This window comes from Tachypleus tridentatus, chromosome 4, assembly GCF_004210375.1.
Source record: "Tachypleus tridentatus isolate NWPU-2018 chromosome 4, ASM421037v1, whole genome shotgun sequence".
Taxonomy (NCBI): domain Eukaryota; kingdom Metazoa; phylum Arthropoda; class Merostomata; order Xiphosura; family Limulidae; genus Tachypleus; species Tachypleus tridentatus.
The window spans coordinates 45421605-45475104 of record NC_134828.1 but is presented as its reverse complement, the minus strand read 5'-3'; the positions used below and the strand labels follow the sequence as shown (position 1 = coordinate 45475104).

The following is a 53500-nucleotide window of genomic DNA, read 5'->3' as shown; positions in this document are numbered from 1 at the left end:
CGAACACTCATCAGCTGTGCAAAGAAGACTCTCGCAGTTGTTTGGCGATCAAATAAAAAAACATGGGTCACGAAATGGTTGTTTGAAGACAGGTTAAAAAGTTATTTTTGTCCTGCAATTGAACATTACTGCAAAAGAAAACAACTTAGACTTTAAAGCTATCCAACGGGACTTTGTGACTTTAAGGAAAATGCCAAAATTCATTTTCTTCAATACAACATCTCTACTGCAATTTATGAATCAAGGTGCAACGTTTAAAGTTTATTATTTGAAGCGAACTTTTCTCAAGCAATAAGACTACAACTACAGAAGCTGCGCTACCTTCGACTGAATTCTGAAAAAATTACATCATCAGAAGTGCTATCAAGAATATGAACGTGGTTCGAAGTTAGCGAGAGCGACCTGAGAGCAGTGCGGAAGCACGTTCTGCCTCATTGCGCAAGCGATTCCTGCGGCTTTGAGTCCGAAATTAGGGATGTTTCTGAAGACGTCGTCGAAATTGGACACAATCTAGGATTCGAGTCTTTGGAAGTTGCTAATGTTCGGGGTGCATTTACACACATTCTCAAGCTCTCGACAATGATACACTCCTTAATTTATACCAAGATCGGGCAGGAAGAAGAAATGTCCACAATGTAACGAAGGTGCTAGTGAAGAGCGGGAAAATAATTTCCCTTACATAAACTTGACAAAATGTTTAGAGCAATGGAGACTGCTTCAGACTTAATTATGAATCATGATCCAGACATAGAGCACAGTATTAATGCCAGATAAGCGTTGAAAAATGCCATTCGATGTTACCGAGAACTCCACAAAAAAAAATGGTGTAACTTAGATTAGATAGATTTTTCTTTAATCAGTGAATGTTTATAGTTTTCATTTTTTCAAAATAAAATTATCATTGTTTTAATTTTTTAGAATAAAGTTTATCAATTAATTTCTATGATCACCACGAATCATTACTTTTCCTATTGAAACTATTCCCCGTTCAGTGCCTATTCAATCAATGCAGTAGTTTTTTTCCCCAACGCATTAATCACATTGTGCGAGGTATTCATGCATATCAAATTTATGATATTTGCAAACAAAAGTGAAACACACAATTTTCTTTCTTGTCACAAATATATTTTAACATTTAACAACAATACAATGTATACTAACGGTTATTATCAATAGTTGCTATAAATATTTTACAAACTCGCGAACAATATACAGTCTTATATCTGGTCTGGAACTGAATATTTTATCAACGGTTCAGGTCCATGACGAGCAAATTAATTCTGATACTCTTACACTTCGCTTAACACTCCTACGAAAACAATATTTACATCCACTAAAGTGATTTTGGGGCCTATCAGGCCCCATATATTTTTCCAATAGAAACACAGTGATTTAGCAACATTAATTACAAACAACTTTAGAATGGCTCTGACAAACATTTTTTTACAATTTGAGCAAACAATTTTCGACTGTCTATCTTTTGATCTGCCGCACAAATAGCATCGTCCTCTTTTTGCCGTCTTTGCAGGCTGTTCACATGAGGTTGTTTTGTCATTATCTTTGCAGTAAATTTCTTTGATTTCAAGCACCAATTGCCGTATAAATTCTCTTATGGTTCTTGATTTATGTTGACGAAGAAATTCTGGATGTTTTGTCGAGTATAGAACGAAAGCATTGTACGCAGCAAGATCTAGAATGTTATAGAATATGCAGACTGACCAGCGTTTTGATCGCCTCTTTGTTGTATAATATCTCACCAGTTGATCGAGAGTGTCGACACCTGCCTTCGTTGCATTGTAAAGATTGAAGATTTCGGGCTTTCCATTTTCTTCCACTTCACCAGACCGATGCTGAGAACTCAGTAGTAGCACATAATTTCCTGGTTTGTCTGAGTGCCTGAGAAGAGTGATGTCATCATGGTAGAAAAACTTTGGTGATAACTCTCTAGATTTTGCATTTATTTCAGGAGGCAGGAAGGTTCTTGATTTCCGTATGGTTCCAACAAGTCCTGTTCTTTTTGTTCGTAGGTACTTGGCAAGTGTCATTGTTGTGAAGAAATTATCTGTCGTTATTGTCCTTCCTTTTCCAAGAAATGGCTGACTCAGTTCTCTGACTATTCTTTCTCCTTGATTTGTTTCTGTCGTATTTCCAACCTTTCCAGTATAAATTTGAGCGTTGAGGAGGTAACTTGTCTTTGCATCTGTTAGGCACCAAATCTTTATTCCGTATTTGCCTGGCTTTGTCGGAATGTATGTTCTGAAGCCAACTCTTCCTTTGAAGTTACAGTTGTTCATCCACTGTCAGGTATTCGCTTGGGTTGTAACTGTTTTTGCAATTTTTAATGAAAAAAATTCCAGACTCCAGAGATGGCGGCATCTTTGATTTCTCTATTTCTTTGAGAGTGGATGTCAAATCTGATTTTTGAGCACATTTTTTTGAATTTGTCTTGTGTAATCAGTTTTCGCAAAAATGGCAAACCGAATTCGGTTGAAAACATTTCGTCTATCGATGCATTTTTGGATTTGCTTTTTCCATGGAAAAGATTAGCTGCGATCCATTTCCAGAGGTCTTCTTCAAAAATTGGTTCTTTCATGACGGTGTTTGTTGAGTGTATGATCTGTTCCATCATATTATCAGAAATGAAAATTTTGAATGTTTCGAATGGTGTAGAGACTCTTGGACCAGCTTGCCTTGTAATGCCTGGGTTTCCATTGAATTTATTGAGAGCTGCGGTTCTCCTGTTGATCCTTGAAGGTGTTGTTGAATAATGAAAATTCTTATCTTTGGACAAAAGTTCGTTCACTGGCATCGTAGTAAGATCTTCTTGATTACTTTCTTCACTTTCAGAAGGGTACGGCGCGATTTGTTCATCATTTTCGGCTTCAGAAGGATCATCATCACAACTTTCAGAGTAGTCTTCGACATTATCATGTTCACTTTCATCGTCGGATGGTTTTGTCAGTAAATGTACAGCTTCATCAAGAGATATCATTTTTGACACGGTTTGAAGATTTCAGCTCCTATATATATAGGATTTGTGGATTCTTCTAGAATATTCTAGAAGCTTCAAAAATATTCTAGATTATTCTAAATACTTCTGTAAAGTTTCTAGAATGTTCTAAAACAGGCGTGGGCAAACTAGGCAATAATCAGGACCGTCTAAAATTATTGTTGGAGTAGAGTTATTATCTTAAATATCCATCTTTTGAAAAAAAAGTTGTAAAATTAATATATTTTTACTATAATTTGCTTTTTTTCGGTTGCCCAGGCCTGTTCTAGAATTATTCAGGAAATAAATAAAGTCATTTTTATGTTTTTTTTGATCTGGGGCCTAATAGGCCCCAAAATACCCTTAGTGGATGTTTTAAAAAATTTAAAAATATTATTTCGCAAATGTCTGAAAAGTCAAAATATTATTGCTCCTTAAAATATAAAGGGATAGGGTCAGTTAATGGCAATTTCATTTAAATACAAAATTATTAGCCTAATATTAATAACCTTTCAAGTTGCTCTGGGGCCTATTAGGCCCCAATTTTCGTAAGGAGTGTTAAGCTAGCTCGCTGTCTTTTCTGGCTGGCTTCACACTTCTTAAGCAAACGTTTTTCCGACGAAAATGTTTCATACACAACGAAATCAACGCTTATCCCTCTTGAGGAAAAAACTCTAGTAACCCAAAAAAAAACTTGTTTCTCTTAGAAACTAAATGTATATCCCCGCCTTCGGAATAGGGGGCAGCATCGATTACTGGGTGATATCTTAGCTCTCTGGCATACCACGTGATTCTTATCCATATTTGTTTTATAATGATTTTGTTTGTCCAATTTGCCAGTTTTGATGCCAAACACCATCTTTTCTCAACTGGAATAGGAACCGACTATAGAGAAGTTATAAATAAAATGTATTATTTTTATTTTGAAAACTAGAGCACCAGAAAAGGAAAGAAATGCCAAAGCAATACAGCACTAGCAGACATGTTTCTTCAGAATGTTTAAAATTTTCACAAAAATGGTGTTGTTTGATTGTACCAGAGACTGTTTTTACATCATTTAGATACGTTTTATACATATATGGATGCAAGGCGGTGCGATTGTCCCCCTCACACCTATTACCATTTTACTAACGTAGTTCCTTTACTTTTTATTGTAAGCTCCCTTGCATTTAAAAGTATGAAAAGTTCAAATACACAGACTAATCTTTCAATCACAAGAAAAAGTTTTATAGAACAGTTTGATCCTCTGGAAATTTCAATTGGTTGGTTTAAAACACGTTCAAAGAACAAATAAATACAATAAGGATCTCCAAACCAGTAAGATTAGCTAATAAATCTGCATTGATATGATTGTGACTGGAGAAAAGCCAAGACAGTAGTCAACGTTAAAACACGTCCAACAGCTAAGCCTGAACTGAGATCGAAAAATGAAACTAGATATTTCGACCCTCCCCTTCTCACGGTAAGTTAAAGAACAACAAGTGCTTTTCTTACTGAACTCTCTCTTTACTGAAGTCCAAGAGTGCTTAGAATAATAAAAGGAACAGATGGTTACTTGTACTAGAACAACAAAGCAACAAGTGACTTATGACACTTATTTCCTTACTTTACAAGCAAAATCATGAAAACAAAAAGTACGATAACAACTAATCAATTACTGTAAATTATAACTTTATTTTTAATAGTTTAATTTTTGTCCATTAGAGGGTGTTTTTTCTTCTTTTTACATGAATAGTGATTGGTAAATTCTAGAAAGTTCATGAAAGTTTAGGCTACTGTAGAAGCTGAAAACTTCCTGTATTAGGTAAAAATCTGCCCAACGATAAAACACGTTTCAACACAATGAATAATTGCATCTCGAAATTCCAATTTCCTCTTGTCTTAACAAATTCATCATTCACGACTTGAAGTCCACATTTAGAAAGATGAAGCACGTAATATATTGTAATGTGTTGATCTTTGTGTTTCAACATGCCTTCCTTGTTTTAGCACGTTACATTCAGTTACGTATACAGTGTACTTCAGATGTTGATCTTTGTGTTTCAACATGCCTTCCTTGTTTTAGCACGTTACATTCAGTTACGTATACAGTGTACTTCAGATGTTGATCTTTGTGTTTCAACATGCCTTCCTTGTGTTTAGCACGTTACATTTCAGTTACGTATACAGTGTACTTCAGATGTTGATCTTTGTGTTTCAACATGCCTTCCTTGTTTTAGCACGTTACATTCAGTTACGTATACAGTGTACTTCAGATGTTGATCTTTGAAGTAGACTTTTTCAATACAAATATGACTGCTGCGTCACTGAAAACTAATTTAAAGCCACCGATGAAAAATAACACTTTTTTGTAACCAATGCAGTCAAAATCAAATATTACAAGTCATTAGTCTTACCTAGTCTGTACCAGCATGATTAAAAAAAATTATTATCTCCAAGAGTTTAAATGTTATTAGAAATTAAATGTCTGATAATGCTACTATGTAGCTCAGTTCAGTGCAATATTTCGAGTTGTCAAAAGTCTAAAGAAATTTTATACAAATAAATAATTAAAGTATAACAAATTTCAAATACTTTTTTTCGTTTCATCTAACAGTTCTAAAAAAACGATTCTGTGTAGTTCAGTCAGTCATTTACGATTGCATTGTTTTATTAACTGTATAAAAACTACAGTGTAACGACTACTATTTAGGATTATTTGTATTTATCTCTAAATCTTTGGTCATATTATCTATACTTTACTGTATATTAATGAAAAGGAAAAATATTGTCAAAATAATAGTGACCTAACAATGCTATAAAAGCTAAAAAACAACAACAACATTATCTGAGTGACCAAATTCACGTCCTTTCTACAGCAGAAACAATGAAGCTAAATAATTACTTAGTTGATGAAAAGTAAATGTCAACTTTTTTCACATTTTGTAAAAAACGGATAAAATGAGTCGTGAATGTGTGACTAAATTTACAGTGAAAGTTTTGGGACTCATCAGGTTGGGAGTTTCTGTTGTTGTTTATATACAGTGGAGCGCCATTAAGCCGCGGACCAGTAAACCGCAAAATCGCTTAAGCCGCTGTAGCAAGTCTTGCAAGCGAGGATTATCGCGGCTCACCGCTAATTTAAGAACGTGTAAAAACGCGGCTTACGAATTTAATCCTGGATTTATAACTTCAAGGGGATATTTAAAAAGTATTTGCTTTAATTTGGGAAATAAATAAAATATATTACAATAGAAATCGACCGTTAATCTACCTTATCCGCTCTCTATGTCAGCTTTATGGAGGCCGCCATTGTTACCGAATCACACCTCTCCATACATTAAAGTTAATCCGCGGTAAATCCGTGAAAAAAGTGATCAATAATTGAAGTATTATTTTTAATTCGATAATCCGATATAATGATCACGCAATGGCCTGGATGAGGCTCCTCGGCGGAGCTGTTGGCGACTTCGGCTTTTCAGTCACAAAGGTTTAAGCCGCGGTTAAGCAGGTTGACCCCCCAAATACCGCAGCTTAACGGCGCTCCACTGTAGCTTGTAATACTTTTGTTCTTTTCTTAGCTTTTATGGTTCAAGAATATTTTCTGATACGGATTTTTTATTTTTTTACGGTCTAAATCTGCCGGATTATTCAAGATCTAAGTATTTTTCTCACAAGTCAAGTGATATATAAAAGAAACAAAACAAGTAAAAATAAAGAGATTTAAGGAAAGAATGACCTAGTAATACGTAACAGTTAATAATAACATTTCAAAAGAAATGTTTGATGTGAAAGATGTTATTCGAGTTGTATGTCTTGGAATTCAACATTTCTATGAAGTCCCAGTATGAATACGTTTTGTTGTCATCTGACCATGTACCTCTCGTATAAATAATAATGCAAAAAAAAAAAAATCTGAAAAGAAAAACTACATCATCACTTTGTTTCTGTACACTAAGCTAATAAATTTAGTACTAACTCATTTAATAGCTTTGGGGCTAAATCTATTTGAAGGCTAGTTTCGGAATGTCATGTCAGTCTAGAAATATGTTCTCATTAGAAGCTTCTACCTTCTCATAACTAGTACTTTCAGATGTGCGACTCTGTGGGCTTGAGTACTCATATCTGTTTCTAATGCTTTTCGCTCTCGTTCTAGTCTCAGAATTACAAATAAATATTAAATTTGTTAAATGTGTTTCTACAGCTGTGTGGATCCTACTTCCAGTGATACCTTTCTTCGTAAGATATATCCTTACAGGTACCAAACAATATTCAATAAAATATAAACAAGCTGAGAAAAGTGAAATTTTGAGACTACATATAAAATTTTGAAGTTCTTGTCTGATAAGATATAGAATCGACTTCCATGTAATTTACAGTGATATTACTTAAGTTTCTCTGCAAAGCACCTATTTTATTTATTTAAAGTGTAATTACTTATGGATCCCCTGTATAATGCCTGTTTTATTTATTTCGAGTGACATTACCATTTATGGCTCCTCTGCAAGACGCAAATTTAATTTTTCGGATTGACATTACTTATAATTCCCCTGCAAAGCGCTTGTTTTGCTTATTTGGAAGGTAGTGGATTTAGCGTTACACGTTTATTTTAATACATACATTTCTTCAGTTTGATGAGTGTGACGTATATAGTTGAATGTGTATTGCGCAAGTCCTACCAGTTCTCTAAATTTGTAAAGATATTTGTTTTACGAACATGCTAGCGTGTTCGATCATTGTTGTAAGTTCTAGAATCTCGCGTGATTCGTATAAAAGCAGCTTGCCTAAAACGGCAACAGAATATTATTGGTCAGCTACAGGTCAGCCTCGGACGCTATAATTGTGATTAACGCTTATTAATTGGAAATCTACAGAATTTGACCAGGAACTTTACAGATTTAGAACGTTAGAAACCTTTTAACTTTACTAAACTAAATTCGGACGTTTTCATTTCTACCAGGACATTAAATATCTCGTCGGTAAAAACAAACTTATAAGCGCTATGAGGTTAACCAAGCTAACTAGCTAATTGATTGGATCGGCGTGTATTAGATCTTCAATAAAAATATTCAGTTTTAGACTGGATATTGTCTGTAAGTTTGTAAAACTTGTATTTAAACCATCGTTTGTAACAACTATTAGTAATCACTGTTATTATAAAGTGTATTATTGTTTGTATAGTAAAATATATTTGTATTAACAAATAAAATTACATATATTAATATTGTTGGCAAATATCATAATTTTGATCCTTATTAACATTTAATTAACTTCTAAACTAAAATTTCCGACTGTTTGAAATATTAATACGTAACATAATAAATCCGAGATAAATTATAATACGTAACAGGAGTGACATTACTTATGGTTCCCCTGCAAAGTGTCCATTTTATTTATTTGGAGACTGCACACAGTGGTGCCCCCCGCTAGTACAGCGGTATATATCCGGATTTACAATGCTAAAATCAGGAGTTCGATTCCCCTCAGTGGGCTGAGCAGATATCTATGTGTGGCCTGGCATGGCCAAGTTGAGTAAGGCGCGCGACTCGTGGTCGCGGGTTCGCATAAACATGCTCGCCCCCTCCCAGCCGTGGGGCGTTATAATGTGACAGTCAATCCCACTATTCGTTGGTAAAAGAGTAGCCCAAGAGTTGGCGGTGGGTGGTGATGACTAGCTGCTTTCCCTCTAGTCTTACACTGCTAAATTAGGGACGGCTAGCACAGATAGCTCACGAGTAGCTTTGTGCGAAATTCCAAAACAAACAAACAATTTATTTGGAGTAATATTCTTGTGGTTCTCCTGCAAAGCGCCTGTTTTGTTTATTCGTCATTTTCTTCATCTGAAAATTACATCTATCTTAAGTAACGCAACATTGTTAAGAGAGTGACCAGGGAAGTAAGAAGTATTTTTCTAAATATTGAAACAATCATGTTAATCTGAATTGATTGTTGCTTTTACATGATATACTTTGTTTCGATGAGAGATGCGTTACAGATTTTAAACGTGTTTCATGTTTTTGTCATAAAAGTAACGTTTGAGACATAGCCTATCTACCTGTCGTAGGAACGAACCCAGTTCCCGAAAACTTTCGTTTTGTCAGCCACTGGAGTGTAGAAATCTGATGATTAATCTTGGTATTTGATGATAAAGAGAAACTTAAGAGTTGGTGACGGATAGTGTTAACCACCTACCGTCCTCTATAATTTATCACTATAAAATTAAGGACAACTAATGCAATAACCCTCTAGTAGTTTTCCACAAAATTCACTAAGCAGAGAGTATATGTTTAGTACTCATGACTAAAAACGAACAAATGGTTGTATTTTATCATATTAAGTATTTTTATGTTAATTAAGTCTTTTCTACATTACTGTGTTTCTAATTTGCAGTCATATATTTGAGTTAAACAATGTATTTTTTTTTTTTAAATATTAAACCAGAATAGCAAAATATCTTAACACCTATATATGGATTAATTAACTAAATTATTCAGAACATCTGCTATAAATCTTAGCTCTCCTTTCAATGTTCACCTTTCAGTTAGCGCTTACTTTACGAATTTACAGTGTAAATATCTGGGTTTCAATTTCTTGAGAGTGCAGATTACAGAAAGTTCATTGTAAACCTTCGTGCTACAATAATAACAAAACTCCTTCTGGAACTTTCTGAACGACCCCCAGAAGTACAGCAGTATGTCTGCATACTTACAATTGCAAAGAAACTGGGTTTCAATACCTGTGAGGGGCAGAACACACACAGCCCATTGTGTAGGTTTACTGAACTTCACTCCTGAAAAAAACAAAACAAAAATAGCCTCTGCTGCTGCCATCTGTACGCGAATACTCCCACTAAATATGATATGTGAAATTTGTGTTCAAACTAAAATTGCGTGTAAATAGCACATGCATCGATGATTTGGAGAGTGTGAAACTGTCACAAAATCCTCCTAAAACCGCAATATTGAAATATCTGAAGTGAGGTGTGTATTGTTTTAAAATGAAAGTTAACTTCTCTAAGGCGAACTTCAGTTAGAATTAAGAAGAAAGCTGTATGTTTTACCCACTCAAAGTAAGGTATAGTTATAAATAGAAAATGGCTAATATCATAGAACAGTAACATGAGAATTCATCGTTTCTCTCAACTGCTCTGATCACCCAGCCATGATTACGGTTCCACCTGAGAAGCACGTGCTTGCTTCACTACATTCACATAAGTTCTGTTTAAATTTTTTTATAATCGTGTCAAATTACATAAATATTCATAAACTTAATTTAAAATCATCACTAAGTAATACTAGTACCGTGATATATTAATAAAGATATATTACACTATTTATGACATTGAAAAATATCATAACAGTTGCTTGGAACTCTTCTTATATTGGCGTTTTATGAGCAGTATAGTTTGTTTTCAATAAGAAATAACACATGTATTAAGGAAGTAAGCGATAAGACGTACAAAGATAATTAACCTTCAGATTACTGATATGTTTTATACAGTTTATTACCGATGAAGTCCATATTTATTTCAAGTCCTACTATTTCAGCGTAAATAATTGACCAAATGTCACCAAATTATATAGATCAGAAACATTCTTTTAAAAGCTGATGGAACTTAGTTAAATATTTATGGCTTAAGAGCAGTCGTAAACCTGCACTCAAACCTACTTTTATTAATAAAAACAACATTTTTTTGCGATAATCTGGTGGGACAACAGTAAGTTTACAGACTTAAAGTGCAACAGCTCGGAATTTGATTCCTCGCGATTGACATATCAGTAACAAATATGGTTTTGCTCTGAATCAAACAAATTGTTTCTATGCATCAATATAACTTAGTTTTGTTGTAATAAGATGCACAGAAAATAAAGATGTACTTTGTGGAACCAGTAGAACTAAAAAATTATGAATTCAGTCGATTTGTTGTATATTGATTAACTCAGTAAATTAGAAATTACAAGGCCTTCTATGTGCATTTAATTTCTTTATTTCTGGCTAGAGGACGCTTATAACAGATATAATCCATTGTGTTACTCTGCGCCAAACAAAACAATACAATTATATACATTTTATTTTAGTTTGTGAAATACAATTTTTAAAGTAGTACATTTATTATCCTTATGTTTCTTCAGGTGTTAGCAGCAAAAGATGTCATGTAAGTCCCTCCTGGGCACGGCAGGCAGTAAGTTTGGAATCCATTGTCATAGTGACCAGGAGGAAATGGGTCTGAAAGCGTTAAAAGTACATAGGTAAGCATTTATTTACCCAGTGTTAATTTTATTGTTCTAACAAAGTCTTTAGTATCAAAAACGTATTTGCTGAACTAAAATTCAATATTTATAAAAGTCTTTCATCTATTTGTGTTTAATATGAACAGTTTAAAGTAATTGAGTGACATATATACTTACAACACCCGTCAGCATCTCTTCGGTATCCTCGAGTACAGTTGAGGTTCTCAGCTGGAACATACACTGGGGAAAACAACAGAGAGTTAATATTTTTTAGCACGTTTTGTGTCACCGTTTGAATTTTAAGGTTTTTCACAATGAGCACGACGCACTAGTTATAATATTAATTATGACTCACTCTGAAAAATAACAACATAAATGTTACTTTTAGTGAGAAAAATAAAACGTGTCAAAACAGTTTCCTAACAGTAGACTTTTGTTTCTTTATGTTCTTCATAATTAAGTTAACTAATGAAACTAATCACACAAACTTGGAAATTTATGAAATTACACACGATCTTTTATATATTACGTTATATCTATAGGTACATTTGATTTCTGTTGGTGTTTCCCTTGCAAAATTTTTATTTCTAACAGATAAACGTAAAACTGTTGTCACTGTTTATGTTTATATCAGTTATGAAAGTACAGGTTCTTTGGGAATATTATGTTGGTAAAATGATCAGTATATGATTGTGTCTTACAAACAACAAAATATCAAATAATATCCATATAATGCAGAAGTTGCATGAAATGCATTCCGAGTAAATTTTTCATTTGAAGTTAATATAAAAGCAAATACTTCATTTTTTGTAGATTTATCAAGATAAATAATATTGGGATATAACACCTTTCGCTGTAAATTTTAAATATTGTTTATTCATAATACGTTATTAAAACACTTTGTAGATATGATTTGTGTCTTTACAGTTCATAAGATTTTTCTTCAGTATACAGAAGTTGAGTTCATTATATCAAAATAACTTTGGAGCCTCACCACTTCTCTATACAGGTTTTGCATAATCCATCTAGTCTCTGATCACATAGAAATCCATAGTTACTACATCAGTGACTTGAATGGTATGTCTGTGTACAAAAACATGCATATCTATTTAATTGCTCACCGGTTTATCTCGTTCCTATACTGAGATATTTTTTTACGTACTGTAGCCTGGAACACTTAGGCGGTTTTATCTTTTACATTTGTGTTCGTATGGCTTGTTGCAGGTCTATTTCCAAATTGTTCTGATGAACCAAAATTATTTTTCGATGCTCTCAAGTACAATAAATATCTTTGTTTCAAAAAAATTTATATTCTCATTTGAATATCTTTTAATGATTCGAGCATATAAATATTTACATTGGAAAGATCTGTTCCATACCTTTCCTAAAACAAACAATTTTCGGTTGCATCACACCATTTACGAAATGTTAATCTGTGTCATAAAGTAGTTCTGATAAATTCTGTTCTACCGCTATTTTATATGAGATTGAGTCACATTATTTGTCAGGTTGCTTTTTCAAAACTGTTTTGGTATGGCTTACTAATCCCTATAAACTGTAAAGTATTATTGTTATGAACATCAGTGGCAGCCTGTCATTGATAGTGTATGTTTACAATACGAGTGCCAATAAGATTACGAGTTCGTCTTCATCACTACCCTGAAATAGGCTCTTTTAGGACATCTTTAGCATCAACTGATGGAATGTGATGCATCATCCAAGAGTATATTACAGCTGTCAATATCAACATCTTCAAATAATATGTCGACCCACTTAGCACCTTGAGTTGGGCAATATCACCCATTACTGGAGTAGTTGGACCAGTATATGGACAAACAAAGGGTCCTGGGGTTTATCTTTAGAATGTGTAACATTGATGGTAACATTTATAATAATAATATGTCAACATGTTTACCAATACTTATTCATACCATACTTCAACATTAACACTTCCTCTCATGAAAATTAAGAGAAACTGATTTCATGTTATCTCTAAAGTAATAATTCATTGTAATAATCTATTTTATGCATTTATATTTCTGAGGAATCCACTTGAAGCTAATAAATTTTGATAATAAATGGGTAACTTAAACCTTTTTATTACAAAACTCATATATAATTCGACGTTTGTAGGTTATAAAGCGATTACGAATGAGATTTGAAATAACGGTGATATAGAAAAACCTCAATCAACAACGCGATACTCACCTAGTCAATAACCCTAAATACAATAAACAAAATACCTAAATTCTTTTAAAAATAAAGCAAATACAATACTGTCACTTATAAAATACACTATGGCAACTTCCACGTATTTTATGTCGGAGAAACAAGCCCAAAACTCAAAACAACTTTCATGTAACACAAAAAAATAGAATCTCACTTTTTAAATTGAACACTGAAACTCAAATAAATATACAACACGTAAGTTTTAAATTCCAAACAGAGAATCCAACATCATTAGACGATAAACCAAATAATTCCTTGTAATACAAGGGCAAACACACGTTAAACCAACATAAAGAAACACTTTTATATCTATATTAATAAACATCAATAAATCTTGTTCGATGTATTATAATTTGAAGATGATAATTTTAATATACAATATTTTTTAATTTATAAAATATTCTGAGAATACTAAGCGTAACGCAGCTAGTATTAGACGGTTGTTAAAAAATATCATATCAAGATAAGACAGTTCAATTATCATTAGAATTAAATTATATATAAGATAACGTATCGTTTTGTGAACGAAATCGATAAAAACGCAGTTTAATTAACGTAGATGGGAATGTTTTAAAATTCTTATTTGGTGCAGTAACAACAGTTTGATCAGCAGAGATAAATCTCGAGAGAAATTATTTACTTTGTAGGTGAACAAATGAATAATATGAATTATTTAACAAAACCAACTGAATACCATGATGAGAAAAGTATTCAGATCATTGGTAAGTATCGCAAATATATCAATACATATCAGAGAAAAAGAAAATAAAATATATAAAACAAAAGCTGAGATGTTAGTTTTCAATGACACAATTCAGGATAATTGACTGTAGTTAGCTTTTACGGTGGAAAACAGTAGATCCGAATTAGCTAAGTCAGTACAAGCACTGTTTATGACCGCAAATAGAAAGTTCAGTTCTCGCTTTCTACTCTAAGTAAGCTATCAAATCTGTTAGACAAAAGTGAAAGATTACCTCACACTTAGAGTTTAAGGTCCCAACACAAATTTATCAGATTTTCATTTATTACACGTGGACTGATACTAATACAGCTACAATAAGAGATATCTTGAAAATGTTTAGACAAATTATTACATAGAACTGTACTTATTGTACTTATTAATATCAGTTCACGTGTAATACATGAAAATCTGAAAACTATATGTAAGGACCACAAACTGTAAGTATGAGATAATCTTCTTTCACTTTTGTCTAATAGATTTGACAACTTACTTAGAGTAGAAAACAAGAACTTAACTTTCTAATTAACTGTAGAGAATGAAAAGCTTTTCGAATGATCAAACACACATAGTTTTTTTATAGCAAAACCACATCGGGCTATTTCCTGTGTCCACCGAGGGCAATCGAACTCCTGATCTCAGCGTTGTAAATCCATAGACTTACCGCTGTCCCATCGGGAGACTTTCATTAAAACAATAACTCCATGAACATAGTTATTTAATGTTAAGTGTTAACTGACTTTAAATGTTGTCAGTTCAAAACTGGTTTCTTATCATTTCGATTATAAGACTACAATGATAAAGTTAAGAAACACTGGCTACCTAAAACTAGATAGAAATTCCTTTGGATATTGATAAAAAAAATAAGCGTTCCCTCCGTTTGTTTCTCTATAGTTATGTACAAAGTTAGATAACAAGCTAGCTGTGCTCTGTACATACGGGGTTTTCAGTGTATAAATCCACTGAGGAGCGAACTCTTCACCTCTTCAAAACTTCTACTTTTCACAATGAAAACAAATTATTTCGTACAATAAATAAATTCATTAAACTAACATACAAACAACATGGATCAAACCTATTTTGTTTGAATACAAATTTTGTATTCAAAAAGTTGTAATTTGCACATCAGTTTACTGAAAGAATGAGTGAAAAGTATATAATTTAATATCAGAATTTTAAAATTCTAATTCAGTGTGATTACGAGTGATAGGCACTATAATAACTATGTTAATAAACCTAGCAAGAATTTCGGGGAAGTACCAGTAAATTTAAAATATGGGAGGGACTGATCTCGTGTGTTTCCTCCTTGTCAATTCATCTGGGAACCATATGCTATAACACAAAATGTGTGCATATGCTTTAATTCCGCCTGAAAAGAGATGTTTCATAACAATTACCATTCTGGGCACTCTTTTGAGCTTTGCAATTATCGCCCCTGTTTTCAGGCGATTATATCCCTGAAAAGGATATTACTTATTTTCCCTGTGAAGCCGTTAAGAGAGGGTCCTTATTTAGGATGTCAAATGTTTTGAGAGGCCTAATGCTAAAAGTCAGATTTCTTTGTTTTAAATTTCGCGCAAGGCTATACTCGGGCTATCTGCGCTAGCCATCCCTAATTTAGCAGTGTACGACTAGAGGGAAGGCAGCTAGTCATCACCACCCACCGCCAACTCTTGGGCAACTCTTTTACCAACGAATAGTGGGATTGACCGTCACTTTGTAACCCCATTATGGCTAAAAGAACAAGAATGTTTGATGTGACTGGGATTCGAATCCGCGATCCCTTGATTAAGGGGGAGTTGGGGGAGGAGGTGACATCTAGAGATAAATGTAATTTTTATCACAAACATTTGAATTCATTTAATTCGTATGCTAAAAATTATTTTAATAATTGTCAAATGAGGCTTGTTTCAATAAATAAATGTATGTTTCACATGTTATTGAATATTCTTCTTATGAATGATATTTCCTGAAAAAAAGAACGGTAGAAACGAAATTTTAAGCAGATTGTTATTTATTTTTTCTGGAGTTCATGGTCGTTAAAAGTATACAATATACTGTACTCCAGTAAATTAAAACTTTAACAAAACTTTTAAAAGACACTTTTATGTCGTTGTCAACCATAACACAAGAATATTTTTATTTTGAAACGTTTTTGTATTTATTCAGATATAAGATGGCCATAACTTGCAAATACAACAACACTCTGCTGTATTTTACATTCTGTATTGTGAGAAGTATAATTCAGGTCGCTAGATAAGACAAATGTATTTTTAAACAACAAACAGGAAGGTCGGAGAACAAACGGTGATAATAAAAATAACAGAAGTGACAATAAGACCAACAAAAAAATAAGAGAAGATAAAACCTTAAAGGTAACTGATAACGAACATCTAAACAAAAACCAGTGAAACCTCTGTTTCAAAAAAAATTATGGATACCAAAGAATAAAATTATAGCAAAATAATTTGTCTAAATAATAGAAACAGGTAAATTGCCTGAACTTGGTATAAAGTTCATATCTTTACTCTGTGTATGAGAAGTGTATAATATTAAACTACAAAAATAACATTACTTGTTAATGATACTGACTAGAAGTTCTAACGCTATTTGAGAGTTGAGCACTTGCAGCAATATAGTTTCTAAATCTAACTGAGATAAAGTTGTTCATAGTGTTCATGGTAAGTATCTGATAAAACTTACATTTACATACATCCCGTAAAGAGGGTCCAGGGTTTGTAAATCATCTTTCTGGACAAGCCGAACATTTGCAGGATCCAAAATAACCACTGTGACGGTCCTTGGGACAGGGGACACGTTCTTCTTGTTGTTTACTTCTGAACTCTCCAGGAGGGCATGAAACTTAAAGAAATGAATAATTTATAACTTATATATTTAACCAAATCCTACACATCAAAAAGTTGATAAAACAAGGAAATTATAGATAAATATGTTATAGTATTTATAAGTTTTCTGTAAGAGCTGCTTTGTTAATATATTTCCCAAAAGAATCATCAGATATATGGAATGAATAGAAAACAAATAGTAGAGAGCAACTTGAAATAATGTGCATATATGTATGAAAAATATATTTTTTATGTATTCTAAATTGATTTATTATTGTTAACTTATAAATATTACATAAAACACACAAATCTTCGGATATTAAAGGATACTCTTGGGTTTCCACAATAAGGCACTCTTTGATAAGTTCCTTAACAATGAAAGCATATTCCAAGATTTTTCATGCAAAAGGTTTATTTATGTTTCAAATTCATTGTGTTTTAAACTATGAAACATTTGATATGGTTTAAGATTTACTAATTAATAAAATAATTTCCATAATTTAGTTTGTTTGTTTGGAATTAAGCACAAAGCTACACATTCGGTAGAGAAAATGAATATTATTTTCAAAATCTATGAAACTGAATTATAGGAAATCATGCCACTCAACTTGCTACTGTTCTTGAAATCTATCTGTTGTTCTTGTCCTAGAATGATGCCAGTCTTCATAGCCACCATATTTCAACATGTATATTGGGATATCTGGTTTTGAGCTCTTAATATATACATAGTTATTACTGTTGTTGCCTGTGCTGTCTTCACTGATCAGCAACTTCCATGAACGGATGCTGTGTGAAAAATAAGAAAAACATTAGTTTAACAAAAGTGCATATTCTACATCACATACAGTTTGGTTAATTAGTCTTTTTATACAGTACTGTGTGAAAGTGTTAGGACAAAAGAATATTTTGTCATTCTTTCTATTGTATGGGAGTAATTCTTCCATGTTATTACTGACTGTAGTGATAGTGGTGATTCACTGATCACTTTTAACAATTAAATGAGCCAGGATAGTGTTACTTATTATTTTAGAATTCCCTACACTTGTACCTTGAACATGTCATAAGGGTTCTGTTTGAATGAATATAGTGATAAAATTCAGGGCTTGAAATAAGTGTCATGGTACTGCATGCAATGTATTAACTGTGTACAAAGAAGCTAGCATTTTGTACCAGTATATACTAGAAGGAATAAATTAAATAGCAAACCACAAATAAATCTTGATAAAAACAGTAATAACACATATACAATGTTATCTTGTCATTCCACAGACCAAAATGTCCAAGAATTGTCAGTAGAGCAGATAGTTTGCATAAGAGCTTTATGTGATACTAGTTGATCTCTCCATCAAATTTATCTCTATGAGATGGTGCCATAGTAAGCTGAAGTTTTCACAACATAAGATGAACAGCCAGTAATAACAATGAATTCCTACATTTAATGAAACTGCTTTTTTGGTGTGTGTTATGAGGATAATAGGTTCAACTCAAACAAACATAGCCTCGTAAAATAACAGTAATTTATACCACACCTCTAAGAGTTCAGATGCAGTGTATCGTTTATTGACGTCCACTTCTAGACACCTGTCCAGGAAGTCTTGAAACACTGGAGACAGGTTGTCTTTATTTTCAATGTTCGGTCTTCCATTTTTTGATATTAAATCAAATACCTGGAAAAGAGTGTGACTTGATGACTAAATCAATAACCTAACTTAACAGTATGTACAAATTTTTGGATAATCCTTCCTAATAATGTCTAAATATCACTAAAGGTATACCTTTATAGTAGTTAAATACTGTGGGTGAATTATCTAGTGTTTTAGTGTTTATTTTAGGGGTAACAAAATGGTAGTCATACTACTGCAGAAAATATAGTTTAAGAAGTTGAAAGATAATAATATAACATGTACATTCCACAACATTCAATAATTAACTGTTTGTTACTGTATACAGTCTTGTCAAATGTTCATTGTTGCTGTCATCACTATCTTCAATACATCTTCATGTTTGAATAATATGAACAGTGTTATTTTTGTTTTGTTTTTCTTATAGCTATTCTCCGTAGTTGGTGAAAGACATTCTTGACAAAGCATACAATTGGGTTTTAAAGTACAAATATGTAGCTTTTAAGAATTTGGGTAGTGGTTGTAAATGTACCAACATTTACCATGTCACCACTTTCTTGATGATAAGGAGGTAGACCATTGACCATTTCAATGGCTGTTATGCCAAGGGACCAAATGTCAACCTCAGGTCCATACTCTATCTGTTTTACTAATTCTGGAGCCATCCAGTGACGAGTTCCAACCAATGATGTTCGCTTCTTTTGTTCTGGGGAGAGCTGAGCACTTGTTCCAAAATCAGCTATGTGATGGAAAGAAACAAACGTTAAGTTACCATTTGAGAGAAAAAGAAAACATAAATAACTGGTAGTCAGCCTTACAAAACTAGCTTAACTCTAATTTAGGTTTCTTCTGCTCTTATCGTAAATTTTGACTGTAAAATAGAAATATTTAATCATCCAAATGCACAAATAAAACTTGTCAGCATGCGAAAAGTAGATATAAATCCCTTAAATAATGTCAAATCCAACTAAATATACAATTTAGTTAATTTTATAATTACCAAATACCTAAATCCAACACTTAAAATACAGTCTGAAAATGAAATGATTTCCATTTTTGCAATCGATTTGCCACAGATTTCCTTTTCTTTCTTCATATGTATCATATATTTATAAACGTTTAGGTATCAAATCAGAAAATAATTTATGATAATTTCTTGCAACAATGTGGGCTAATAGTTCATTTGACATAGATTGTATTGTTGCTAGTAAGTACACATAAAATCTTCCTTTTATGTCAAGTTACAATCCTATTGATTAACAGCACAATAAGTAGCTGTGTTACACAGTTGGATTTATTTCATTATATGTTTTAAGTTTACAGAAAAAATCGAATTAAGATTTAAAAGTATTCAGTGCTTTATACAGCTAGAAAAGTCAAGTTTTAGTTGGGAGTTATTTCTTAATAATATTTTTCAAATTTGATATTGAAGTAAAAACAAAAAAAATAAAAAACCAAAGTGTAATATTGAAACTATGAAATATAACAGCAACTATTTAAAATAATAAAATAAAAACATGGATATATTCTCTTAGAAATCATTCAGAAGATGTATCAAGTTATAAAATGTACATATTTTGTACTGAACGTGAGAACTGGAAACATTTGTACTTACAGGTATGCAATTTATGTTGATTAATAAGTTACTTTTTATATAATCAAGCAACCCACTGATATCACGTGATGTTTCAGCATTATAATATATATACATTGTCAAGTAATCTATGTTAACGTGAAACTGTTACAAACAAGCTAAAATACTTAAAAATGCTTGTGTTCACTAAGGCATTATATGTTTAAACACTTACCTAGTTTTATGGTCCAGTCCTTTCCAAGTAAAATGTTGTGGCTTTTGATATCTCTGTGGACTATATTGTGTTGATGAAGGAACTGTATTGCCTGGAGTATCTAAATGAAATATGAATTTATTTCAAAGTTAAATATTTTAAGAGAGAAGTGTAATTTTAATTCAGTATGCTTATTGTATTCAATATTTTATATATGTATGTATATACTGTGATAGCTGGAGACAACAACACAAAAATATCAAAGTTTCTGCACATTAATAACTTCCAGAAGTACTTTCATCATGTTATTAGGTTGATATATTAGTTGTTTTAACATCTGTTGTTAGTAAAGGTTCTTACTAACACTAACATCCAACATCAAGCTGGCCATGAGTGAAGTGTTGGCTCTGTAGGTTGACACCCAAACCTTGAGTGACTACCCCTCGGTAATTTTAAAATTAAATCATTTCTGAATTAAGGTATTTGCTGTTATGTCACCAATGTTTTTAATGAAAAATGAAGTTTTTAATATTTTCCATTTTTGTTATTTATATATTTTATTTTATATTTACAGTACAATATTAAGCGATACTTTTGTTGCTAAGCAACATGACAAAAGTAAGTACGATTACCAAAACGCATTGGCTTCTCTATATATTAGATGTTTAACAAACGAATGTACCCAGCAACTGTCATGTTTTAAGGTTGATATGTTCCGTGTGACGGAGGTGGACTGGCTATTGTGCCAAGGCACATGGGCTTCCTTGTATGAAATTTATAGGTTACATATGACTCTGATTACTGGTGGGATGGTATGAGCCCCATCTCATAATGAGATGGCATGCCCCCCCACACACACACAAAGGGTCTCAGACCACCTCTGCTACATGAGTATGTGATTGTAGATATTCTGAGCCTATTTCACTATAAAACTACAACCTATATAGTTTTCTTGCTCAGCAACATGACATAAAACTCATTATTGGAAAACATCTTTACCAAAATATATTGACCATTTTATACACGTGAAGTTGTTATACAAGGTACCACTTCTTTTCTACATGGTTTTTTGCTACCTTTCCTTTCCACATTAAGAAGATGCATACACAGGTGTATAAGTACTAACACAGAGATGCACACCATCAAGATCCACTTAGTAAGGGTGCAAAATTTCACATTTCAAGGTTCTTTCCTTTTGGAGATATGGTGCCCACGCATACACAAAGATACACACCATTTTATTATTATAGATAAACAATGTTTAGCATAATATTGCTTGCACGACATACATAGTAGATTTTTCATGTTTCCATGTAATCTTGAAAGACTAGACTGTTGCCTGCAGTAGTTTTTAAATGTGTACTCTTGATAACTTTAATTAGTTTTGTGATTCTGGACAAAATCAATTCTATAATTGTAAATTTGTAACCCATTTTCATACCGAACCACTTTGTAAGTTTACACAGTATCTATTTTTTTTTAACTATCACTTCTTTCTTAATGTTACTCTATTTTGAAATTAACAGCTGGTGTGATAGAAGATTAAAAAGGTGCTATGCATTTAATACCACAGATATAAGTTTCTTGTGATATTTAGTGCAGTTGAAATTTCCCAATAGTAAATTAATAATAATTTTGTACACTTGTTGAAGATGTGCTCTATATAATACACTGGAAATGAAACTTTCTGTAACTCTAGAAAGAACTACAGAGAGTTTACACTAGATGGAGCTTCATAATTACTCTCTGAAATGTTATTTAAAATTTGTCATCTCTCAAGTATCCAGAGTTTTGGCAAGGAAGTACGATGACTGTTGAACAAACGTTAAAATAAATTACAATCATCAGATCTATAAAACCTCTTAATAGTTACTAACAACAATCAATATAACTTACTTCTTTACATACTGCTGCTGTTTCATTTTCATAAAGATGGGTTTTGGAAAGAACACTAGCCATACTGCCAACTCCTAAATATTCCATTATTATCTAAATAAATAAAGTTTAAAATTTCACTTACATTTGTTAATAAAATTATACCTAACAATGAGACAAAATAATTTATTTTTCCTATTTTAAGATTCTGTCAGTAATCATACATCTAATAAAAACAGAAAAGTTCTTCAAACAATCGTTCATGAAGTAGGAACTGAAGTAACATCAGTTGTTTAACATTTTTTAAGTGTGAGATTTTTATTGTCTAGAAAGATTTGTGGTTCAAAAAAAAATATAAACTCAATTTCAAGTGTTAAGGAAGCGTGAATTAACAAAGACCACTTTTCTACATTTTTGTTACTTCTTCAATTCTAACTTTTATTTTTCTACCTCAAAAGATGTTTTACATTTTATGAAATATGCTCTTTCATATATTGGTAACTAAAGCTGTAATCTGATTCCTAACATTTATAAAATATTAAATTGGATTGTATTTTGTGTGGCAAACTGAAAATTTAATATTTATTGTATTACACACCAAACAATGTTTACAGTTTTGTAAATAATGCTGCATTTGAGGGTATTGTATAATATGCTAATTTAACAAGTTAACCTTTCCTGAATAAAATAATTTCAATAACCACGTGTAAAACTTTGTATGTGAAACATACAAGGAAGATGAATAAAGCAAAGTACAAACTAAAGAGTGCTAGTAAGAGAAAACACACTGATAGAAGCTCAGAATGTAAATAGAAAGTTATTGTGTCAGAAGCAAATGTGGCTGCAACCTCCCACACTAAAACTATCAAGTATTATTTATAACTATAATTTAAACAAAGCAGACCTCTGAGGGTGATATGTAAAAATATTCTTAAACTTGTAGGGTTGCTTGAATTTGACCAATTAATTAAATAAAAACAGTATGTTAGCCTACACTCTATAACAGGTAAGATTAAAAACACTTACCCATAGTTCATCACCATCAAGAAAGCTATCCAAATAGTTGACTATGTTTGGATGTTTATATTTCTTCATTATTAAAAGTTCGGTGATGATAAAGTCTTTTCTAAGTTGCTTCGTTACATTGATCTTTTTAACAGCAACTTCCAACCCAGTCTCAGTTGCTACAGCAGTAAAGACAGTTCCTGATCCACTAAAACAATAAGAGAAAGTACACTACATTACAAAATTTTTACTTTTTCTTGTTCCTGGGTAGAAAGTGTTATATCCCAATTGCTTATGCCTAATGTAAATGAAAAAGACCTATTTTTCTCTTCAAACTTTACTTTTGTGACCTGGGTAATGAAATATTCAAATTTACCCATTTTCCAGAACATTCCATGTAGATTCAGTGCTAAGAAGCTAATAAAGAATTTTCTCGAACTTTCTAGAATGTGGTATGTCTTCCAAGAATTTACAAAAACCATTTGGAATTTTCTAGAACTTTCCATGGAAATATACATACAGTTGCTCACCACTAACCACTTCAGTTTAGTTCTAGCTGCCTAAGCGAACACATAGACCTATCTGATTTTATCTAAGCTAGCATCAAGAAGCTGCAAGCACTCTCCAGACGCATTCTGCTATGCATGTGGCCAGTTTATCAAGAGTATCCAGTGTGAGAGAAAAAAGGATCCGTCAAAATCATCCAAAGATCATTTCTGGAGACAAGAGTCAGATTCAAAATGTTGATGTGAGAGACAGTACCACGTCTGAACCAGGTATACTCTCCAACCATCCAAGAAAGGTGTGATAGATACGAGTAGTAAATCAAAGGAGATAATCCAAGTGGGTGTAGAGTGGCTAGAGTGTGACAAACAGCACCAAGCAAGCGAATTATATCCGAAACCTATACTTCTGGGAGCCGACATACATACTGTGGGAGGATAATGATCATACTTTCTTCAAGTTTAAGTGACATAGAGGATCTCAAACCACCCCGACTTCAGAACAGAGCATATTTTAAGAATGCAAAATGATATATCAATCTGGGAACCCAATATCCAGTCTTCATAAAATGTCTACCACAGAGAAATTAACTCTCTCAAGAGTGAAACTGACCAGAACCAACCCAGGTGCAGCAACATCCTCGGAATAAGATACATCAATGACAGCAGAAGACAAGGAACTGTAACATTCCTCAGCACCTCTACTATGACCCACGACACAGATGGAGTATTTATTGAGCGTGAAAGATCGGCATCTGTAATACACGTATGAGGACTTATGTTGGTTGGTTTTACTCTAAATTCAAAACTCAACCATTGGCAACTGACATCGAGGTCTGGGTAGGATGAGAGATCCAAATTTATGGGTTCAACTGAAATTTGACGTCTTACTTCTTTGGTTTTTGTATGCTTTAATGTAGAGGTTATTATGCCTTCTACACCAGCAGAACACCACCACCCTACTCTGCAGTGAATGATATTTCTATGTAGAATTTTAAGGCATTAAATCATTAAAAAGTATGCCCCTAGAATCCACCACCCCACCAGCTTGGAAATGGAAGGTAGTAAGGACTACCAATCTCCACTAGAAGAAAAGGGAGGCGCATAAAACACAGTGGAGAGTCTAAAGGAATAATAATACCTAAAACAGTGCAATGGATGACCACAAAAACCCAAATTTTAAAAGCAGACCATGATGACTTACTCAATACAAGACATGGTAGGGATGGACAGCTATCCTATTGTTCTTTAGCCATGTAGGCCGTAAGTGGTATGGTCAGAGACGAGCGTATTTGTAAAGAAATTCCATCGTGAGGAAAACCTTCAAGTGATCTTTCCAACAGTATCGTGGCCCAGCATGGCCAGGTGGTCGCAAGTTCGAATCCTCGTCACACCAAAAATGTTCACTCTTTCAGCTGTGGGGGCATTATAATGTGACAGTTAATCCCACTATTCATTGGTAAAAGAGTACCCCAAGAGTTGGCGGTGGGTGGTGATGACTAACTGCCTTCCCTCTATCTAGTCTTACACTGCTAAATTAGGAACGGCTCGCGCAGATAGCCCCGTATAGCTTTGCGCGAAATTCAAAACAACCAAACCAATCCAGCAGTATGCACTGCATCGCCATGGAACATAATAAGCAAGTCAATATGGCTGAACAGTGTGGATTTCAAACGTTAAAGAAACTCTCGTCGGGTACAATTCACTATAAAATGAGACCTAAACAATAAGAATAAGCATGAAAAAGGAAATAAGGTTCCTGAAAAAATTAAATAAGAATTAAAAAATAACAAGTCAAAGTCACATGGAAATTTGAAGAATGACTGCATGTGGAATACGATAGTCCAAAGAGGAAGAAATTTGATATCATGCAAATAGTGGGAGATTAATGTATTAGTAATCGTCTAAATGCCCGACTGAAGAAGTTCCTCTTGGGAATAACAAAGATGAGACGACAGAGAAAAAAGTAAGGTGTCAAATTTGATAAAAGAGATCTGGAACAAACTATGAGAGGACAACGAAAGAAACGAATAAGCAAGCAAACTATATCCAAAACCCTATATCAGTTGCAAAAAAAGGCAGATAGACGGTAAAATGTAGAAAAGAAATATCACAAACAGAGTGTGGTTGCAAAGGGATAGAGAGGCAGGAAGGAAAATCACAGATGGAAACCATGTGGCAATGTAACATTGAAGAGCACGCACAGGAAAAAAAGTCTTTCTGATTTACACATGGGATAAGAGTAAAAAACGGAAGGAAGGTGAATCAGAGAAAAGTAGAATATACTCTCCCTAGTCTTTTAGGTTTTGGAAAATAATGAGCAATTCAACTAAAAAAGAAGATATGTAAGATGACAAAGAATAAATGAAATATCATTGGCAAATAAATCAGACTACCAACGTCAAGATTAAGGGTATAATGAAAGAAATATTAAGAAAAAGTTGGAACAAAGAACACGTAGAAAGTGGTTTGAATGGGGGCTGATTGAGGCATTGGAGAACCACATTAAAATATCAGTTAAGAAAAACCACAGAGGACGACAAATCTGAAATAAACTTATCAATATGGAGTGAGAGGTAAATACCCTATGATACTGAAAGAAAATGAAAATGTGGGACAAACCCAACCGATAACAGAAAACCAAAGGCCATAGAGTATTCCAAATAAAAAATCCAAGTAATAATCTTAGAAATACAATGAACAATGGTCCAATCGGCTGAAAACTCCTGGCCCGGAGACCAATGTCACAAAACATTCCATTTAGTTAACTAACATTCCATGGAGGAGGGGCAAATGTAACATTCCAGAAATAAAACTGCATATTCTAACAAGCTTAAAAATTCTCACAAAGGACCAGGTAAAAACGAAGGATGAAGATGAAGGACAAGAAGAGCAAGATGAGGCACTGATGATTGAGTTACAAAAGAAGGAAGATAGACGGAGAAAGAGGAAGCTGGATAAGTCAAGGAAATCACGGCTGAAATGAGAAGAGCCTGAGATTGAGTGGTATGGATGAAAAATTATCCAATGAAAAACTTGCATGTGATGATAAATATATATAGGTATTTGTTGGTCCAGTTATAACTGAAGCACAAATAGTCATGGCGAGAGGATAAGAGACTGGAGGTGAAAATAGAAGTAGTTGGTGGTTGAGGGATGTGGTAAGGACATCAGTATAAGGAGTATTTCACTGCAGTTGAAGCCACCAGAAAACAAGAGGACCAAGAGACCACTTCATTGGATAGTTTTTGTCTGGACAAGAAAGATGATCTGCGGCTAGATTGAAACTCCGAGAACGTGACTCACAGTGATATGGATATCTTGCGTGTTGGCCAAGAAACTAAAGTCCAACAAAATAAAACATATTGAGAAAGGGTCCCACTTTGATGATTCGGATACGCAACCACTGCAAAACTGTTGATTGACTTATGACAAACGATGTCTGATCAGATGGAGTAAATTATCCTAAATCCAGAAGCTTCAAAGTGTTGATATGATAAGACTTCTCAGCTATAAACCAACACCTCGAAGCCTCCCTGTTGATCGACCATTTCCTTCTATTCATGAATGTAACAAGTAAATTCGAATGAAGACGATAAACTGGAATAAACTTGACTATGTGTGGATTTTGTCCATTTACAAAAACAGTTCGTTGTTTATCGTAGAAGGAAGAACAATAGATGACTGCAAAGGTTCCTGTGCAAGATTACTAATTGTGAAAAGCTCAAATATCAACTCAATAACAAGGGATTAGAGCAGTCGGGGCAGGCCACAACTGCAAAATAGATGGAGAGACCAGTAAGAATGCAGTGAACTGAAGCGTCCATTGAATGAAGTCGGTGAGTAGAACATTAGGCCTTACTAAGATGGGCATTGAAAAACACCCAAATGGGGCAGATATTAGGAATGTTGAAGGAAGACGTCTCTGGTATGATTAATCAGCCCACTCGACTTATCATCTGGAGAACGTTAAGAATATCAAAGGCAAACTCCTGTTGAAAATGAGCTATCAGTAACCAGTCATCCATATAATAATGAAAACGTATCCTGAGAACAGAGGAATGTCGAGAGAATCCTAAACCTATTCAATAAAAAACACAAGTGGCCAAATAAAGGATTAGTATGCAAAGCTGATAACTCACCCCAAAGATATGGTCACAACTGCGGAGCTATAAGGGAAAGATTTTTAAATGCTACTGAACGTATAACAAAAATTAAACAAAAAGGAACATATTTTCTTATAAAAACAGAAAACTGACTGATGAAGTGGTATAATTAATGTAAAATAATACATTCTAATTAATTAGTTCTACGTTCCACAAATGAAGTTTTTGTCTATAATATTTTAGTACTGAGTACAAATTTACCTCTAAGCCACTATACCATTCTTTTGAACACAAGACTTTCAAACTCACCCTTGGCCAATTTGTTTCATCTTTGTATATTTCTCATTTGGATCTCCCTCAGAAACAATACTTCTCAACACTGTCATAATTTCCTCGTCTGTCATTCTTTTTTCATTTACCTTGGTTGACATCTTATTGCTGTCTTTATTTGCCTCTTTCAAAGAAACAGCAGTTCTAAACTTCTCCATGGTTTCTTTATCTGTCACTTCCTTGTCATTGCTGTCTTTATATGGCTCCTTCAAAGAAACAGCAGTTCTAAACTTCTCCATGGTTTCTTTATCTGTCACTTCCTTGTTATTAGATTTGGTGGACACAGTCTTCTTAATTATGATGACATCTTTCCCAAGTGGTGAGTAGTTCTTGATTTCCTCTTTTTCAACAGATATTACGTACTGGTAAAGATACGTAGTTATTAATTTTGCAACTCTGACGTAATCAAATGCGTATTTAGGTAGAGGTTAGAGAAGGCTCAGCCCCAAAGCCCATGATCTTAATGGGAGCCCACTGATAATTTTATTAGATGTAAAATTACATGGGTGTAGGTAGGGACTTACGGGCCACCCTGTAGTTTTGTACTTAAGCTCAAACAAATTGATTTGGAGTTGTAAAGTTGTTTACTACTCGTAATAATGTCTTTATACACCAATACGCATAACAGAAAGTAAATAATATAAAGTATTATAAAACAACTACTAAAATATCACACGAACATGCTTTTGTCAACAAAGATTAATTATTATCTCTCGACTTTTGTATAGAATGTTATTAATTACACCATTAAAGTTACCTACAAAGTTGAATATCGTATTCAGACAAAGAATCAACCTCTCGTGTTTTATTCTAGCACCTCTTGTTTTATTACGTTGGTGCAATATAAATCATTTTATGACAATAAAAAATAAGAAAGCCCAGACAAGTAATATTGACATTTATGTTTAATCATCAATAAATAATGCAATAGATAATCGTCTGATTTCGTACAAATGAAAGTTTTTGCTATCGTTTTGTTTAATCGCCTAAGGGATTCTCAGTAAACATAATACATTAGAGTGTTTGAGTTAAAATCTCACCTTTAATACCCGAAGGATTAGATGGCATAAGCCAAGACCTACGAATGCAATAAACACCGCAAAGTAGATTATAAGGTTCCTTAGGTTGTGTAAATATGAACCTTCCACTGAGCAACCTTGGTTACATCTCCTAAAATCAGGATAACTGATAATAGAAAGTAAATTTAGAATGTTAAGTAGTTCTACTGTAATTTATGTAACATTAGTCTTAAATACATATCGATAATATAGATACAAATCTTTGCAAAAATCCGTACGACCAACAACTGCAATTACATTTCTGTAAATATACGGTAACTATGAAAATTAACACAAAAGACTTGCTTCATTAATTATTCATTCCACAACATGTTTAAAGAGACAACTTATTGATGACGCATTCAGTCCAATAAAAAGACACGATATCATCTTTGTTTTAGACCGATATGTTTCGCAAATTTTGTTAACACGAAATAATCAAGTAAATTTTTTACTTATAAAACGATAAAATCTGGTGTCATCGAATCTCATGACTTACCCATAACCAAGATATTTGGTGTTCATGATTGAGATAAGAAAGCTTTTCAATTTCCACCCATGGTTATTTCTTTCGTGGGTTATTTTCTGTATGTATGTTAAGAACAGAACTTGGAAGACAAGTGAAGCAATAATTAGTGATGTAATGACGAAGAGTGAAAATCGCAAAAGCTTGATGGCTTTCGACAAATTTGATCTTATTAGTCTTAAATACATCGTAGTTAACATTATTGACATACCACATACGAAAAGTAGGAATACTTTTTCGAGTGGTAGCAATTTTTCCACCCACGGAGAGTAAATCAAAATTATACGACTAACGTAAATATCATAAGCAAGCAAATCCATTTTATCAGAACGTTTTTTTGAATCTCTTTGACCGTTTTACGCAGTTCGAACTGGTTTCATAGCAACGAGACGAGTCAATTGTTGTTATGAGGGGTGGATATTGCTGCAATTTTCTATTTTAATGGCAAGAACAACCATATGTGCTACTATACCAAACTTATTTAGTTGAAGACAGCAAAGAAAGTTTTAAAACTTGAATAAAAAAAACTCGTGTAAAAATATTCATTAAATAAATGTTCTAAAGAAAATAGTGACTAACATCTTATTTCGTATGAGCTTTTTCTGAAAGGTTGTATTTAATATTTTCAACAAAATATAATTTCAAATTAAGCAAGCATCGAAAGCAATGCCTTTTACATACATGTAAAAAATAATTCTAGTACGGTAATTTGGGAGGGATATTTGGAAATTAGTTGATGTATTATAAACGTAGGAAAAGCTTTATTACTCCATGACGATTGGTAGTTCCTAGAAACTGTCCTATACTTTTTGTTAATACAACAATATCAGATTTAATCAGAGTATGATTAAAAGTAACAAAGCTTTATAACATTATAATTTATACACTGCTATTTCAATTTCTAGTACATAACCCTCCAGTATGTCAATGGCCTCATATTGTTAATCACCGTCTTTCAATCCTTGTGGTCGGCAGAACACATATAGCTCACTGTGTGCTTTTATGCCTAATTTTAAATAAAGAGTTATAGTATGTATTTTTGTTGTTATGCTAAGTCATAGCGATTTTGACTAGCAGGCGTCAATATCGCACGAGATATTTGGATGAAATATTTACGCTAAAATGTATGTTGTTATTGATTTGTTTAATGTTGGGTTAAAGTCGTTAACGTTTAAAGTGTTTTCACGCATCTTACCGAGAGGCTTAAAGGGAAAAATACGATATGAAGATAGCGTTGATTTGCTATCAGCGGCTTTGTAATTTGTGTTTGATATAAGTACTTTTATATTTTTTATACTGATACTGATGTGAGTATAAATATAATAACTAACATTTATTAATTTATTCTGAAGTGTACAAATGTAATACATTTGCAATTTATTCTTCATTTCTTTACATTTACACAGTCCTTGCTAACTGGCAATAATGCGTAGATAGCCCTCTCTCTCTAGTTGTTTGGGTATATAAATTTGTATACCCAGGAAGGTCAGGTACACAAGACCTCTTCCTCCTTCCTTTACATTGTTTTAGTGGACTTATTAATATATTTAAAGTAAATACAGAGGGACAGAATGATAGTCATAAGTCAGGCCCTTTACAGGGCAATGTCCACGTATGTTGTTTTTTCAGTTTTGTATTTTTATAAGTCTAGAACATAGGTGGCCTGTTTTATTTTAGCACTAGCTTTTTTCTTAAGTTTTATTTTTTTAATTACTTCATATATTTTTCTTTTCATTTTATTTTTTTCTTTCTCTATTTTTATTTATTATTATTTTTCAACTTAATTTTAGCTTAATGATCTAATGTATAAGTTTATCGGGGAGAGGTGTTTAAGACTCTCTTCATCATATATGCAATACCTGTCTAGTTCGCATAACAGCTCTTTTGTTTTTTCGAATTTTTATCGAAATATTTTATTGTACTATCCAGAAGTCCATGTGGTATTGTTTATGTATAAAAGTATTTGTGCATGAACTCTGAGGAAGTGGTTTCGGGTACTCTATATGCTTTTGTTATTAATGTATTCTGTAATGTTTGTAGTTTGGTTTGCAGTTGTTTTTTACTTACGTTTATCCATGCATGAGCTGCAAAATCTAGTTCTGGTCTTATACATGTTTTGTATACTTTAATGATGTTTTCAGGTGCTGTTCCATAATTTTTACCAGTTAGACTTCTAGCATAGTTTATTCTTCGCCAAATTTAGTTTTTATGTTATTTACATGTTTTATCCAGGTAAGTTTAGAATCATGTGTTAGTCCTAACATTTTGCAGATGTAGCAGTCTGGAGAAGCTCTCCGTTCATGTAAATCTGGGTATGTACTTTCTGATGTTTCGTTGATTTTGAAAATATCACTAACTGTGTCTTTGCTGTGTTTGTTTTAATTCCATATTTTTGGCAGTATTCACTAAATTTGTTTAGTTGAGGTTGAATGTTAGTGACTGCAATTTCTGATGTAGGCAGATAGCTCTCGAGTAGCTTTGCGCGAAATTCAAAAACAAACAAACTGGCAATAACTTTCATAAGTTTACTTTCGAATTTTATCTCATATTTAAAAACCTGTAGCGAGTCTTTTATTGTTTCATAGTGTCGGAATTTATAAATGCTAGGTTACTGAGTTTCTAAAGTGTTTCAGTATGAGTTAGTTATTGTACAACCGAAGTCAGTATGTTTGAAAATAATGATCTCAGTGGTACAGGGTATGTTAATATGGGGGATAGTTATCATTTTGAGATTGTTTCGATATAATAGGGCTATTCCACGAGTATTAGGTTCTTTGGTTGATGTATAAGTTGGAAGTTTAAATCGGCTGATTTTCTTTAAAAATGTTTGGCTTATGCTTATGATATTCTTCTTGTATAAAATTACAAGTAATAAACAAAAAACAAACATAATATTTTCTTATTTTTTTAAAGTTCTCGAAAGTGACTGAGGTTATCATGTGGTGTAGTAGCTAAAATATTTGGTTCTTTACCTTCCAGACCCTGTTTCCATTCTGTGTAGATATATTTTTTATTACTTTTCTAGTTTCTGTGGGTCGTTTACATAATGAAATAATTTTTAACTGTTTATACAATTGTTAAATAGTTAATTTTTTATTATTCAGGGGCTAATAATCTAAGTTTGTACTTTTGTACTTGAAGAAGAAATGTCCTCATATTGAAAACGCTTATGTTATAGGGTATCATATTTGTGTATTAAACCGGTTTCTTGAACCTATCTGTTTCCCTAAGATTATTATTGTCAACATCATTAAGACATTTATTGTCCCATATTAAAATATGTTTTGTTATTTTCTCCCCAGATAGAGCAGTCAGTATTTGAAGTTATATTTATTTCTGTGTAATATAACCAACACTGACATCTAAAGAAATGATTTTCAGTTTATTCGAATTAACTACCCTGAAAAGTGCAGTTATATAATTATACAAGCAATAGAACTCTAGAGAGATAATTTAATTACCATTTCAAATAAAATAATAATTTCTTCTACAGCTCTTTGAGCTAATTATTAAACATTTAAATATATAGTGTGATTTAATTTTTTTTTTTAATTTAGAACCTAAATTTTATGTTCGATTATATCGTGAATTATGCCTTCTCTTTAACTTACTGGCAAGCGTAAATAAAATGAAAATAAAGCATTTCTGAAATTATAATGAGTTTTCTTTACATTTCTCTTGTCTCCTTCAAGCATTTTATCCAAATTCGCTCTCAGATGCTTCCCTATGGCACAGCGGTATGTCTGACTCAAACCGTTAAAAACAGTTTCGATATTCGTGATGGGCAAAGCACAGACAGCCAATTGTATATATTTGGGCTCAATTCCAAGCAAATAAAAAATGCTGTCAAGTTTTATGTGGACTCACTGTCTCAGCAAAAGACTCACAATCTATGTGTTATAGGATCGAGGCACATCGTCGAACATCTGTGACGGAAAAATATTGTGATGGTAAAACTCACTATTCCTTGGTAAAAGTTACTGTGGATGCTTTAGACTACTTCTCTTCCCTCTCTTTCTATCTGCAGATGAAATATGGACGGCTTGCGCAGCTCGCCCTAGCATGTTTGGTATAATGGGGATTCGAACCCGCGGATTACGAGTCGAATGCCTCAACTACCTGGTCACGCTCTGCCCCAAGAATTGTTTTGCGAGAATTTAAACAAGCAATCAGAGGATCCAAATTCACAAAAATACTTATCGCGTCGCTACCATTTCTTATAAGTGTGTAACACTTTCCACGACTTAAATCTTTCAATAATGAAATAAACATGAACATTAAATCTTCTTTAAAATATATAAAGTCAAACAACAAGTTGTAATTTGATATTTTATCAACATAAATATAAAGTTAGATGTTTAGATCTTCTATGCCTTCAAACATCAATTTAGTCAGGACAGCCTTCTATCAATAACGTAGTTAGTTCCATTGTAGTCTGTCTATATTTTGAGAGATAAACCCAGGGTTCGATTATCTGGGATGAGCAATGTGCGGATACATTGTATAGTTTTGAACACAAGTTAAAAACTAATTCTTACAGTTGCTCTTTTAAAGCAGAAAATTTAAATGTTTGAATTCTTTTTTCCTGAGATCAGTGTAAAATTTTCCCGTCGGTTAGAAATATTATGACATTACTTTTCCACAAGAAAATGATTTTGAGGTTGAGGGTTTAGGTTTTTGCATATATATAATAGTATTGTTTATTTTCTGTCCACAAAACAACTTCGCAAGGTGTGGATGGATCTTTAACGCAATTGATATGATGGTTCATTAGCTCCATGCAGAAGTACATACAGTTTTTAGGTTTGTATTTTGCGTTTTGCGGTTTTATGGCCGTTTTGTGTTTTCCACTACGACCTTACATTCTGTGGATGAATCGTTCATGGGGTTTACGTGAAAAAAAATAAACGTTCAATTTTGCGGTTTCTATGGGTATTTTTTTTACAATTAATTGCGTATCAGAGAAACCTTTCTGTAATCATAAATTTACATAACTTCCATCCAGGAGATGGATACTTCTGGTAGTTAAGTAAGAATTTCACAAAACAAAAATATTCTAAATTACTAGAACCGAAAACTTCATGCAGTCTTTGGACATTGCGCAACAGATGGCAAAACGAACATCTGAAGAACGAAATAGCACAAGATGGATATTGTTTATGAAGCACAAAACGATTCATTGCGGCTATTTGCGTTTTCTTCATCGCAGAAAGTAAAAACCTAGGTTTAAGCCTTTTCAATTTGTAAACTTATCGATGACCAACCAAAAGGCGTATAAAAGATGGATACCGTGCGTACACGAACATTGCAACAGTGAATTTATTTGTGCTTTTATTTTACAGCTAGCTCTATTAGTACTGTGCAATGTTGTTTGGATATTTTGAATAGTGTTGTATTTTAATGTGGTATTTGCAGCCTTAAGATACAAGTATTGTCCACGTTTGTTAACATTTAGGATAGTTGTTCACATTTTAAAACATATTGTTCAAAACCAGCCCAGTCTTTAAGCACCAATTCCATTTGGTATACTGTTCACAGTAATAGGTTAATTATATATTGAAATCAATCATTTTGATTATCAAGTCTCCTTAAAGATTCTGAGACAAACTATTACTTTATTAAAATTTATAACACGTATAAATAGTTTTCAGTACAGTGACGTTTATAAAACATTTGATATTTGTGGCTATTACGCCAGTTAACATAACCTTCAAATATGGTGCAATATATACTCAATAAAAGCAAAAAATCATGTACCACACAAATATACTAGTTAGTCCCCTGTGTTCCCTGGTGGAACAGCGGAAAGTTTAGGAATATCTGGTGTTCAATTCCCAACAGTGGACACTACAGAGAGCTCAGTATGTCTGTGATCTAAAAGAAAGAGAACAGAAATAGCCAATCCTCTATTAATGTCTATAAGTTAAGTTTACTTATTTTTTTAGAAAATAAAAGCAAACATTTACCTCAGACGATAACTTAAGAATGATGCTACAAATTTCTCAGTAGACGGTTTGTTGAAAACAAACATCACAGTATAACAATTTGTTCCTTTACCACTTTATATATAACTTTCAGTGTAGTCACTCTAGCTTATCAACAACTGCTACAAACATTTGGAACTTTTTTTCACTGTAAATGTGACATTCGATCATATAAAAATTTCAGTACATTTGCTACAGTTACAGAAGAATTGTTTTTAAGTTACATTATAATCAAAGTCCAAAATAATAAAAGTTTACGAAAGAACAAGTTAAAGGACTCGAAAGAAAGGTAATGTTAACGTCAAAAAATATTGCTACCCGTTCTATGCAGACGTACATGTACAAGTGATATCAGCGAAGAGTTCAACTTACTTAATTTGGTCTAAGAAGAGCACTCCAAAGTTGGCGGTGGCTGTTTTTGACTTTCTGTCTTTTATCTACTCTATCACTTTAAAGTTAGGGATGTCGACCTCAGGTAGTCCTCATGCAAATAAACAAACCAATGCTTATCATATTCAGATACTACAACAATTTAGACATATGTTTGATAATTGTGATAAACTAGCAGAAAATAATAATATAAATTAATTTATTTTATCAAATACTTTAAGTTAATTAATAATCCTCTTCATCTTTCCTTTTGTCTCTTTTCAGAACAGTATCATAATAATATCATTATTCAGGGTTGTCAGGTACTAATTGAGGTGGTTGAAAACGAACAATTTTAAACTGTTGGAAGGATAATAACAAAATAATTTGAATATTTTAGTCTACTTTTAAAGTAACATTATTAATTGTTTTCATGATAGTTGCTACTATCGTATTTACGTTGTCTTCTGTTCCTTGGCCCCCATGTGGCACGGCGAGATGTCTGCGGATTTACAACACTAGAACCTGGGTTTCAATACCCATGGAGGGCAAATTGCAGGCTCTTTGTAGTTTTATACTTAATTTCAGTCAAACATGTCCAGATGATTAGGGCGCTTGACTCAACATTTGAGGGTCGCGAGTTCGAATCCCCATCACACCAAACATGCTCACCTTTTCAGCTGTAGGAGCGCTATAAGTCATGGTACATCTCACTATTCATTGATAAAAGATTAGCCCAAGAGCTCTTGGTGGGTGGTGATAACTAGCTGCCTTCCCTCTACTCTTTCACTGCTAAATTAGCGACGGCTAGCGCAGCTAGACCACATGTAGCTTTGCGCGAAATTCAAACCAAACAAACAAATTGCTCCCTCTCAGTGCTGGATTAAAGGTTCTGTGGGCCCAGGGGCTAATAATTTTTGTGGTCCCTACATCCCATTTAATTTTAAATAAAACACATTTATCAATGGGCCACCATTAAGACCATAGGCAGTGGAGCTGGGTCCCATCTAGCCCTTACCTAAATTTGCCAATGCTCCCTCTACCAGTTAAGAGCTTATAATGTAACTTTGTACTCAACAACAAACAAAATATTTTCGTGATATAAATACCTATTACACCTAAGCTGTCCTATTAGTAATATTTATATAAAGAGGTGACAAGTATATTATTTTATTTTCAAATTTTTTTATTTTAAATATCCACGAAATTTTCTGATATAAAATTTACTGGCTTCATGTTTAAAAACTAAAAGCACAAAACAAGAAAAATTAAAAAGATAAAACACAACCACATTAGTGTAGAGTACACAAGTAACTGTATGTTAACAATCATATCAAGAACCAATCACCGGAGAGAACATTACCTTTTATGGAGGTTAATCACAGACTATAAAACTGTAATTTATTCCTACGATAGAAGATAAACGTTTATTATTGTACCCAGGATATAACATACACAGGTAAAGCAAATAAACATTGATTATTGCACCCAGGGTATAACATACAGAAGTATAACAGATGAACATTCATTACTGTATCCAGGATATAATATACAGAGGTATAACAGATGAACATTCATTACTGTACCCAGGATATAATATACAGAGGTATAACAGATGAACATTCATTACTGTACCCAGGATATAACATACAGAAGTATAACAGATGAACATTCATTACTGTACCCAGGATATAACATACAGAAGTATAACAGATGAACATTCATTACTGTACCCAGGATATAACATACAGAGGTGGTACAGATGAACATTCATTACTGTACCCGGAATATAATATACAGAGGTAAAACATATAAACATTGATTACTGTACCCGGAATATAATATACAAAGGTAAAACATATAAACATTGATTATTGTACCTAGGATATAACATACTGAAGTAAAATAGATAAGCAGTTATTGTTGTTTTGGAATACAATATACAGAGGTAAAAAAGATAGACATTTATTATTGTTCCTAGGATATAACATACTGAGGTAAAACAAATAAACATTTATCGTGGATCCTGAGATATAACATGATTAGGTCAAAAGATAAGATTATTGTTTCTGGAATATAACATACTAAGATAGAATATATAAACAGTTATCATTGTTCCGTGGATGTAATATGTTAAGGTAAAACAACAAACATTTATTATTTTTCCTAGAATATAACATAATACGTTCGTTAAACATTTTAACATTTATTACTGGTTCTTATATATAAAATAATAAGGTAAATAGATAAAAATTATTGTTGTTCCTACAATATATACATAGCTGTTAAGCTAATAAACAGTTATTATTACTTAAGTCATCGTTTAAAATAAATTACAAGTTAGTTCAAACTCTTTCTTTTGTTCCACATAACATTTTCTTCAATGCCAGATGAAAATCTGAGCTGAATATTGTGTATATAATATGATTAAGCACGGTGTTAGTATAGCCTATCCATTGAGACGTGGTGAAAAGTCTTTCATTGAAGTAGCAGTTGTTATAGATGGGCATGTCGAAGGCCAAGACAAAGAATGGCATCCAACAGACTCCAGTGATGATGGCCAAGGTCTTCATTACCTTCTTCTCACCATTCAACCTCAAGTCTCGTGCTTGTATTCTACCTCTTTTCAGAACGGTGTCCAAACGGAACAATCTCTCTTTCGTCGTTTTTTCTTCGTCGGTGTCGAGAAGCAGCTCGTCGGGTTTCAATTGGTTGAACAAGATGGCGTCAAAAGAGTGGTGGTTTAGTTTATAGATGACTCCTATAGTTTTGAATGTGATATTCTGCCTAGAACAGAAATGGTAGATCTTGGTTCGTAACGGATTTTCCTGCGAAACTTTTGAAGATACGCTAGTATACAACGAGAATAACCACCAGAGGTAAATCGAATGATGAACATGTGACGAACACTTGGTAAGCAACGTCCTAACTGATTAAACACTTCTTCTCTCTGATTGTCTGATCTTCAAAACCTTCATATTATCATCCGAAGGCTAGGACCACTGTAATTGCAATGACAATGATCCACGCGAATAAAACCATGAGTCTAGTGTCTTTCGAACTTTTCTGATGGACATCATGTACTTGAGTGTATCTCTGTATCGGTCAACAGAAAAATGAAGAACGGAGGCCGTGCAGCACAACACCTTACAGGACGTCCATATTTCACACAACACCGCTTCTATCCTATATCCATATCACTTAGTGTATAAAGTGTTTTGAGGATGTTTGAACTACAAACTTCGGTGCTGAGTTAACGCCAGGTAATTCTTACTTTTCAGAGACTTAACATTAGAAAATTATTACTTTTTACTGAGTTAATTTGTGATAGATTTAACTTTTCACTGGGTTAACGTCTAGTAATTTTATGGACGACTAGCGCAGATAGCCCTCGAGTAGCTTTGTGCGAAATTCAAAACAAACAAACAAGAAACCTCATTCTCCATCTGTATAAATACTGACAGGTTAAGTTTCTTAACTGTTGTATAGAACTCCAACCAGGATTGATATAACACTTGGGTTGAACCAATTTCTCTTCAACTTGTATAAACTTCCTAAGCGGTAGGGTTCCACATCACTATAACTATACGAAACTGACGTTGACAGAAAACGTGTCTGATCAAGTTAGACAACATTTCTAAAATAAACACAATCCGTGGATTCACCTTAAACAAATAAAAACAAAATTATAATTTTTCCTTTTTACAGCGAGAGCTATTCTATGACATATCACTAACAGTTTTGATGTTAAAACTGTGTTAAGATGTTAATATCTCTACTAACACTAAAGAAATTTATTGTCTTATGTTTCAAGGTATTTCTTTCCTTTTATTTAAATGTAACGAACTCATAGTAGTTCTGAAGATTCTCTATCGTGGTTATTATTTAATAGTTTCCTTTAACTTTTCACAATGAAACTCACAAGAGAACCCGGAAGACGTTTCTCAGGGTCAGCTCATTATTCACGTGTGGCTACCATTAAATCAGCCAAGCAGAACACTTCCTACACAAAAACGGAATAATAAAAACCAAAGATCTAAAGATATAAGTATATGAAAGCTATACTCATTAAAGTAATAAATACAAAAAATGAACAAATATAATGGATGGTACATGTAAGTAAACAGACATTATAAAAAACAACATATAACAACAATACACTTGACTTTATCACTTTTATTGTAATACTTCCTTACTCTAGAGTGTTACACAATCTTATAATTCGTTCTATAACTGCTAGTGAATTGTGCATCACTTTAACTTTAAAATACACAAATAAATGCAGCTAAAAAGAATCTAATCATAAAATATTTTGTGATTTTATTTTTTTTCGTCCACTCTTGGTACAGCGGTAAGTCTATGGATTTAAAACCCTAAAATCAGGGTTCAATTCCCCTCAGTGGACTTAGCAGATAGCCCATTGCTATGAGAAACACACGCTCTTTATTATTGTAATCATACAATACAAACATATAACATGTATATATATATATATATATATATAAGGTTAAAGTCGTATATACAGAAAATAATCTACACACCATGTGACTTGTCATATCTGAAACTTATTGCTCTGAGATCCACACCAACAGTTATACACGTGATCGCGAAGAACGACCCTTTATTTATACTCTAGGTACAATTTGTTAACTAAGTTTAAAAGATAAATTTTCTTTTTTACAACTTTACTTTTAACACCTGACTTTTCCCACTGTTAACTGCCCTGGCATAGTCAGTTGGTTAAGGTGCTTGACTGGTAATCCGAAGGTCGCAGATTCAATCCCTGTCATACTAAAAATAAATACCGCAATTTAGCAATAATATACTTAAAGGAAGGCATCAACACCATCTTCTGCCAACTCTTGGAGTGGTTTACGAAGGAACAGTGCAATTGGCCTAAATTATAACACATCTCTAGACTGAAAGGACGATCATGTTGGATGGTTTTGTTTTTTTTGGAATTTCGCACAAAGCTACTTGAGGGCTATCTGTGCTAGCCGTTTCTAATTTAGCAGTGTAAGACTAGAGGGAAGGCAGCTAGTCATCACCACCCACCGCCAACTCTTGGGCTACTCTTTTACGAACGAAAAGTGGGATTGACCGTAACATTATAACGCCCCCACGGCTGGGAGGGCAAGCATGTTTAGCGCGACGCGGGCGCGAACCCGCGACCCTCGGATTAGGAGTCGCGCGCCTTACGCGCTTGGCCATGCCGGGCCATCATGTTGGATGGGACATTGATTCGAACCCTTAACCCGTACATTGCAAGCCGAGCGTTTTAACCATCTGGCCCTGCAAGACTAAAATTTGTAGAAAGGTTCATTTGTGTATGACAACTTGATTCTGTAATCTCTAATATAAAACTGTTATTTGAAAACATTAATTTTAGAAAATTTTAAAGAAACAAATATTGTCCAAATAGAAATTGTAAAAAAAATGGAAAAACAACTAGAGGAGACTTTCATAATTTCTTAACTGGGTAGGAACAGATTATGTAAATATTTGTTTGTTAAGCCTTGTAAGGCTTCACATAGACAACAAAGTTGTTGTTTTTACAAAAGACACAGTTTCTTCAAAATGAAGTATATTATTCTGTTTAAAAACATCCACTAACGTGCGAGAATACAAGAAAAATCTGAACATTATTATGAATGTGAAAATTTTATTTATAAATTAAAACGCCATTCAATGACACAGCGGTATGTCCGCGGACTTACAACGCTAGAATCTGGGTTTCGATACCTTTGGTTGGCAGAATATGGATAACCCATTGTGTAGCTTTGTGCTTAATTACAAACAGTACCAACAGATTGAATTGTCTTGGGATATACGAATCAATCGAATAAAGATTAGTCCTCAAATTACCGAATTATTAATGACGGGATGAACACGTTACATCAGTGATTTTATAATTTTACCTATCATAACGACCAGTTTAAAGAACTGATCTGAGAAAAAAATCACTAATTAATTTCTTGCAAAATAGACATGGAATCCCGACACTTACTAGTAGGACTAATAGTAATATTGATGGTATTTTACATACATTATGTGTGTGTGTCTCGCATGTTGTAAGTGGTCCTGTATTAAAAAATTGTCAATCCACAAGGAATTTGAACACAAATACTTAAGAAACATGTGTTTAAGAAGTTAACAGGGTACATTTGGATCTCTTTAGTTATTTTAGTTTCGTTGTTCTATAAAGTCAGAGCTTGTTTGTTTGTTTTTGAATTTCGCGCAAAGCTACTCGAGGGCTATCTGCGCTATCCGTCCCTAATTTAGCAGTGTAAGACCAGAGGGAAGGTATTTAGTCATCACCACCCACCGCCAACTCTTGGGCTATTCTTTTACCAATGAATAGTGGGATTGACCATCAGATTATAACGCCCCAACGGCTGAAAGGGCAATCATGTTTGGTGCAACGGGGATGCGAATCTACGATCCTCAGATTACGAATCGCACGCCTAAACCCATCTGGCCATGTCGGGCCGTCTGTGGAATATTAAACCGGTCTCTTGAGAGACATACTATTTTTTTAGTTTGTATTGTTACTCTCGGAAATAATGTTTAGGAAAAATAGGAAAGTTATTGGTTTATCTCGACCGGGGCTTTCCATACTTTCCATACCAAATGGTTTGGGCGCTCGACTCGTAATCTAAGAGTCTCTGGTTCGAATCCCTGTCCCATCAAACATGCTCGCCCTTTCAGCCATGGCGGCATTATAATGTGTCAGTAAATCTCACTATTCGTTGGTAAAAGAGTAGCCCACGAGTTAGCGGTGGGTGGTGATGACTAACTGCCTTCCCTCTAATCTTACGCTGCTAAATTCGGAACAACTAGCTCATATAGCCCTTCTGTAGATTTGCTCGAAATTCTAAAACAAACAAATAATCTCACGTCTTCCATTCTATAAACTAACCTAATGCTATTAATAAATAAATTAAAATAACAAATCTTAAGGCCAGCTCTTATCATTCATATACTTATCAAGCTTTCTTTTAAACTGACTAAAATTTACTGTCTTCAAAACATCAGAAAGAAACCAATTTCCATTGACCAACCATACTCTTTGAAAAATAAAACTGACTTAGATGAAGAGGATTCATGCTGTGCCAAAATTTATAATTTTGTTCCCTAGTTCTACACTAAAAATGATGCATCAAAACTATCAATTTCCATTACAATATTAAACACAACCATCAGATTCACTTTATTTTTTTTTCTCCGTGTGAAAACAATTTGAGAGTTTTCTCTTCTTTGTAAGACAACCCAACCATCCCAAATACCATGCTAATAACCCTCTTCTGAACCCTTTCCAAACATTCGATATAACGCACTTCGTAAAGTAAGGAGGCCAAGACTAAATACCATATTCCGAATGTGGTATAAGATAGCTGCCTATACAAAAATTATAACATTTTAAACTTGTGTTCGATACATCTGTATATATAACCTAAAATCATATACGTCCTACCACAAGCAACAGCATACTGCTTGGACGGTTTTATGGACTGACCAACCATTTTACCAAGATTCTTTTCTTTCACGATACTTAGAGTTATTTCCATTCAAATTATGATAACCCTTATGCATTATCTTGCATTTAATATAATTTAGGCCTATTTGCTATATATTTGCCCAACTCGCTAAATGATCTAAATACTTTTCTAAAGCAGTAGCACCCTCTTCACAGCTCGCAACACCCCATAATTTAATATATCTACATTATCATTTAAATAATTTATTGTCTATTCTTTCATCCATATCTTGCTGGAAATAAGAAAAAAGAACAAAGATCCTAAGACTGAGCTCTGAGATACTCCACTTGTGATACTAATCCAGTTTAACTGAACTCCATTTGTAAGAAGTCTTTGCTTTCTTCCATCCAGTCCCGGTCCATTGTCTCATCTAATTTTATCCTTGTAAATTAAAAGTTTCGACCCCCTCGGTGGATACTGCAGTTAGCCCATTGTGGTTTACCGATTTGAAAACACAAAAATCCATCCAGTCCCTCTTCTATCCAGTTAGCTAACTTATTCTTTACAGTTATAAGGATTTTTACACCGTATTATGTAATACATTGTCAAATGCTTTTTGAAAATCCAGATATAACGAATCTACAATCTTACCCTCGTCTACACAAGCAGTAACCTTTTTAAAAGAATGTTAAAAGACTCTTAGAACAGCATCTCCCCTTAGTGTTGGCTATTCGATAAGATTCTAAACTTTGTTAAATTACTTTGCAAAGCATCTTTTATCAGACTTTCCAAAACATTTTCCATACCTGATGTAAGATTAATAGGCTTATAATTGCTGGTACAACTTTTATTACCCCTCTTGAAGATAGGAGTGACATTAGGTAATTTCAAAGTTGTTGATACTTATCTATTCAAGAATTTACAAAATTTATGGCAAATGGCTCACATATCTAATCCTTGACTTCCTTAAAAACCATAATGGAAATATTATCTGGGCCACGATCCTTATTCCAAACTCAGAATTTATAAAATTATCTTGTTCATCTTTGTTTTAATCTTTCAATTGCTCACATGAGGAGCACTCCTTAAGTCTTCATAAGTAAAAAACCTAAAGAGAAAAGTAATCATCAGATCCAAGACTTCCTTATCCTAACATTTTGCTTACCCCTAAAATCCTTATTTTAATATTTATGTTTTGAGCCAAATTTTTTCATGCATCCTTTTGGATGTCCTAATTTCCTGTTTAACCAAGTTTCTTGATTTTCCATAATATACCAGTGGCTCAGCGGTATGTCTGCGGACTTACACGCTAAAATCCGGGTTTCGATACCAGTGGTGGACAGAGCATAGATAGGCCATTGTGTAGCTTTGTGCTTAATTCAAAACAACAGCAACAACATAATATACCAGTCAATTTAAATTTCGTAAATTTGATTTTCTTAAAATTTTATCCGCTATACCTTTGTGATACTTCCTGGTGTTTTGCTTGTAGCTACCCCTTTCTTTCTGTAAGAAATATATTTCTTTTGAATATTGAAAATTTTTTCTTTAAAATATTTCCACATTTGCTCAATGTCTCTAAATAATTTAGCAACCCAATTCACAACCGATAATTTTTTATTGCATCCTTTCAACATTTACTGTTTTGAAATTTGGAATCAAAATATTATTATTGCTGATTTCCATATGCAGTAAAATATCAAAACTAATACAGCAATGATAACTTGTACCTAAGTGTTTCCAATTTCTACCCTCTCAATCATATGTATACAAAAAGTTAACAATAAATATAAAAAACAGTATTATTATAAGTAACTTCCATGACTAATTGGTGAAGAAATCCATCTTAAACAGTTTTCAGTAACCTTTATCCCTTGTGGTTTGACTCTAACATTTCCAAATCAGTATGCCTGAAATTAGAAGCATCCATAATTATGACTTCATAACAGCTGAAATCTTAATATTATTCAATGTAAAATTGTTCACTAATTTCATCTGGTGGTCTGTAACAAATTTCTACTTGGAGTTTTCACTTGATATCCACTAACAGAAACCCAAATGGAATCAATCTCCTTGTTATTATCTTTAATATTTTCACCTTCAACATCAAAATTATTTATTTTTAACCACGTTTTAATTATTTCCATTATATCGAAATCTTGTGTTATTACCAGTGCCATAAAATCATCTATGTTATTGTTTGTTTGTTTTGAATTTCGCCCAAAGCTACTCGAGGGCTATCTGCGCTAGCCGTCCCTAATTTAGCAGTGTAAGACTAGAGGGAAGGCAGCTAGTCATCACCACCCATCGCCAACTCTTGGGCTACTCTTTTACCAGCGAATAGTGGGATTGACCGTAACATTGTAACGCCCCCACGGCTGAAAGGGCGAGCATGTTTGGTGCGACGGGAATTCGAACCCGCGACTCTCAGATGACGAGTCGAACGCCTTAACACGCTTGGCCATGCCGGGCCCATCTATGTTATTTTTTATACTTCTAACATTACAAGCGTAACAGTCAAGTCTATTATTAAAACTACCTTTATACTGATTTCCTATGCTAAACTTTTCTCTAAACCTCAAATTTGTTTCATTTAGTTTATATTTGTCCTTCTCACTATATAATCCTACTTTAAAACTTTCCTTAAATTGTGTTAATAGCCCTTGCAAATATGCCAGACCCTTTCCTACTTAAGTGTGAACATTCATTTTACAACCTCCTCTCCTTCACTAAACTGATCCCACAAGTCCAACAAGCTGACCTGCTTATCCTCGTATATTAATTTTAGTCTAGCCTTTAGCGACCTCTCAAAATTTCATCCCCATAATTTATTACTGGCTCTTTTCATGATACACCTAACTTATGGCCTTTATTTTTAAATGGTTTTGTACTTATTAATTACTCTCACTTACTCTTCCTTTTGTTACTATTGTTAGATTTTATGTGCACAAACAAAACTACGTAGTTGCCAGTCCCCTTCATTATATATCTTTATCTGTTAGTTATGAGTCTGACTTGTCCTGGTGGTCTGGGTGCTGGATTATCTCATGGTAGCGAGTTCGAATTGTCGTCACACCAAACATGCTCGCCCCAATCAGATATTGGGTCGTTATAAGGTGTAGTGAATCCCATTATTCGTTGGTAAAAGAGTAGCCCTAGAGTTGGTGGTTGGTAATGAAGATTAGTTGCCTTCCCTCTAGTCTTAAACTGCTAACTTAGGGACGGCTAGTGTAGATAGCCTTTGCGTAGCTTTCCGCGAATTTAAAAAACAAACAAACTTTCAGTTCCGTCTGCCACCTGTATTCCAGGGAAGCATAATCTAACTCTTTTCTCCCTATTCACCACAGAGGCGATTCTGTTCACATTGTTATAAGTCCACAGACATGGCACTGAGAACTAAAACAGAGTATGTATATGTCTGTCTTAGGGTTAAGCACATTCAGTTACTGAGAATCGATCCCCGGATTTTTGCTTTGAAAGTAACCGAACATGCTAGCCCATTCAGCTTTAGGAATGTTATAATATTACAGTCAAACACACACACTGGAAACAAAACAGGTTACAGACTCAAATGAATAGCTTCACACAAGCTGAAATCAACTGTAAAACCCGTCAATGTCACAGATGAGAGATTTCATACACACTGAAAGGAAATAAAACAGACGGCACAGATTCATGTGAGAGGCTTCATACAGATTTAAATTACATATAAAAACACGTTAGAATTTGTGGGAGTGCAGGAGATCTGAAACAAATATGAAACACATCACAGAGTTAGGTGGAAAGTTTCATGCAAGCTATAAAGAAATGTGAAAATACATTCAGATTCACATGAATAGCTCCACCTAGTCCAAGTACACTGGTTTACAAAAAAAATATTTTTTGTCTGAGGCAAGAATGTGAATAGGTGTTTTTTTTTACTAATTTGGGTGTGCTGAATTCAAATTTATAAACAGTTTTGCTCTATCATCTCTAGTTTTCTGGCTTTTAAATAGTCTCATTTTAGTATATACAGAGTATATACGTGCTTATTTCAACAGTTGCAGCAGCTTATTACAGATAAAACAGGATAGATAAAGAACATTGACGGAATAAATATACTTGGATGACACAATGTACACAATTCATAGTACCGCAGACAGTTAGAAGTGTGTTTTCTTAGATGATCTGGTGTATTTTGCCTCCGGGATGTCACGCAAGAGCATCCAGCAGAAGTCTCCCATCATGCTGGGGTTCCACTTGCATTGGTAGTTGCTCTCCATCTTCGTAATGTCTTGGTGGAATTTTTCTCCGTGCTCATCACTCACTGCTCCAAGGTTTGGAGGGAAGAAGTTGAGGTGGGAATGGAGAAAATGAATTTTGAGTGACATTCGGCATCCCATATCCTCATAAGTCTTTAGCAACTTCTCAATACAGGCTTGGTAATTTGGTACGCGTGTGTTTCCAAGGAAGCCACTACAGACTGACTTAAATGCTTCCCATGCTCTCAGTTCCTTTAAGGTAAGAAGCTCCTCATAATCAGTATCCTTCAGCACTTCTCGGATTTGAGGTCCGACAAAGATGCCCTCTTTGAGCTTAGCAGCACTGAGACCTGGGAACACAGTAGACAAGTGTTGGAAGGCAGCATCATTTTTGTCCATGGCCTTCACGAAATTCTTCATCAAACCAAGCTTGATGTGAAGAGGAGGAAGAAGCACCTTCTTCATGTCAACCAGAGGATTCTCCTTGACGCTGTGCTCGCCAGGAACGAAAGTGCTTCTAGACCCCCAGTCTTTCTGCTTGTAATGCTGGGATACAGCTCGACTATCCCAGAGACAGAGAAAGCAACAGTACTTTGTGAAGCCCGCTTGCATACCCATAAGAAGACCAATGACCTTGAGGTCCCCACACAGACTCCACTGGTACTGGTTGTACTTTACAGCTTCTAAAAGAAGCTCCATATTGTCATAGGACTCCTTCAGATGGACAGAGTGTGCAGTGGGAATGCTGGGATATTTATTCCCGTTGTGCAGAAGCACAGCCTTGAGACTTCGCTTGGAAGAGTCTATGAAAAGACGCCAGTCTGAAGGATTATGTGGCAAACCAAGGAAAGTGAACAAGCCAGGTACATTTGTGCAGTAGCACAACTTGTTTTCCATGTCGAAAAATGAAGCAAGGTCTTTGTTCCGATTCCTGAAACTGGTGATCCTTACATCTTCCTGGACTAGGTTCCACTGTTTAAGCCGAGAAGCCAAGAGCTCTGACTGCTGTTTTGACAGATACAAATCACGAGCAAGGTCATTCAGGTCTTCTTGCGTGATCCAGTGTGGCTCGTTGCCACTTGTTCCTGAATAAGAAGAGTCAATATCTTCGGAAGAGATTGACTTGGCAAAATCTTCCCTTGGAGGCATTTCTTCATCTGATGAGGAAAGAAGATCCTTATTTACTGGAGGTGTTGGGACAGGAAGATCATCTGAATGGGGAACGGGTCTCATAGCAGATGGAAGGTTGGGATATTTGATCTTTTTTCTAGAAGATGCATTAAAACCAGTTATATTTGTTAGAAAAAAATAACAATCATCTGCATGGCTTCGTGGCTCTCTCCAAACCATCGGGACTGCAAAGTTGAAAGCCGCTTTCTTGCCATTAACCAAGCAGTTAGTCCATTCTAGCAGGGTTTACAACAGATGTGTGGAGCCCAAGATTTGTCCTGATCACCAATTTTACAGTCAAAATAATGAAAGTAGGCAGTTATGAGGAGGGAAGTGATGGTTCGACGCTGTGCAACTGTCGTGAAGTCCCCACACACGTAGCAGAAAGAATTGGCCTTGTTGAGACATCCTCGGTGTTTTGACAAGCTTGAAGCCATTGGAGAATCTGAAAAAAAACAAAGTAAAATTAAATCATATGTAAGGCAATAATAATTATGTGCGTCGTTGGAAATTGTAATACAAATATATACCCAAAAGATTGTGTAACACAATTGTCGAGGGACACCAACCTCCTGCGCTGACTGCCAGTGCACCACTGGCTGTTGATTGAGACGTGTTGGCTACGCTTAACTGCCAAAATCCGTCTTGATATATAGCTATATATATATATATATAATGTAATGCTATCACTTACATTTATTGCATAATAACTAAAAAAGAAGACATAAGTCACACAATATTAGAAATTAACTCTGAATGCATATACGCCTTTATGTACAGTATGTGTACAAAATGTACAGTATGCATATCTAAAAAACTAGAGGTGATGAGTGAAAACGGATTTCAAATCTGAATTCAGCACCCCCAAATTAGGTTAAAACAGCTATTTTTGTCCTTGCCTCAATTTCTTTGTAAACCAGTGGTATCAAACACATGGTTTGAAGCCTCTAGTATCTATCTAGAGGCTTCATGCAAGATTAAATCCAATATAAAACCAGTCACAATACACTTCACAACATCACAGTTATTCTCAAACAGTTTACTATTATAAATCGTTATAAATAAAAAAAAATATATTTAAATTTTAAAAGGTCTAAAATTTGTATAATATAAAATCTTACAATTCATGAAAGCGTAAATTGTTCGTCTCACCTTCTAGAGTTCTTTTGCAGTGCTCGAAGGTAAAATGAGGTGCCCAGGGTTTGTCTTGATCCCCGACAGGCATGCCGAGATATGCCTTGTAGACTTCACATATTTTAGCAGATAGTGTCACAAAATACTTTTTCGCTCTTGTTTTGATAAATTGGCCACACACATAGCATGATGTGTCTGGAGAATACTTGCCATCTCTGATAAAATCACATAGGTCTGTGTGTTTACTTATTCAGCTAGAACTAATATAAAGTTGTGAGCCCCTGTATATATATTAATATGAAAAATTTTGGAAAATTCTAAAAGATTCTTGAAAATTCTCGTAAGTTCTACAACATTCTAGAAAGTTCTTGAAAATTATTGTAAGTTCGAGAAAAATCTCTATCAGCTATTCAACACTGAATCTACCTGGGATGTTCTGCAAAATGAGTAAGTTTGAAAATTTCATTACCCAGGTCACAAAAGCAAAGTTTGAAGAGAAAAATAGGTCTTTTTCCCTTTACTTTAGCCAAAAGCAAATGGGAAATAACACTTTCTGCCCAGGAACAAGAAAAAAGTAAAATTTTTCTTACATAGTATTATGAGGCCACCTATGGAGTCTTTTAAAAAATAAAGAATAAACTTTGCAACTAAAAAAAATTGTATGTATCTCGGAACGGCTGCTATTGGTATCAACACTTCTACTGATAAGGAGGGAACAACGTTTCGACCTTCCTATGTCATCTAACCTGAGATAACTATGCTCTATATAATTGTATGGTGTAACAGTAATATTTATCGACCAATGTAATCATATTATCATATGGAATAGTAAGTGCCAACGAGCTTTGTTATCTTATACACAATAGTAATATTGTCCTTGTATAGATTTGCATTGTGCACTAAACTTTATTATCTAGTAACTGTATAGTTTGAAAATTTATTATCTTATTGGCAAGTGTAATATTGTCCTTCTGTATAATTGTATGATATAATAGTATTCATAACCTTATTGACAAATTAAACACTGTCTTCCTATAGAATCGTATTGTGCACGGAACCCTATTATCTTATTTATAAGTGCAATATTATCGTATACAATTCCGTGGTATAATAAAATATTTATTATTTTATCTAGAAGTGTAAAACTATCTTACATAATTGTAATGTGTAACAGCTTTTAGTATCTTACAGACAAGTGTAAAATTGTCCTTCTGTATACTTGTATAATTCGTGTTAATCTATCTAATGCTATGTCGAGTTGTTTTTGTTTTGGAAATTACATTTAGATATACGATTTCATGTAAAGGATTGGTTGTTTTAGCGCAAAGCAACACAGTGAATATCTGCGCTCTGACCACCACGTGGAGGTGAACGCTGGCTTTTAACGTTATAAATCCATGCATGATCAGTCGGGGGACCTATATAAAGAAAGTGTGTAAAAATTCTTATTACAGTTCAAAAGTTCAACATATGTCAGTAACAATCTAGAAAAATATTGTATATGTATTATTATAGGAAAATAAACTTTAGACGTAGCATATTTTTAAAACCAAATCAAGGTTGAAGATAACTAGCAGTGAGAAGTGCTGCATACATTGTTGGTACGTCCACAGTCGGTTGCATTCGGTTAACATGTTTCATTGGAGAGTTGTGAGCAGTCAAAAAACGCAGGATTTCGGAGTGGTCTTCGAAGCTGCACCGATTGCACCAACGAAATATTTTTCTTTTTACATTTGCAAATCATATTATGTGACCTTTATTCATTGTATTTTTTGAGGTTGAATATTTTTTTATTGTTATTTTGAATATGATGGAAAGCTACTACAATTTCACTGTACTTTTAGTGCCGTCACAACATCTTTGAGATATATCAATCTATTTACCTCAACAAAGGCTGTCAAAGGGTACATAATTATCACATTCACAACAGCTAAATAGGTTGTAAATCAAAGAAATTGGAACCCTTTATGTGCAGGTAACAGAGGAATTAATGGTGACTGATGGCATACTGAATAGTTTCAGTCATGGCATATGTTAGGCTCTGGTCTCAAACACAGAGGCAGTAATGGGCGACCAGTCGGTTACATAATAAGGACCGATATTATAAGGTTTCTGCTAATTATGTGGCCATTTTTCCCTTATGGAAAATTCAAATCATAATTGTCATATCTCGTCTCATGATAGATACATTAAACAACAGATTTCACCTCTCGGCTTATGTAGACGGTGAACTATTGGAGGGAAGGAAAGTAAAAACAATAGTGGAGATAATGGATTATAAATTTGAAGATGTTATAGTTGTAAGTGATTCCTTGTCACGGCACGTGGCGTAAATAGTGATAAAAAGAGTTAGATTTTGCTACCCTGAGACACAGTAGAAAGACATAACTGACAGAGCAAGGAATGTAAGTTAGGGGACTGGTAACGATGCTGTGTTGTTGTGAACATAGGAGCTAATGATGAAGGGAAGAGTAAGTCTGAAGACCTAATTAGTAAGGAAGATAGGTTGATAAATTATAAAAGTAGGCATTGAATTATAGTATCAGTGATACTGCAAAGAATTAATTGTGCAGATGAAGTTTTGAGTAGATCATTAGGGCTAAATACTAAAGTGAAATTAATATGCAAGGATGAGCAGGTTAGCTGATAGGACTTATGGGATCAGTTCAGTGGGAGAAAAGTACTTTATGGAATGGATGTTTACACTTAAGTAGGAAATGGTCTGGTATACATGCGAGGGCTATTAACTCAGCAGTAAGGGAAGTTTTAACACTCCTACGAAAAGTGGGGTCTAATAGGCCCCAGAGCAACTTGAAAGGTTATTAATATTAGGCTAATAATTTTGTATTTAAATGAAATTGCCATTTCATTTGAATGAAATGAAATCAAATAACCTTTCAAGTTGCTCTGGGGCCCATTATGCCACTTTTCGTAGGAGTGTTAAACTAGGACTAGATAGTGGTGAGAGCAAATACAGTAAGATTAAGAATTAATCTGCTATTGAAATCATAATTATGGGTTATTTTAATTTCAGACAAATTTATTAGGAAATGCTAAAATCAAACCATGATTCTAGCATTTTATGGAAACTGTACAAGAACCTACAATAAATAATGCTATTTTAGATTTATTGTTAACTTCTAATATAGAAATGACTCAGAGGGTGGAAATTTGGGAACACATAGATGCTGCATGTATAAATCAGGAATAATGATATTTTATTCCAAATTAAAAAAAACACATTTTGAAGGAATGCATCAAGAACTATCTGTTGTAAATTAAAATTTTGAAATTAAAGA

The 53500-nt window shown here is 33.8% G+C and overlaps 1 protein-coding gene and 2 long non-coding RNA genes across 4 annotated transcripts; all 3 read right to left on the bottom strand.

The window, feature by feature from the left end:
- Positions 1-10932: 10932 nt before the first annotated feature.
- On the bottom strand, positions 10933-17414 carry LOC143248317 (uncharacterized). Of its 2 annotated transcripts, none has more exons than XR_013026901.1 (3): positions 16871-17414; positions 11377-11439; positions 10933-11194 (listed from the first exon to the last, which is right to left on the bottom strand). It is a non-coding gene; the product is annotated as an uncharacterized LOC143248317 (long non-coding RNA). The 2 variants fall into 2 exon arrangements; XR_013026899.1 differs by lacking the exon at positions 16871-17414 and adding an exon at positions 14832-15099.
- Positions 17415-17668: 254 nt separating this feature from the next.
- LOC143249029 (uncharacterized) lies at positions 17669-30171 on the bottom strand. The gene is made up of 9 exons (XM_076498222.1): positions 29799-30171; positions 29282-29426; positions 28221-28603; positions 23324-23510; positions 22319-22411; positions 20444-20543; positions 19178-19374; positions 18543-18680; positions 17669-17799 (listed from the first exon to the last, which is right to left on the bottom strand). The coding sequence occupies exons 1-9, from the start codon at positions 30143-30145 to the stop codon at positions 17770-17772; spliced, it is 1620 nt and encodes a 539-aa protein (XP_076354337.1). The 5' UTR covers positions 30146-30171; the 3' UTR covers positions 17669-17769.
- Positions 30172-35420: 5249 nt separating this feature from the next.
- Positions 35421-37267, bottom strand: LOC143248316 (uncharacterized). Its single transcript, XR_013026898.1, has 2 exons — positions 36182-37267; positions 35421-35699 (listed from the first exon to the last, which is right to left on the bottom strand). It is a non-coding gene; the product is annotated as an uncharacterized LOC143248316 (long non-coding RNA).
- Positions 37268-53500: the final 16233 nt, after the last annotated feature.

Excerpts from the sequence above, each read along its gene's own strand:
- LOC143249029 (XM_076498222.1), bottom strand. The coding sequence starts at position 30,145 with ATGGATTTGCTTGCTTATGATATTTACGTTAGTCGTATAATTTTGATT. Across the intron at positions 23,511-28,220 it reads ATGAAACAAATTGGCCAAGG|TGGATCAGGAACTGTCTTTA; the intron begins GTGAGTTTGAAA and ends TTATTGTTTTAG. Across the intron at positions 22,412-23,323 it reads TTGATGGTGATGAACTATGG|ATAATAATGGAATATTTAGG; the intron begins GTAAGTGTTTTT and ends TTATTTATTTAG.